The following is a 60,948-nucleotide window of genomic DNA, read 5'->3' on the forward strand; positions in this document are numbered from 1 at the left end:
AGAAGAGAAAGAGATGAGACAAACAAGATGAGATAAAGAAAAGAAGAGAAAGAGATAAGACAAAACAAGATGAGATTGAGAAGAAAAGAGGAAAAATGACACGAAACAAGATTTGATGGAGAAGAGAAAGAGATGAGACAAACAAGATGAGGTGCAGAAGAGAAGAAAAAGGAATGAGACAAAACAAGAATAGAAAAGATTAGACAAAACAAAATGAGATAGAGAAGGGAAGAGAAAGAGATGAGACAAACAAGATGAGATGGAGAAGAGAAAAAAATGAGAAAAAAGAAAATGAGATGAGATGGGGAAGAGAAAGAGATGACACAAACAAGATGAGATGGAGAAGAGAAAGGAATGAGACAAAACAAGATGAGATGGAGAAAAGAAGAGAAAGAGATGAGAAAAAACAAGATAAGATGGAGAAGAGAAAGAAATGAGACAAAAAAGATGGAAATGGGGATGTATATATAAAGAGGGGGCAGGTGGAAATAGTGATGTAACAGTACATCAGATCTGGCTAAAGGAACCTTCACACATTCAGGCTGTTTACAGCTCAGTGGCAGGTGTGAGGAGGAGTTTCTCCCAGTTTCACACTGTATCTTCACCTCTACTGATCCCCTGTATGCAATGGATGGCAATGTGACCGTGGCCCAACATTAAATCCTTTTACTACCAACTGGCTGAGTATTTGTCAACTTGATGTGTGCAGTTTATGTTTTACAGAACTTTTTCCTGTGAAATGACTTGGCTATAGGAGCTAGTAAAAATGTAGTAATAATTGTACTACTGAAGTCTACTGGTTTTGTCTCTGTTATCACAGAGACGGGAACGCTGATTTAATATTCTTTGATTCTCTACAGCCCGGCACACACAGACGCTCTGTCATATCTCTGAGTGCCAGCATCCCGCTAAACACACAAGTGACTCTTTCAGCCCAGAGTGAAGTTAAATAAATCCTCAATACGTGGAGCTTGGCTCCGCCCCCGCTCCATTCAGGACAGAGGTAAATAAATACCAGAGCGTATTCCATTGGGGACTGAACAGGAACAGAGAGAGATAGAAAAAAAGAAATGGGGGAAAAGAGAATAAGTAATCTTGTTGAATGGTATCCAATTGGAGTAGAAGGAACCCTTTACGGATCTCTTAAAATCCCTGGCTTTATTTACTGCCTCTCTGTAGCCCAGTTTGGAATAATATACATATCCGTCACAGAATCCCCAGTGAGCTTTTGGTGCTCCCCAAGAGGAGGTCCTGTTACAGGCATATGCCTAAACCCATGATCTTCACAGAGCACCAGCACCTGCTCTGAAGCTCCATATCTGTCCATGTTCCTGTGCACATGCAGAAAGGAAATCTCACAATGCTCAGTTTCTAGGTGTCAACCATAAAGTGTTTAGCACAGAGATTACACGTCTAGCAGCACAGATATCACGGTCTGCTTGCCGTATGGAGCACAGCGCAAATGTCAACAAACGCTAATCTATGGCTAAAAGCTTCTAGTGATAATAGTGATAAAAGTAAAGTGTGCATTTCACATCCCATAGGAAAGATAAATCCCAAATAAGATTACTTTTATTATCTGAATTGTTTTTCCTAGACAGTAATGAGATTAAATGGAGAGCAAATTAAGACTTAATGTCCAAGTCTTTTGCTTATCAGATGGTTTCTTTGATCTTTATAGAGAAGAAAGAGACCCCATACGTGGCCTGTAAAGAATTTCGGAAGAGATCACAAACTGCTACGATTTGCTGATACACTGATGAAAATTTTGAACCTATGACCTTTTGCACTGCTAACTCAATGCTCTACCACTGAGCTATACCAGAGTTAAGATTTTATTATGAACTGCTTCAGGAAAAGTTATTTGAACTACAGTATTCATTTTACAGTATACATTTTCATTTTTACAGCTTAATCTCAACTATATGTGAGCCAGTCAGTAAAATTTATTCATTTTCTACAGGGGGGCAGGGGGTAATGCCCCCAGACTAGAGCCAATTATGTTTGTCTTTGAGTCTTTAAAAAATATGAGTATTCATATTTTTTGTCTAATCTTAATATTTTAATGGGTAGACTGAGTAACTTAAAGGGACACTCCACTTTAAAAAAAAGCTTGTTTTCCAGCTCCCCTAGAGTTAAATATTTGATTTTCACCATTTTGGAATCCATTCATCTGATCTCCGGGTCTGGCGGTACCATTTTTAGCATAGCTTAGCATAATCCATTGAATCTGATTAGACCATTAGCATGGCGCTCAAAAATAACCAAAAAGTTTCGATATTTAAACTTGACTCTTCTGTAGTTACATTGTGTACTGAGACCGGCAGAAAATTAAAAGTTGTGATTTTCTAGGCCGATATGGCTAGGAACTATAGGCTACTCTCATTCTGGTGTAATATGCAAAAGGACTTTGCTGCTGTAACATGGCTGCAGCAGGCGCAATGATATTACACAGTGCCTGAAAATAGTTCCCTGCTATTGAAAAGAGGACTATTTCGGGTGCACCGTTGGTCTTAGTACACAATGTTACTAAAGAAAAGTTTTAAAGAGAGTTTTAAATAGAAAAAATATCAAAACTCTGGTGATGCTAATGGACTAATCAGATTCAATGGATTGTGCTAAGCTATGCTAAAAGTGGTACCACGAGACCTGGAGACCGCTGAATGAATTCCAAAATGGTAAAAGTCAAGTGTTTAACTGTAGGGGAGCTGGAAAATGAGTCCCTTTAGGCTAAAATAGTTTTAATTCATTTAAACCATATTTAAAAAACAGTGTTGTAATGTAACGAAGTAAAAATACTTCGTTACTGTACTTAAGTAGAAATTTCACGTATCTGTACTTTACTTCGCTATTTAAAATTATGTTAACTTTCACTTTTACTCCACTACATTTTCTAGATAAAATGTATACTTTTACTCCGATATATTTCCACTAAGCATATTCGTTACTCGTTACTACAAAATAAAATCATGTAGTACAAAAAATGTGTGCGACCTCAATAAGGGAGGTTTTGGCGAATCAGTGCTTCTAGATTGCATTACGCACGCTCCGCACACTTATTTCATGCACACTCTATTTTAGCGTAGTGTTGCCAAAGGAAGCACAACTGTAACTGCAATGAAAGCACCTACTGGAGGAACTCCCGTTATCGTAATCGACCACCCCGACGATGAACAGGGTGAGAAAGATAACATTAAAGATTCCCGATTACCGAATAAAGTGCCTCTTATGTCTACCGAAAATCACTTACATTTTGTCATTTAAAAACTCCCCGTCCAACCTGAAGAATCACATCAAGGTACGTTAAAATAATAGTTATTAAGTAAAGCCACAATGTCAATGTGATTCAACATTAGTTATCATAAGCCGTATTAGATAATTATCTGTCTAATGTGATGGCCAGGCGCACATGTTTAATAAACGTCAACGTTAACGTTACACCGCTGATTTTCAGAGAACTCTAAACTGAAACATGCTTAACTGTTTATGGTAATGTTATAGCATAACTGCCGGCCGAATATTCCCTCCGGTAGGCTAATGTTAGATTGAGAAATATTTTTTAAAAACTGCTATCAGTGGCAGGTTAGAAAGAAAGTGTTAAGGACTGTATTCACGTCTTCAAAAGCATCATAAGTTTTGTCAAACTTGAGATTTCCTTTTATGTTAATTAACTCAAAACTAGGATAAATAGGATAATGTTGTGCTAATGTTATACATTGTGAATGTACGCTTGCTTTGTTGATCAAAGTCACAGTGCTTTCATTGCCACACAACGAGTTGGCATTTTTTTCTTAGTAGAGCAGCTAACATAAAGGGATACTCCACTTTTTTCAAAAATATGCTCATGTTTTGAAAGAAATAATTTATTATTTATTTTTCATTTTTACCTGAAGTTCATACAAAAGTGATTTTTTTTTATTTGATGTCAGCTCTAAAAATATGCTGTTTGCTCTTTGAACTTAAGAGAATTGTGCCTGAAAAGTCCTGGAAAAGACAGATTTTTATTTGATGATTGAGATTAAGAAGATAATGGGAACCCTGAATATGCTTTACTATAAGAAAGCCACAATAAAGTTCACAATCAAAGTTCTAACCGCTTGCTTTAAAAAAAATTTTTTTTTTACTTTTACTTCAAATACTTAATACAAATTACCCCCCAATACAACGTGAATCTCCACCTATGCTGGAAAAATGTAAAGAGCAATATGAAAACATAAAGCCTAAACCTTGATATCTTTAATATTGACTGAGTAAGGGAGTGTGCACTAGAGGTCTTCTCCGGTCCAAAGAAATGTACCCGACCCGAAATGACCCAAATCACTTTATACCCGAACCCTACGTGCATAAATAATTTTTTTTAAAGAAAGACCTGACCCGAGACAAACCCGAGAAAATTAGACCAGAGTCCGACCCGAACCAGTTTTTTATCAACAAAAACACATTCATTTTAAATTACCCGAGACCCGATGCCGCTAATATTATAGTGTCTGAGGCACACCTGAAACGTTTAGACCCGTGCCCAATCGGGTCTCGGGTTGGACCTCGGGTTTTCGGATCTAAGTGGACCCGTGAAGACCTCTAGTGTGCACACCAAAGCTTTTAAACGTGTCTGAAAAAAGTCAATGTGAACTTTTATGCTCCTAATCTCATAATTAGATTGACAAAAATGGGTCGCATTATGTTAACAAAGTCTTCACTGCAAAAAATTATTTTCAAGAAAAACAATTCTTAGTATTTTTGTCTTGTTTTCAGTAAAAATATCTAAAAATTCTTAAATTAAGATGCTTTTTCTAATGATCAAAACGACCCAAGAAAATAAGTCTAGTTTTTAGACCAAAAATCAAATTTAAGTGATTTTGTGCATAAAACAAGCTAAAAAAATCTGCCAATGGGGTAAGCAAATTTTTCTTGAATTTGGTGTTTATGAAAAATTTTCAAGATTTTTTGCTTACCCCATTGGCAGATTTTATTTGCTTGTTATATGCACAAAATCACTTGATATTTTTGGTCTAAAAGCTGGATTTATTTTCTTGTGTTGTTTTGCTCATCAAGAAAAAGCATCTTAATTTAAAGGACAAGTTCGGTATTTTAGACTTAAAGCCCTGTTTTCAGATTGTTTATGGTGAAATAGAATGGTTTTGACTGAAATTTCAACATTTTCGGCTGCCCTGAGAATTTTCGCGTGTTTGTGTTTCAGCTCAGACCTCTACAATGGGTTTAATGGTGCACTGGAACAATCCTTCCTAAAATGCATTAAACTTTCGTTTACAAAGACGTGAAACTCACCGAGTGGTCAGGGGTGTTCACTGGTATGCTCACACAAAAATCGCTCAAAGACGCATTCCAACAGGTTTTATCGTAGTTTTTACCAACTCCATTGACACGTATTAGATGTGCTGTGAGGTACGGTATTACTCCGCGCCGGGAACTTTGTTTCTATTCTTGCAATTGGCAAAGGCGGATTAGCGCCACCACCTGGGCTGGAGTGTCTATTATTCAAGCTCTAAGCGGAAGAATGTACGGGTGTGAGGCGTTTGGGAAAATAGGTCCACAAGTTAACAACGAATGCTAAAACAGCTGTTGGAAAGCATCTTTTGCAGCGATTTTTGTGTGAGCATATCAGTGAACACCCCTGACCACTCGGTGAGTTTCACGTCTTTGTAAACAAAAGTTTAATGCATTTTAGGAAGGATTGTTCCAGTGCACCATTAAATCCATTGTAGAGATCTGAGCTGAAACACAAACACGCGAAAATTCTCAGGACAGCCGCAAATGTCGAAATTTCAGTCAAAATCATTCTATTTCACCATAAACAATCTGAAAACAGGGCTTTAAGTCTAAAATACCGAACTTGTCCTTTAAGAATTTTTTAGATATTTTTACTGAAAACAGGACAAAAATACTAAGAATAAGAATACAGTGTACACTGCAAAAAATTACTTTTTACTCAGTATTTTTTGTCTTGCTTTCAGTACAAATATCAAAAAATTCTTGATAAGCAAAATGACCTAAGAAAATAAGGCTAGTTTTTAGACAAAAAATATACAATTTAAGTGAATTTGTGCTTAAAACAAGCAAAAAATATTATTTACATTTATTTAAAAAATTTCTTGGGTTAAGTGTTTAAGAAAAAGTAAACTTATTTCAAGATTTTTTTCTCACCCCAGTGGCAGATAATTTTGCTTGTATATTTTTTGTTTATAAACTAGTCTTCTCTTCATCATTCTGCTCATCAAGAAAAAGCATCTTAATTTAAGAATTTTTAGATATTTCTACTGAAAACAAGACAAAAATAAGAAAGACATTTTTTGCAGTGTGTTTGATTGTATTTTCATTTCTTCTATTGACTTTTAAGTGAATCCGAGGCACAGTGGATATTGTACTTACAGTACACGAACATAACAAAATAATACAAAACACAGAAATGCAAAATTCCTCTTGGTTATTGTTCCCGATCCAAACAGAGCATTTTTACATTTATGTCTAGAGTATAAACCCAAGTATTAAATAAAATGGATAATTAAGCTTAAAGCATCCTTTCAAAACAGTTTGGTAGAAGATCACAGGTCATTTTCCAGCCAAGCGTTGAGGAATGAGAGTGAAATTTTTGCTCAGAAACAAATTAATTGAGCATACCCCTGTTTTTCATTCCAGTGTGCAGAGAGCCTGCGATGGCAATATAGAACAATGGCAATGAAACCCTATCTCCAGGATGCCTGCAGGTCCTAGTGTTGAAACGTGTAGCTGGCCCACTACTTTACCCTACTGATCAAGCAGATGAACAAGTGCTGGCTTTGTTTAGAGAAGAGAAGGGGGGAGCCGAGATGTCATAGGAAGCCATTGGCACAGAGAGGCATGTGGGGTAAGTTAGCCGGGGAGGTTTGAGTTTCGCTCCTAAGTGCAGTTGTTTTGCCTTAGTTTCGCTGTGTCTCTCCATAGCATCGCTATTGTTTTGACAGATCAACACATCTTATTCTGTTTTATTGGTATTTTCGTATTCTTGCTAAATTGTTTTTGCTGATCGCGGTGACAGATAATGACACTGTCGCATCTGTTTTGTGTAAATGCATTATGAGGTGGCTGTGAACAGTTTTGTTTACATTAGTCTTTGTCTATTTTATGTGTCTTTATTACACATGTGACCATGAACCACAAAACCCGTCGTAAGATGCATGGGTATATTTGTAGAAAAAGCCAAAAATACATACAAATACTAATACAAAATTATAGATTTTTCTTTTATGTAAAAATCATGTTCAATGAAGATACTTTTGTATATTTCTACCGTAAATATATCATAACTGTATTTTTGTCAACCCAATCTCACAGAAATTCGTGTTATATTCACGAAAAATGTGATTAATGTTTTAATTTTAATTAATTTTAATTTTAATCTGACTAATGATTAATTTTCCGCTGTTTCTTTTTTCGTGCCACCCAGCACAAATTTCTATAAATGTTTTTTTGTGTGTCTGTGCCACAACTTTCTTTACCGTGTTATTTAGTTTTTTGGTTTTCTCATATTTTTTCTATTTTTTTACCATTGTCGCTTGGGGTTTGGGTTCGAATCACTTTCTGCAACTTCCTAACCCAAACCCCAACTCCAGGTGAGAATAGTTTTAAAAGCAGATGAAAAACATGTAGAAACCAATGCATAAAATTACATTCTAACGCAGACCCCGAATCTAACCCTAACCCCAAGCGACAATGATTTAAAAACAGGAAAAACAATGAGAAAAATAAAATAAGACGATAAAGTAAGTCGTGGTACAGACACGAAAAACCATTTATAGAAATTTATAGAAACAAATTTGTGATGGGTGGCACGAAAAAGACATTCGTGCTCCAGACTCACAAAAAACAGCGGAAAATTGTGCCAATAACACGAAAACATTAATAAAATTTTTTGTGACATAACATGACTTGCCGTGAAATAGGATAGATTTTTGTATGAGCAGATGCAGCAAAATCGCAAACAAAATTAACCAGAAACCTACAATCTTTTCTCATTCCTCCTCCCTCTTTCGGGTTTTCAAAGCTTGATTTCACGATAATTCATACATATTTTAGGAGTAGAATCATTTGTATGAATTCATGCAAAGTTAATTATGTATAATCGTACCATCATTATAAAAAACCCACCCCTAACAAAAATGTACAAATGTGGTCGTATGAAATAATACAAATTAGGCATAAAATAATATATAAAATACGTATGAATTGCCACGAGATAGCGTTGGGATTTCCAATTTAAGTTTGGTTTTATGTAAAAGCTTTAAACTTCCCTATTCAATACACAAGGGCATTACAGAAGAAAGCCAATAGAGAGTGCTAAAACAAACCTTTTTTTAAAAATAAGTATTATGCTTTGCTAAGGACTTTATTTGGACTTTGAACTTTAAATGCAATCTTCTCAATATTTTTATTTTTTCACCCATCATTCTAAAAATGGTTGGGTTATTTTTCACCCATAATGGGAAATATTGGAAACACCACATGCTGGGTTCAAAATGACCCAATCGGGTTGTTGCTATGCAACCATGGGGTATGATAAACCAACAGTTGGGTTAAAATAATTTTGGGTAATTTTAACTCAGCACGTGTTCTGTCCAATATTTACCCATTATGGGTCAAAAATAACCCAGCCATTTTTAGAGTGTTAGATTACAGATTTTCAAAGCGTATCTCGGCCAAATATTGACATATCCTAATAAACCATACATCAATGGAAAGTCTATTTATTTTTAGGATTATGCATTTATTTAGAAAATTTCATACAATTGACCCTTACAATCAGGATCTCATATCATAATTCATTATGTGATACATGTTTGTACTAAAGTATCTTTTTTTGATTCTTAAGGAGTTTATGTTGCAACATACAGAAAAGAATTGGATTGGAAGAATTGTACACCCGACACAAATAAATAAAAATTAAGTGAATAGAAAGACCTCCAATTCGCTTGCTTAACTTTCTTGCTTCTGTTTTAGTGCATCTACATACATTACAATAAAACTTTCTGGTGAACGATGCCATCAGATAACCGATGGCTTTATGGTTCCATAAAGAACCTCTTATGTGTGCAGAATCTTCACTTATAAATAAAAATGCTTAAAATGTACTTTGGAGCAATGCCATAAAAGAACCATTATTGGTTCCTCAAAGAACCATTCAGTCAAATGTACTTAGAAAATGCAAGTACCTTTTTGTTTTAAACAGCAAGATTCTTTAAATGTTAACTCATTTCTGTGCCAGCATTTTTTTTTTTTTTTTTTTTTAAAGTTGCCCGCCAGCATTTTTTTGTGATTTTCACAAAAGTTTCATAAAATACCTTCCAGGAAAATTTTCTTCTAAAAATATATAAACATACAAATATATCAAATGAAAGAAGAGACCCTCTGCTTTCAAACAAACAAACAAAATGGGGAAAAAAAACGTTTCACCATATCTATATTTTTTCTCTGCTTACGATCTATCAAATATGGGTATTTTTCCTTACAAATATTTTTTTAGCAAAAAGATTAAAAAGCTGCATTTTTGTGAAGGAATTTTGCTAGAAATCAGATTCAGAACGATTAGCAGAACATACACAGAGTGTAAAATTGATAAAAAAAAAATTCTTCAGTTTTTATAAATTGGGTAAGTGCACCATCTAGTGGATATTCGCCGTATTACAGATATGCAGATAAGCATAAAAACTCACCAGGAACACGTTTTTTTCATGCAAATGTTTTCTCTTTAACAAGATAACTCGTCAATGGTGAGGAAAGAGTTAAGGTTCTTTATTAAACTATTCGGCCAAAAATGGTTCTTCTGTTGCATTGGGAAGCACCTTTATTTTTAGGGGGTTTCTGTTGCACAAAAGGTTCTTTGTAGTGATGAAAAAAATTTTTAGACTAAAATAGTGGTCCTTCAGGGGTTTTCAAACTTTATGATGCCAAGGACCCCCAAATATGATGAACCTTTTGTGAGGGCCCTCCTACTAAAAATATATAGAAATGTATATATTTTTATGTATAACGAATATATAATTGGCTACACTTGGAATAATGCTGGATGTATAACCATGAATAGATACATTTTCAATTCAAATGTATTTGTACTGCAGCAACTTCGACAATAACTTTTGTTCCATAGCAGCTTTACAGGGAATCCTGCCTTCGAAACCCAAATATGTGAGATAAAGGAAAAATAAGGAATATCTTTAAGAAGGAAAAAACATACAAAGCTGAAATGTATGTAGCAAAAATTAAAAGTAAACACCTAAAAAATTAATTTTACAATTTGGCTTTTTTTCTCTGAAAATTTCTAGGGACCCCCTAGAACCTCCTGAAGGCCCCCTGGGGGTGCCTGGACCCCAGTTTGAAAACCCCTGCTTGGTGGAACCAAAAATGGTTCTATTGGCATCGATGTGAGGAACTTTTTGTCGCACGTTTATTTTTAAGGGCGTATTTATTATTCAAAAATTTCTGGTGATGCAGGTCCACGCAAATGCATTGAGCTTCACAGAGCTGTGGTCTTTCCACTTCGGTTGCTAAGGGAGAAAAGGTAATTGTGTAGAAATAACACAGACATACGGTTTACATATAAAGAGAACCCGAAACTCCAGCTAAAATGCGTTTTATAAATACGTCCCATAAAAGACTGATTAAGAAATTATTAAATCTGTGTAAATCAATGTTGAAAAGCCTGAAATATTTCCACTAATGCATGCCAGCTTCATAAAACGATTGTGTGCCCACCGGTTAATGTGCTTACAGCGCACTTTAAAGAGCGTAATTCACACTGCCAGAGAAAAATGCACGACGTAATGCCATGACAAATGGAAGTGACAAGCAGCAATGAAGGTTAGCGTGGCCGGTGATACCGAGATACGGCACGGGCAGATTTACCTTCACTCAAACTCTATCTTTACCCTTCATCTAGCGCACCGTGAAATCTCTCTTTCTCTTCTCGCTCTCGCTGGCGCAGATCAATACCAGCCTTTTCCAGTTTGCAACAGTCCATCGTATTTTGTCACAGCAAGCTGAAATGATCTGGTCTCTGCCATCTCGCAGAGATCACTGGGCATTTTTCCGAAAGCTGTCGTGTAGCCACATCTGTTCGGTGTTTACACTTTTAACTTAGTGAAAATGGAGCTATAAGGTCTTCCTGAGAGACTCTGGGGTCAAGGGCACCGGCTCGCTTGTACAAGCATCTTGGCTTTGCATTTAAAAGGTTCTAAGGAGTCTTTTGTGAAATATTTAAAATACGCTAAGACTCTTTTTTGGTGTGTGTGTGTGTGTGTCTTGGAGGAACGCTCTTATACAGTAGGGTGTAGCATGGGAAAACACCAACACTATCACTTTGAATGTCAAATGAAGTTTGTTATTTTTCACATTTAGATCATTTCGAGCGGTTTCGGTCTAGTGTGGTTTTTAGTTAAAACAAACATTCACATTACACTGTAAAAATGTTTGGTCAGTTAACACAAAAATGTGCTTCACAAGGCGGCGTCCAAGATATCTGGTTTTATTCAAGCGAGAAATGTTATTGAATATGACCAAATCAACCCCAATACATTGTTACTTAGATTATATGTTCACTTTTTACAGTATTTTAAAAACAGTATGTATGCTTGAATATTTATAAAATACTTACACTAGGATAGTCTGTGTATTTATTATATTTTGTGTGTGTGTGCGTTGTACAATATTACTTTTGAGATTGTGCATGGCTGTGTATTTTTTCATTGACTCGCTGCAAGGTATTATTTTCAATTATATAAATGTTAAAATTACTTCTGCCAGAGTCATTCATCATTTCTTTTTTCCTCTCAATCATCGCCGGTGCTGGCAAAGTTGTCTTTGGATCATTGAGATTCAAGAGAACTTTGCTTAACCAAGCTCGCGCCACATTAGGACTTATGTTACCTTTAAAAACCTTACAAGGTGTTTTACAAATCACTTCATAATTTGGACTTTACAAAAAAGAGATTTGACTGCTCCCAGGCGCCAGTATATCTCAGCACATACACCTCTGGCGGTCCCACGCCGAGCAAATTTTTGGGGGGCATTATCAAGGAAAAATGCACTTAAACCTGTCGTAGATCTGCTTGTGTTTTTCTTCCTTAACAATACTTTAACGAGGTGCGGAGAGTCTGGGAATATTAGTCGGAATGAAAGATCTCTTCCAAAATAAGGCAGTAAAGTCTTGGCATGGCAAGTTAACGGTGAGCTAGTCCAGACCACAGGGAGGACCGTGCATGCACAAGGTCCACCCTGTTAGAAGTTACACGTATAAGTTTCTTTCCAGCCGTGAATGCTTTACAATTGCGCCTGTAAATTGAAGAGAACTGAGAGAGAGACAGAATATTTGTCGTAAAAAAAATTAAGACGCCAACATTAAAGGTATATTATGGAAGATAAAGTTACGGTCATTAATTTTGACGTTTTCTGGTATGCGTCCGAGTTTTTTATATGTGGAGGAGGACGTTAAACTCCTCAGACGAGCGGGATGTGCCCGAGCAATGTTTATTCAATCAAACAACCAGGGAGGACGCACATCTCTGTGCTTGTATATCAAACCGGGAGGGTTTATTTTATATATATCTCGCGTTGAGAAAGTAGAATGTTAAACTGAGATATGGCGCAAACGTTCGCAGAACATTCCTCAAGGCTCTGCGCCGTGTTACGATAACAATCAAAGAGTCGCAGCGACTCACTCCCACGATCCGTCTTCGCGTCTACCGCGAGCCCAGAGAGGGAGAGACGGAGGCAAACAGATAGAAAAATACATTAGCGGACCACACCGGGCCCTCGTAAGAGTCGACGGGCTTGTTTCTCACGTAGATTTTAGCAGGCAGAGGGGGAGAAAAAGGTGAATCTTGTTTTCATTACAGGAGAAAATTGAACTGGCAGCTATTGAGCTCCATCAATCATGAATTCCATCATGGGCTGTCAGGGTTGAGTTATCACCTTGAATGGCATTCCCACACACACGGAGGGCACCGGCTCAACCCGGCACCCAAACCTTCATCCGTCTCTTCCTCTGTTTCCAACCAAACATCTAAGTCTTGTACATTTTGGGAAATGCCTTTTACCAAGTGAATGTAAGCTTGTAAAAATGATTAGTTGAATTATCGTAAAGTACTGATTGTTAATCTGATACCGTCGTGCATGCGTAATACTTTTTACAACGGTGGTATATTTCGTAGTCAGCTTGTTGTAATGTCAGAAACATCGTAAACCTTGACAAATGGTTTGGATGAAACAAAAAACAGACTGCTGATTACTAATCTGCATATTTTCGAAGAAACATTTCGTTTGCATTCCACAAACATTACGCACTGGAAATCAAGGTAAATGGAGCCGTTTAAGGACATGAAACTGAGATGTCGGACATTGCCCATGACTGACATCTAATTCGGATATAGTCAAACAGTGGGAGATGAAGTTTTGGTTGGAATCCGAACAATAGCTGGAAGTCGGTTCACATACTGCTGTGTGTTCAGTGTAAAGACGCGGTACAGTCCGACGAGTAGCACATTACCCCGCAGCCAGATAAATAAACAGCAGCAGTCTATAGACTACGATCTGCTCCATCTTTTTCTCTTATTACATCGATTTTATTTTTCATTACTTTATTCTTTCGCATTCGCCCGTCGAGGCAAGTGAGTGAAAAAGTACACAGTAAAAATATGAAACGGAAGAATAGAATTTCCCTCAAATCTCTCTCTCTCTCTATGCTTTTATCTCTCACTTTTATTCCCCCCTCTCCCTCTCTCTCTAATCTTCGCTCCGTCACCATGCGTTTGCGCATTTGTGTGTGTATGTGAGAGGCCCAATTGAGTCGTATTGATTCGAGAGCAGACATTTTATTTCAGCGATGCATCAGCCAAGATGCACAGCATCAAAAGAGCTGAGGGGGATGCTTTCATGTCGATAGACGGGGTGTGTATGTGTGTTACCGCCTGAGATCAAGGTTTCTGTGCGTGTTTGGACAGAGGGAAAGTAAGATGCACACTGCGAGAAAAGCAATAGACAGGGAAAAGAGGGCATGTGCTACAGTTTTTTTTTTACAATTGCTAAAATGCATTTTTTGAAACTGTTGCTCACTTTCTCACAACCTTAAACACAAAACAAATCTTCAAACTACGAATATTGACTTTGGTTACAGAAAAAATACATATTTATTATACATATAACACACATTTCTAGTAATCATATTATATAATATAAGTAGGCTACTGCAAGTACAGTAATAGTAAGTTTTGAATGTCTGTATATATGCAGCATGTGTATCGTGTAAAAATTCCAAAAAAACATTTTTACCTTGTCTTCATTGAATAATGGTAGTCTACCTGCATTCACAAACATACAAAAAGTTCTAGACATGCTAAACATCTCAGTCTCATAGTAATTCCTCTTTCAGAAATGTCAGCCAGAAAATGACCCAATCTGAAAAACTGATGCTTATGACATCACAGGCATCCCACTGCCTCTCCCCTTTAAAATAATTGGCTACATTTTTTGAGTGGCAGCAAAGTCAGCCAATCAGTAATGAGATTGCAAGTTAAGCCAGTAGGGGGAGCCAAATAGGTGCAAAACCACTTGTTTAAAATCCCCCACCTTAATAGAGCTATCTGAGAGAGGTTTTTAGGAAGCTTCTAAGGCATTACAGACCCAAACAAAAACATTTTTGTCTACATGTCACATCACAGAACAAGGATTAATACTCCGTTCAATCATTCTATGTCACCTTTAACTTTTGCTGCCTGTGTTTAGAGTTTTGCAAAAGAAGTGCTGGAGTTTTGCAAATAGTGTCTAACTATACTTGTGTAAGGTTTTGCCAAAAGAAAATGATTTGAAAATGGGTAGCAATTCAGAAAAACTGTTTTCAATGATTTGAAAATGGGTAGCAATTCAGAAAAACTGTAATAGGGAGATCAAGAGTGATTTTAATAACGCTGCACTGTAAAAAATTATTTTTTGTTACTTTTTTTTGTTGAATCAACTCAGATTTTAAAGTCATTTCAACTTACTATTATTTATCTAGACTAGAGATGAGTTGTTATAACTACAGATGACGAGTATTAATAACTTATTAAATATAGTTGACTTTTTCAAATATATTTTTGTTTAAGTTGTAGTAACTCATCTCTTGTCAAGATAAATTATAGTAAGTTGACATGACTTGTAAACTTGAGGCAGCAAAGATTTTTCATAGTGTGTTAACTACAGTATTATCTGCTGTAAACTTTCTGGTTTGTTTATATTCAAGCAATTTAGGCTTTTAAATTGGGATAAGTATATCTTAGGTCATATTATGTTGACTTTGTTACACTTCCCAGAATATCCACTAGGTAGTGCATGAATTCAGGCAACCACAATTGGTAGGGTTGTACCATTTAAAGCGTAACTAAACCCCTGGTCAGAGCCTGACTCCACCCACTGGCAATATTTGAAAAATGCAAGAAAAGTGGGCAGATCCCAACGGAGATAGAGGGGACGAACTAAGTGTGTGGTGAGATCGTAACAAGGGCGTGGTGAGCTTAAACCTGCTTATGTCAAGAGTTATTTTTTTGGACCCACCATCAAATAGGAAAATTCAACTGCAGTAGCCACCGTTCAACCTGAAGAGGGCAGCCCTCAGACGTTTTTACACCATATATTGTATTGAAACACTTTATAACCAAATGTCAAAAAACTTACTAAAATCAATGAACAGCACTAATAAAGCCCCAATCTTACAGATCATTAACTAAAAAAAGTTGGTTTAGGGTTTAGTTATGCTTTAATGCCTAGTATTTTGTAACTTACCCCATATTTAATTTTAGTTAATTTTAGTGCGCTTTTATGCTGGGCACGTATTTGCTTTTTTATATTTAGTCAAATTCTTCCATTTATTAGTTTGTCTTTTTCGTGTCTTGCATACTCACTTGTATATATTTGTAATAAAAATAATATGTGGCCATATTACTATTATGTTATATTGCGCTAAAGCAGCAGTTTGTGACATTTCTGCTTCAACTGTGTCATGGTAAATCATTAAACTATTATTAAATGTAAAATTTTAAATATTTGGAAGTCATTGTGTAATAAAAAAAAATATATATATATGAGTTAAACTTAATGAAAAAAGTAATATATATTTTTTTTTTTTCATTACTTTTTTCTTTAAGGGTTTTTAGTTTCTTTAATATGGTGTTTCGGTCTGAAATATTACACAATGACTTCCAAATATTTTAACATTTAATAATAATTTAATAATGTAACATATACAATATTATATAAATATACTAAATATATATATAATATAAATATACTAATATATATATATATATATATATATATATATATATATATATATATATATATATATATATATATATATATACTTAGTATCCAATAATATAAGGCTTGGTGACATCATCTAAAAAAATTATTTAATTTCGGAGGTGAAGCAGGTTATGTTCTGTTAAAAGTTGACTTTCTTGTGTGTTGTGTGCACACAAGCATCACAATAAGACCATAAACATAGGAAGTAGATACAGTAGGTATTATTCCTTTTCACGGACATTAATAGACATTAGTACTGATGTGAAACCTCAAACAGCACATGAGAGGGGTCTTTGGTTTCAGTACACTACTGTATATACACACGATACATTCCCATCAGCAACCGAGTGCATATTTAAGTATGTGAACTAGGATACACCCTGCGCCTCAAAGATGTTGCAACCACAAGGGAAGAAAGTTCTCCGGCATGTATCAAGAGTGTAGCAGCATGTTATCAATTATACACGAGGAAAAGGGGCAAGAAAAAAGTTTCATGTAATCATTAAAGGAATTTTGGCTGAAGAAGAGCTGCTGTGATCTTCGAGTTTCCTCATATAAAATTTAGATTTTAACTTGCACACACAACACATGCACACAAACACGCGTTTAAACACACATTCTGCATGGCGCCAACGAGGAACAGACGTCATCAGTCTATTAGAAATAGCCAAATAAAGCGGTGCGGCATTCACCGTGGTCAGGAACTACATGACAAAGAAGGGAAGTTTAACTCATTTGCCTCACGCAGGTAAACATCACACAGCAGATATAATACCCTGTGGACTCATAAAACACAATCAGGCTATTTCAAAGGTTTCTGACAGATTCAGAAATAATTCATAATAAAATTCATTAACAATTGTGATTTTAGAATAGGTTTGTTTAAACCCAGTGGTTGGGTTTCTTCATTTTTTTTACCCAAACCACAGGCTGTAATGTTTTAATGTATGTATCACTGTGTTCACTGCATTCCAGATAGAGAATATGAGAAGTACAAAGTATTTTTTTTTTTTATAAACACACTCTGTTCCAGTCTATGCATTGCTTGAAGTCATACAAAGCATGATGCTTTGGACCCTTTTGAACTATTTTGTCTGAAACATTAGATAAACCATATTCGATTTCTGTTTACAGAACGGTTGCATAAACTCTTCAGTAAAACCTGCAGCCTCGTGCCTGTGGCCTGAACACAGCCTCCCTGACATTAAGCAACTTTAGGCACTTTTGCTCATGCGATATTGTTTAAATATGCATCAGGAGTGGACATCTAAATTACTGAGCCAGCAAAGTACTGCCTACCATTAACCCTCATGAACAATTGTGAAAATCATTAAAAGTCCAAATGCGTAGATGTAAAACGCTGAGTCTATGTAATGTATAGTGACCTTAAAAAAAGACACAAAAAGTGTCTGGGAGGCAGTTTATCATTTAGAGTGCTTGTCTGGATGAAGATGTGCTACAGAAGGGTGAGAATAACAGAAAGATGGGAGTGGAAAACTTAAGTGAGTCTGTCCTCTCTCTCATGTGTTTGCATTCTGCGTGGGGGGGGTACTGTAGGGGGCTTCCCACTAAGATTGGTAGATCAGAGAGAATCGAGTCTGACCCAATTTACAGAGGATGGAGAAAGAGAGAGAAATGGTGGGAGGGGTGGATGAAGAGAGAGAATAAAACAATGCATGCAGAAGGAAAACGAGAGAGACAATATGGATTTTGTATCATTATTCTTTTACACGAGAGTAAATAAGTGTACTCCAAACACACACACACACACACACAAAGTGTTGAAATACATTAATGGTATACATGCAGGATTGTTTACAAAAAAATCTATAGCCTGTATTTGAGGATGTTGTTATGTGTCATGATGTAGCATATAGGCCTATTATAATGCCAAAAACAGTTTTGGGATGCTGCTAGTGTAAACCTGAGCCCAAAAAATGTCATCAAATGTTTATGTATCTTTGGTATAGATAAAAAACAGTTCTCGTTGTATCATAGATTTAAAATGAAAATATTATACCATTACTAGCCTAAGAAAAGTGACATTGATGGTCAAATGGCGACATCTTGTGGCCGAAGAGGATATTACAAGATGAGTGGTGGTCCTTCTTTTTTAAAGGGATAGTTAAATTAGAGATAGTGGAAATTCTGTTATTATTTTCTCATCCTCGTGTTGTTCTAAACCTGTATGAGTTTCTTTACAAAAGAAGATATTTTGATATTTTGGTAAGCTGCAGAATTTGTGCTTAGTGAAAGACCCTGGTAGCAGATACCAATAGGATTTATTAAGACAGACACGTACATACGATCAATCCAAAGTGGCTTGGAAAATGGAACAACATGTCTGAGATAAACGGAGGAGAAGAATATGAAAATACATGATGAGATTTGCTAACCATCTCTTTGACTGGGCTTGTGTTTATTCGCCAAACATAATTGTATCTGAGTGCTGCTTTATAAATGAAATGCATGTTTAATGCACAAACACTAACTGTTAATAATTCAGGTGAAAAATGTAGTTCTGATCGTGTTTACTTTAGTTGGTGATGTTACATGTAGTCAGTCCCATTAGGCAACAAATGGATCCATGCTGTCTGCAGAGCACAGTCTGGAGAGATACCAACCTCTGAACGTTGCCAAGACCAGATGTATCACACCCATAAAGAACCTCTACCTGTCAGGTAATACTAAAGTATTTTAAAATGGAATCTACTATTTGTTCAACCTAATATTTCATATATAAATGCCTTTTTAGGGCAATATGGTTTCTCTGTGCCTTGCATGGTGGTCTTCTCTGTGCTTTATCTGTTCTGGATCACTGCCTGTACATTGAAATTCTGCTCTAACAGAAAAAGCTGAAAAATAAGGCAGCTAAAAAAACTACAGTTATGCTACTGTAGGTTGAACAAACTTTGTTGCATATACAGCACACTAAATACATTTTGAGGCTGTTCTCAACATTTCTTATAGTGCTTTTTAAAATGTCATTTCAAAATGTGGTGTTCTCTTTGCTAAAAGCAGCTACCGATAAAAATGTGAACACTACGAAGTATGTTAATGGTCATATTTATAAAGTATTTGTAGTTGTGTTAATAGTATTAAGTGTAGTGTCCAACCAAAGTTTGTTTTATACAGACCACTTTGAGGTGGGCTTATCTAAAAAAGATATTCCTTTGACCTTTGTGGAAAAAACTAATTCAAATAATGGTGCAGCCTCTCCAAATACATGTTCAGGAAACGGTGGAAAACAGATTCTGGGATTTTTTTTGCCTGGATGAAGGTGTTAATAATTAGTAGTATAATTTTAGACATAACTCAGAAAATAATGTTTATTCAGATTGACATTTAAATATTTATATAATATCTATTTTTCACTAAGTGGCTCAACAAAAGTAGCCTAATAATTTTTAAATATCCTAACAAGCATCCTATTAACCTCACGGTTCAATAACATGCTTTTAATTTGATTGTTGTGTGGTAGCTTATTTCTTGTTCATTATATTATCTATATGATATTTTAAGCTAAAACTTCACAAACCTACTCTGGGGACACCAAATATTTATTTGTCATCTTAAAAATGTGTTCTGAAATGTCCCCTTTAAAAATGTCCTCTGAACATTTTTTGCCACTAGATGGCAGAATTACTGAGTATTTAGTTTACCTTTACACTTAATTTGTGCAGATAAAAATCACTGTCACTAGACATGTAAGGAAATTCAGATATTTTTACTCCATTATACAAACTGTTGCTGCACAAAATAATGTGCATTTTACAATATTGTGAGTCTGGAGGCCTACATGCTGCACCAAAAGGCACATTTTAAGTGATACAAAATTAACCTCGGATTTGAAATCCACATGTAATTATTTTTTGTTGAACATCAGATATCTCATAGCTTTTACTGGTTTGTTGACATCCATGGTCAAATGCAATTTTCTACCAATAAAAATAATACACGCTCTTGATGAGTTTTTGCGCACTCGTTTAAAGATTACACTGCTGTGTAGACAACCTGATGTCATTGTGACTGTGTCATACATAATTATTCCCTCATAATAGTATAATCTCTAAAGTCAGACTTGAATGAGGCTCATACACCCACGTGACCCAGATGCGTTCTATTATATGACGTCATGGAATTTAGCATTTCTGACGTCAAGATCGTCCAGTTACTTTAGAACGGTAAAGCTTAAATACACCCTGATAGGAAACACTGCAGGACAGGTAGGGAAGGAAACAGTGAGGTAAACTTAGGATAGACACTTGTGTTAGACGTTATGTGTGTTTTAAATGAGGTAGTTGTATCTTAATTGTTTTTTACTTTTATGCGATCGGAGATATATTGAAAGCTGATGATAAGATAGTCGATATGACTCAAATCTAAAACGGTAACGCGATTTACTACAACATAGAAAAACTGTCGCAAATATGATTGACATGTTTTTTATAAATTAGAAATATAACGTGTCGTGTAATTCGACCTGAAACATAACGTAAATAAGAAATAATTTTTGAATCGAAACATTAACAAATACGATTAAAAGCAGGGCCCTTTAATTATTTACCTTGAAATATTACCTTGGTTTTAAACATCCCAAAACTAATTATTTTCTGAACTAGTCTGTCTTAAATTACTCCGTCGCTCCGAGGTGCGTGCTATTAGGTTTGCTTAGTTTCTTTAGGGGGTGTGCACATCAAAGCTTTTAAACAAGACTGCAAATGCCAGGCTGTCAGCTTTTTGTCAGCTGAGCGTTTTGGTTGCTATGATACTTTTTTGTTGTTGTTGGTTGCTATGATACTTCTGCTTTGTTTATCAGTCGTTGAACGATGCGCCGCTTGGTTGTTGTGATATTTGTCCCGCCCTTCCTCCACTGTGATTGGACGACCAAGTGGGAGTGACATTGACGAGCTGAGCTTTTCACACAAAGTTTTTTTTTTACTCTCGGTGCTTAGTGCTTGCCGCGTGAAAAAAACGCTAGCTGCTGATATCAATTGAAAACATAAACGCTTTGGTGTCTATTTTTTACAGTCTATGTTTTGTGTGCACGCCCGCTAAGGTGGGTGCATTGGGAAACAGGAATGGTCTTAGTTTTGAAACACCTAAAAATCTAATGATAAACACTTTGTATCACGCTTTTACTGATATGGTAATTAATTGAAATTCGTTTTTAAATTAGAGATTATTATGTGTTGTAAATGTACCCAAAAATCAGACTCTTTTACAGAAAATAAATGAATTGCTAACAAATATTCATATACAAATATTACAAATGTTCTCAATACACTGAACAACAGCGCAATGAAGCGAAGCATAGCACTGATTTTACATGGAAAGCATGTAAGATGATGCGGTCGCAATTACAGTTACGAGTTGTTGCGCGTGCATCTGTTTCATCTCATACAGCATGAGATGCAGAGAGCGAGTCACATGACTGTCGCGAGCAGCTGTGTAACGTGTTTATATTTGCGCTTTGGTCCGCAATGCAAGCCTCCCTGATAGCGCCCGCGTCTCAAGATATGACTGAAGCCCTTTTCACACACACATTCCGGAAAATACACGGAAAATGCATCCTGGATTTTTCCGGGATCGTTAGATTTTTTGTTCATTCACACTGTAATGATTAGCCAGCATCTGCAAGGTCCCGGAAAGACACGTGACCTGTTGAATGTCCCGCTTTCTCTTCAACGCAGCGTCTGAAGTTTGCATATTATTTATTATTTCTCTCTCCAGAAACCACTCGCATGCATTTTTGTTTATGATAAGACTATGAAAGAGCGTGTGAACGCACAGTTCTAGGCTGGTGAATGATCTCAGCTTCTGAGTGGATATTTGACGAGCTCCCTTATCTCTGCTTTGATACAGTTTTCAGACATTTCTCATCGTGATTGTTTATATGCATTTAAAACCCACATTTTGAGGAGCTGAACGATATATCTTGTTGGGATGACGCGCGGGCATTTTTGTTTATTATAGCTCAAATGAGCACGTGACGCGATATTCTTTTATGCTGCTGAATGATCTCCGTTTCAACGCAGTAAGTGACTTCAGTCCAGTTTGCAGACATTTCTTGTCGTGAATGTTGTAAATCCCTCATTTTAAAGAGTTGAACCAACTTCATGTTCCCATGACACGCGCGTCCTACCTACGGCACGTGCGTCATTGTTTATGCGTCTCATATATCATTTCCTGATAACTGCTTCAATCTAGTTTGCAACATTTCTCGTGGTGAATATTTATATGCATGTTATCTCTCGTCTTAAGGAGCTGAAACATAACTTTTGTTGTGATGACGCGCGTGTCTTCACTACGACATACCCATTACGGCATTGTTTTGGCTTCTTGTTCACAAAGAGGGTTTTCCGTGTATCAGACTAGGTCCTCTTTCCGGCAACGATCCCAGAAGATATACGGGACGTGTTTGTGTTCACGCAGACGCTTGTCTGGCAATTTTCTGGGTATTTTCTGGGACCAAAGGTCTGTGTGAATGGGGTTTATCTGTTTTAACTTTATTTGTCATTTCCAGCTTACAAATAAAAAGTCCTATCCTAAAAACGCCAAATCCTAGACAGATGACACATAACTTGAAGTAACTTTGACATAATTTCAAATAAATATTAAAAGTCAAGCTCCATAAAAGTTGAAAGACATTGTTTTTTATATATTTGCACAACACACTAGTTCTTGCCTTATAATGCTTTGATTCATCAGGGGGAATGTTATCTAGTCTTATCTTAAAACTGGACAAACCGACCTGTATTGAATTATGATCACCCTCAATCTTCAGTCTATTCAGTCTGTTTATTTCCTGTTTCAACATTTAGACTTTGTAGCTTTAACCAGACACCAGAGAATGATTTTGGAAACTTTGGAAGACTAACCTACATGTTGGTGTACTGCACATATTTGAACTTGCTTTGACTCAGACCTGTGCTTTACTTGGTGTTCTGTCCTGTTAGTAGGGTTATCATCATGTCAAAGTCTAAAACAGCCAAACAAACAGACCAAAAAACGTGACACTAGAAAATATTTATACTCCACTACTACCTCTGCAACATAAATACAACTTGCTTTGTTGTTATACATATATAGTGTATATACAGGGATTGTGTTTTTACAGGAAAACACAATATTAAATATTAAAATATTAAATATGTATTAAACACAATATTAAAAATATTTATAAAATGTAGGATAGCATAAAGGAATGTACAAAAAAACTTATTCTGAAACAAGCGTGAAGTCAAAATAACTTGTTTTGCAAGTCAATTCAACCTACTATTTTAAAGGACAAGTTCGGTATTTTACACTTAAAGCCCTGTTTTTAGATTATTTATGATGAAATAGAACGGTTTTGACTGAAATTTCGACATATGCGGCTGCGTCGAGAATTTCTGGGTGTTTTTTGTTTCACCTCCCAGCTCTACAATCCTTCCTAAAATGCATTAAACTTTCGTTTACAAAGACGTGAAACTCACCGAGTGGTCAGGGGTGTTCACTGATATACTCACACAAAAATCGCTGCAAAAGATGCTTTCCAACAGGTGTTTAAGCATTCGTTGTAAACTTGTGGACCTATTTTCCCAAACGCCTCACACCCGTACATTCTTCCGTTGAGAGCTTGAATAATAGACACTCCAGCCCAGTTGGTGGCGATAATCCGCCTTTGCCAATTGCAAGAATACAAACAACGTTCCTGGCGCGGACTAATACCGTACCTCACAGCACATCTAATACAAGTCAATGGAGTTGGACAAAACTACGACAAAACCTGTTGGAAAGCATCTTTTGCAGCGATTTTTGTGTGAGCATATTAGTGAACACACCTGACCACTCGGTGAGTTTTTACGTCTTTGTAAACGAAAGTTTAATGCATTTTAGGAAGGATTGTACCTGTGCACCTATAAACCCATTGTAGAGGTGGGAGGTGATACAATAAACACCCGAAAATTCTCGGGCCAGCATCATATGTCCAAATTTCAGTCAAAACGGTTCTATTTCATCATAAACAATCTGAAAACAGGGCTTTAAGTGTAAAATACTGAACTTCTCCTTTAAGTTTTGGCTGAAAAAAGTTGATGTAACTTATAAAATCAAGTTGAAATTGTTTAACTTAATTTTTTAAGTTAAAGTAACATAAAATGTTGATTTGACAAAAATGCTGCAGATTTTTTAATGTTGCTGTCTGTCATGTGAGTCTCAGAATGACAGATAACATTGAAGCATAAAGGGCTTTGTTTAGGACTCTCAAGAGTCATATGAGCTAAAGCGTGCATTCTGTTAGACAATGATTTGCACCAGACTCTCATTATGTGTGTGGAAACCATGGGATGTGCATTACGCTAATGTTACAGCTGTCTGCCATTTGTATTTTGGTCTGGTCGGGTAAGCTGAGTTTGAGAAATAACATAGTGTGTGTGAGATAAAGTGGAGAGTCAATGTGACATTGCGAAAACAGTAAATTATGATGTGTGATATTGTAAAAATTAACCTTTTATATTATTCTTTGTAATTAATTTGTCATAAATTATTAATGGAATTTCAATTATAGATAATGTAAATGTTTGTGAACATAGATTTTATTGGGATATTGTTTTTTTATGTATCTGAAAAAAAGCACCCATACAGAGATATTTCACGAGATTTTGGTCGTTGCTGAATCTCTTAGCCACAACCAAGTCCCGTTCTGTTCCCCTTGTATTCACCATTTGCCTCCCTCTGGACTATTGGGCTCCCTTACCTGTCTCAATTCTCACCCTGTCAGTCATTATCATCATCATCTCCTTCCCATTTAAGCTCACCTGTTTCCCCCAGTGGTCGTCCCTTCTTAGTCATATTTTCTCATATAAAGTGTGTGTCTCCACGACTGTCTGCCTGTTCTTTGTATTATTTTTAGTCCTAATCGTTTCATCAAATCTCTAGTTTACTTCCACACACACACACACACACCGCTGCTGACAATGTTAGTATTTGACCTCCAACACAGAGGTAAGTTAATGTACAAGCTAATAATCTAATGACCTCAGAATGTGCATGTGGATGTCCCACTGCTGACTCTCTTAACTCATCTGATACCTCAGTCAGTTCATTTTGACGCTTATTCTAATCTGGTTAAGCATTTCCTTACTTGATAAAGAAGGCATATAGGCCTATACATTTTGACACTTCTGAATAAAAATATGCTTCTATTGGGCAAGTAGAATTGCTGATAGAAATACATAAACACATAACATCTTAAAAACAATGTTCTTAATTGTTTTTTACAGCAATGCACAGAAGAACCGTTTTAGGTTCTTTAAAAAACATTTAAAGCCAAAAATCCCTAAAAAACAGTTATTTCTTACCTTTTTACATCTGTTGTTTTTCCACTACCAAGATCCTTTTGTGCAACAGGCGTGAATGTTGAAGGTACTTTATGGAACCATACATCCCAGCAAATAACCTTTTAAGAATATAAAGTGCTGTATCATACACCCGGCGCAATGCAGCACAATATGCAACGTATGCAAGTGTTTTTTTCACGTCCAGCATCACTTGTTTAAATAGCAACTGCGAGGTGTGTTCAGGCGCATTTTTCGACTACGCCATTGACCAACCAAAACCTGGTCTAAAGTCAATGGCGCAATATTGTTTTTGTTATTTAAAGAGCATGTTACTAATATGCGCCTAAAAATGAGATGACAATGCACGTTTGCTTACACACATGGACAGCACAGATTTTAAATATAAAAATTAAAAGATTATTATTGAGTCTCTTGGACTTAAATGAGGACCGATTACAAGACATAAGAAGGCGTAAAGAGCTGCTTCACCTGTAGCCTGGTAAGTAATTGAATGTTTTGCTTTAAACAAAAGGAATTATTGCATTCATTTTGAAATGTTTTTTTTTTTTTTAAATGCTACCCCATGGATTTATTGTATGTGATGACTTGGTATCCATGGATATGGTGAGATGAGAACCTTTTTAAGTAATGCTTTTCAAAACATGATGCTGTCTGAGTGCTGAAACATTTCTGCTCTACACACGTTTGTGAATTCTTTATCTCCTGTTTGTTACAAATAAAGTATTTTTAGAGTTCAAACCTTTTCTTGCATGTTTGTTAAAAAAGCCTGCTATTTTTACTTCAGTGACTGAAAGAAAACAACTTTTAAAGAAAACCAAAGGTTTAATACAAAATGTAAATAAAAACTTTTTTTAACATCAATCTAAAACTGGGGATCTTATTCTCTGCTTAGTTTACAAATTGCACCATCTGAATAGGGAATCGGCATGGTATGAGCGCATCTGGCTTTTAAAGGGCATGGGAGATGAGACTCTCATTGGTTTATTGCACATTATGCCCAAAACACACTGAACCACTCATTATGAGCATAGGAAAAACCCTTTTAGACTGTGCGCTAGGCCCACAAACCATTTTTCTCGTCGTCAAATGAGCAAAAGTGGATTTGGACATGCACTTTTAGACTGTACGCCATGTGCTTTAGGCCATGCGCTTAGATCTTTAACATAGGGCCCTTATTTTTGAGAGTACCATTGGTAACAGAGGGCAGATACTGAATAATACAAAATATTTTTATAAATGCAAAATATGCAAAATGAAAAATCTATATGAAACTTTGTCATGTTTGTTTTATGAACAAATGTAAGTTTTAAAATAAAAAAAGGTTTTTAAATTAAAAAGTAATAATAATAACAAGAAAAGTTATGCTACAAAAGGCAGTATTAAATATAAAGAAAAATGATCATGGCCAGTTTTGTTTTTGTGGTGTTGACCTTAAAGATGAAACTAATTTTAGAAAACTTATCTATGGTAAACAGTGTGCTGCTGTCCATTTATTTGGTCTCTAATTGTTGCTTGCCTGGTTTAATATTAAACTGAATGAAATGATGATTTACTTTAGGCAGTACATTAAAGATGTCAACATTTAAATTTGTATTTCCTTACAGATTCACTGTCTCTATGACAATAGCATCGTATGAAAATGAGCTGCACAGACTGTTCAGCTGTAGATTGGCAATAGATGAGCAGGAATACCATGCTGCACAATTATTTGTGGATCCTTGTGCTACAACACTAGTAAAAAACCATTGCTATGTCAGAGAAGATGCCCAGTGCTTCTATCAACCTAGAAAATGTGAAAAAGAACAACCCAACTTAGTTTTGGTAAACCATTCTTTGCAGAGCAAGCATGTGAAAACAATATTAAAATTTGGCTCCCCTGGTGATGTCAGAAGGGGATTTAATCTGAACTATCCAACCACAGCACTGCCATTTAGTTTAGAGATCAACTCATTTGCATTTTAAAGGACACACCCAAAAAACAGCACTTTTAACATGCTAAAAATTATCTATATAGTATTTTGAGCTAGAACTTTCCATATGTACTCTGGGGACAGCAAAGATTTTTTTACATCTTAAAAAAGTCTTGTGAAATGTCCCCATTAAAGGTTAACTTTATCGCAGCTTTGGAGTTTACTCGTAGAGTTAAATGGAAAATGACAGGAAGCTGCTGATTTTTTTACTCATGGGATATGCAGCAATTGGTTTAAGAGAATATGTTTGATAAGTAACATTATGTTAAACTAAGCCTCCTAGAGCAGTGGTTCCCAAACTTTTTCAGCGTGCGGCCCCCCTTGTGTACGATGCATTCCTTTGCGGCCCCCCAAAAAAAATTTGTGACAAAAAACTGCTCTAAAACTCAACATTTTAATAAAAAAAACATTAAATTATACAAAAAATTAGTGCTTTTGGTTAGTAGCCTTATTTTTTTAGGTTTAATTACACAGAATTAATGATAAATTAATGTATTTCATAAAATGTCATAAAACTGGGGCCCCCCTGGCACCATCTCGCGGCCCCCCTGGGGGCCCCGGCCCCCAGTTTGAAAACCACTGTCCTAGAGCACTGTGAATGTTTTTTTTTTGTGGTAAGCACTTTAATTAATTTTTCCATGAATATAAATTAGCAGAATATATTTTACGTAAAGGTGCTTTGCAAAATGCACATTGAAAATTTACTAGGGAAATTATTACACTTAAATAAAATTAAAATGTAACATATTAGTCGTGGTGTAAACGTTAATTTCGAAAATCGATTGTGTTAGAAGATGCAGGCAACCTGAATTTAAGGTTTGTCATTATCTGATCAGCCACTGTCCTGCAAAACGCAAACAAATCTGACCCTTTCTGTGAAATCCAATATAGTTTTATAATCTAATTAAGATTCAGAGAATTGAAATGTGATTTTAATCATTGATTTCAATCGTTGACATGTTCTTACTTAGTCGCTAGTAGTAAATATATCATGGTTATATTTTCACAGTTGGTTCTCTACATTGTGTATGAGGATTTTTATGTAGAAAACAGTCAGTATGTCACAAAAGCATGACTTCAGGCAGTTATTCGTTTAAATCTTTCTAAAATTACACAACATTTATGGCTGTGTATTCAGGACTGCAACATCTAAATTGTTCTTGCACATATGATGCAACTATAGCATTCTTAATGTTATAGTCCTAGCTTTATCAGAAAGATGTGATTGTTAGGTAACCATTTAAACAAATTAGTATCTCAATAGATGGCTGAGTCCTTGCATAATCCTTCTCCTTGTTGTATAGGGTTGGCATGACAAGAGCAATTGAATTTTCCATGCACATGACCCAAACGTGTTAAATTGTAATGCTAGACTTTAAAGCAAGAGCCGTATGCATGTTATTCAGCTATTTATGTAGGAAACCAGATTATCTCATGGAAAGATGCTGAAGCCCTGGTCAGCTGATGCGTTTCCTTTCAGGACAATTACACAATTAATACCCAAATACAAAATGTGTCATTCTTAAAGCTAAATGATGAATAATAGACGGATAAAAGACATTGTATCAAAAAGATAAAACCTGGAACCTTCTGCCCATGGGGGTCAAAAATCTAATTTAGGCCTACTTGCATTATTTTAAGGTCGGAGGGGGCATGTCCGTACATGCCTTCAGCCTTTCCTAAACTTGATAAGAAACCTATTTATCTACGTGGGGGTTAACAAGTGCACGTGCAAGTTGATAAACTCCAAAGTGCATTAAAAATACCAAAAGCGCCTATCAAAATAAACCATGGGAAAAATAAATATTTATAACACATACAGCCCGCCCAGTAAATGTCCTGTTCTCATTCGCTAAACTGTATTGCTATTCGTTTCTAGGCCATTGTAGGTTTATCAGACACTTTTTGCAAACATGACCCAATCTCTAATAAAGGTAAATCAACATTTACGATTTATCAATCGTTTGATCATGTGAAAGAGGCATGATGGGGCGGGGACAATTTCGTCACGCAGCAAGCCGACCAATCGCGGCCTCTGTTTTGCGGTTTCTGATTGGCTCGTAAATAGCGTTCGGCTGTCCTTCTCATTTCGCTTCTCATCTCGACCGCAGCTTGAAGATACAACGGAACCGCAGCCACTGGCGACTCTGCACGGATTTACCTTCACCAAATCTACCTCTTCTGCAACCACAACCTCGGTATTCGACAGATTTCGTTGCTGTTCGACAGAAAAAGTCCTGATTAAAGCAAAAGCGCAGCGGTGAGAGGCGAAAGGAGGCGTCTGCGCACATCGAGATCCGTTAGCTGACTAAGCTAGCCGCATCTCGCGACACATCTCGCCCGCAAGATATCGGGCTGACATCGCGCTTTCTTTTTTATTATTCACACACGCATCATTTACACTGGTCGACAAAGGTGAGGCGTAGCGGGTCCGGCGGAGCTGTACGGCTCTTGCTTGCACTGCAGGCCAGGGTGTGGGTGCGGAGAATGCTGAAGGATGAATCAGAGAGACACCCTGGTTCATTTGTTTGCTGGAGGGTGAGTAGCGAACCGTAGACGAATATTAGCAAGTATGCACGCATCTGTCATTCTGACACACATTTATTTGCAATACCGCAACGTGTTGATAGTAGTTAATTGAATATTTTAATATAAAACACGATTGTTGCACGTGATCCGTTAGACCGTTACAAAATGTATGACGAAACACGCTCGTGCAGGCAGCGTCTCTGTGAATAAGCTCGCAAATGTGTTTTTATGTTAATACAGACAGATGATCATATATATGGTTGTTTGTTTTTGCAAGGCTATGTTATTGATCTGTGCTGTTGTCACAGAAGCCTCTGGAAGGTCTCAGGCATTTCAATTTTCAGGAAGTGTTTGTGCTTTGATGTTTTTCACCCATCGCATTTTACCTCCAAAAAACCGAGTAGATGCTACACGATCAATGTAAACATGAAGCAACACGGTTTCCTGTAGCAAAACAGACCTGTGGTTTCAACTGTCAGCTTTACTCCCGTCAGTATTTGTGTCTGGGTGTTTGACAGGGATCACACTGGTATTATACTAAAGCTATTTTTGAAACCATTCTCATAACTCAATGTTCCTGGCTGCTATCTTGCACCCAAGAAGGTCTTAATAAGCTACATTGTTTTCTTGTAAACATTTGAAATGTTTTTCCTTCCAGTCATGAAATTAGAGCCTTTGATTCCTTTGATAGTGACACAGAAACACATCACTGTTGTTAAGCAAGAGATTATATATCTCAAGGTCATTTGTTGACGCTACCGGATGATTAAAGGTCTAACATAATGCCTTTAATAAGAGAATAATGTGTGTGTTATCTTATAGGGGTCATTTGAATCCAAATAGGGAGTTTAAAGTAGTGAGGATAAGATAAGTTTGATCATACCTGTTGTTTTGCATGCCTGAATAATTGGTCTTAGATTTACATTTATGCAACTGGCAGATGCTTTTTTTCAAAGCAACTTGGAGTGCATTTTAGGATATACATTGTATCAGTATTTGTGGTTCTTTGGTATTGAACATATGACCTTTTCTGCTGCTAATGCAATGCTCTACCAATTGAGCTACAGGAGCCATGACATGAGCTGTCATATCTGTAAAAATGTGCACATTGGCTTGTAACCGGAAAGGATTTTCTCATAAATATATCAATGATAGTGTGATGCAGATTATTATTCTGCAGAATTCTTCTTAATATATAACCGTTGCACACCTTTAGCTTTACTGTTTACAATTGATGTTGACCTGGGTCTGACAAATAAGCCAAAGAAACACAGCAGTTTACACAATATACAAGAATTAATGTTATACATTTTCTCAATTTTTAATTTTTTTTTCTGTAGTGTAGTTAAATCCATAGAAATGTACACTAGATGTCGCCTGGGCTACAGCAGTTAATTGGACCAAATGCGTCAAATAGAGCCGCCATCTTGAAACAGGGGAACACCACATCAGCGTCATTGTAGGCAATGGTGTAACAGAAATAAAATCACTATGAATCGTCATGAACGCAATTTTTTTGGTTTTCTTTTGGTTCGTTTCAACAGTCAGACACGTATTTAGCATTGAGTCCAGAAAAAAATAAGTTTTGATATTTTGAAAATCTTCTTTTTCTAGCTACTGTATAATGCATAGTGCTAGTAGGCCTAACATCCATACGCAGCACAAAAGTCTGGCATCGTCCATGAATTCGAAGTACAGGCGGAGATAGCAGCTTTACCTAGCTACTTCCTATGACAAGAGCCCTGTTCCAAGATGGGGCGGTTTTGACGCATGCTTAGAACCCCAAGGCGACATCTAGTGTATATACTTATGAGTTAAATCTTACAGTGTTACAAATGGATTGATGAAGTCAGAACCTTTATTTATAATACTTACATAAGGTAACAAAAAGTTGCATGTCACACTCAAGACAGTACACTGCTTAAAATGTCATGTAGTACCGAAATGCTTTCTAAATGAACGGCTAAAAATACAATACTTATATTGGTTCAGGTCGATCATATTTAACGCGGATATGCACGCAAAGCCCCGTCACACAGGTCTTGCCCACTCAGCACGCATGTACGGCAAGTTTGGCAACACTGCGCACATCAACGGCAGATACGTCAAGTCTAAAACCCCATTCACACAGCACTTTGGTCCCAAAAATGTCCAAAAGATTGGTAGAGAGGCTTAAAGGAATAGTCTACTCATTTTCAATATTAAAATATGTTATTACCTTAACTAAGAACTGTTGAATCATCCCTCTATCATCTGTGTGTGTGCACGTAAGCGCTGGAGCGTTCTGCGATGCTACGATAGCATTTAGCTTAGCCCCATTCATTCAATGCTGCCATTTAGAGATAAAGTTAGAAGTGACCAAACACATCAACGTTTTTCCTATTTAAGACGAGTAGTTATACAAGCAAGTTTGGTGGTACAAAATAAAACAGCGCTTTTCTAAGCGGATTTAAAAGAGGAACTATATTTTATGGCGTAATAGCACTTTTGGGAGTACTTCGACTCGCCTGAAAAGTCCGCTCCCCTTCTCACCCTCATAATGGGAGAGGGAGGGTGTTACTGCGCCGAGTCGAAGTACTTCCAAAAGTGCTATTACGCCATAAAATATAGTTACTCTTTTAAATCCGCTTAGAAAAGCGCTATGTTTTATTTTGTACCACCAAACTTGCTCGTATAACTACTCGTCTTAAATAGGAAAAACGTTGATGTGTTTGGTCACTTCTAACTTTATCTCTAAATGGTACCATTGAATGAATGGGGCTAAGCTAAATGCTATCGTAGCGTCGCAGCGCGCTCCAGCGCTTACGTGCACACACACAGATGATAGAGGGATGATTCAACAGTTCTTAGTTAAGGTAAAAACATATTTTAATATTGAAAACGAGTAGACTATTCCTTTAATGTTCTGGGATTACTCCCGCAAAGATGACATGGTAACATGCAGAAACAATGCCACATAGGGCGTGTCGTAGTGAGGACGCGCGTGTCATCGCAACCAGAAGTTTTTGTTCAGCTCTTTGCAAACGGGATTTAAATCCAGATCAACATTCACAACTAAAGAAATGTCGGCAAACTGGACTGAAAAAAGTCATTGGCAGTGTGAAAAACCCAAAAACACAGCAGAGCGCAGCGACTGTCGCCAGGGGTGTGTTCATAGAACCTGTCAGAAATAAATGTATGAGAAACACTTTAATATGTGGTTCACAACAGAAAGGTAAATGGGCACATTTTGTCCTGGGACAGCACAGGTTCTGCACTCACTAGGAGATTTTGGTCGGGTGACAAGAATCTTTCGTGAGGACGTAAATTTCGACCAGATCCCATTTGAATAGGGCTGATTACTTTAGACAAGTTGTTTATTACTATGCTTTTGGGAATTTAGGTGTCTTTTGATCACTGCTATTTTAACCTCAAACTCAAAATATCCATTTCACTTCAAAAACTGAACTAATCATTGACCAGGGGACTTCAACATTAGCATTTTTCTTTGGTTTTGCATTTCTCGTTTTTCCAGAGTACTTCTCTTTTCTTTCACAATCAAAACTCTTTTTTTTAGTAGATGTTTAAATGCAAATTTTCCAAAGTAAAGTACTTAAAATCCAGTGGTGCATTTTGTAAAAGGACTCTGCTGAAGGTTTTAGTGGGATGGGCTGCTGGGTTTTTCCTTGTGATCATTCTATTTATTGGCCACCACTGAGTGAGTGAGAGAGCCAATATGTAAAACCTTAGCAGAAACAAACCAGAGGACTCCAAATCTGGGCCAAAGTTCACTGCTGCTCCCTGTATGTGAGGCGTCCTTTTGAAAGGAGAGACTGTGTTTAGAACAGAGGGATCATTTAACAGTCCATTGCTAAGTTTAGCAAGTTATAAACATTTAGTGTTTCTTCTTAGTAATAATTGTGTCAACATAGTAATAACATGTGCTGTTGAAAAGTACAGATACAGCAGATTAGCAGGATTAAAGTTAAAGCACCAGTTGGCATTTGGTGGCTGAGGAAAAGTGGCTAGGAAGAGGTAACATGAGAAATGTAGGTTATTTACACACTAACTGAAAATTCTGGTTTTGCAAAAGGTCTAATATCTTGACTTGGTTTACAGTTTCGGCCCACCTCTGTGAGTTGCACCCATATAGGCACAATGGCTTATACATAATGAACTTGGCCGACATTCACAAGCTCAATAATCAAACCATTGTTGATGTCAGCTATAGGCAAAATACTGTGGTGTTGAAAATGTAAATGTTATGAATCGAATGAGCATAAAGATGATTAAGTAACATTAAATCAGTATACATGTGTATGTGTATTAAATCAAAATACTTTTTAAAGAAAAATAGATACAGAAGATATGATATGCATGATTTTATACTGTTCCTGTAAAATAAACATAATAATAATATTAAGTTTTTGGTGTATGGTATTGTTCCTAAATAATATTATGTAATATTATACAGAATAATACTATGTCTGGGTTCTTGTAGCTCAATGGTTGAGCATTGCATTAGCGGTACATAGATCAGGATTTTGATTTTCAGGGAAAACAAACACTTTTGTAAAATGTATTCATTGAATGTAGTGTAAGTCGCTTTAAATTAAAGTTTCTGCCAAATGCATTGGTGAATATAAATAAAATAGATTTGATTTTCTTCAGCCCTATTCGGACGGGATTATTTTTACAGGGGTTAGATGGAGTAATGTCATTTTACCACAGGACGTCTGTAATATTGATGTTTAATTGGCACAGGATTATAAATCTCAGTAAAACATTCAGAAGTGGGAGGGGTAACACTTTTACGCAGCACGCCAACTTCCTCGTCGTCACGTGCACATTACCTCGCTTTCTGATATCACATGTGCAAAACAAACAAACAAATTTTGAGTTTTGTGCAAGCAATTTAAGGCCATCTTGTCCCAAATATAGCAGCCTTCATTCAGTGATTGAAACAAATATTATTTATATTAATTAAAGTTTTACAGCATAAAAAAACTGACATTGAACGCTTCGAGCGAGCTGTGCTGTTTTAAACATGGATTTTTTTCTGGACATGAAACTGTAAATAACCAAACCAGTGGAAGCAATGCATTTATCCTTTATTCATGCAATATCTATTCAGTCAGTACAGTAGCCTACACTTAAGTAATGTTTCTGTTTGACGTTAAATAAAATGAGGCCCACAATTCCGAAAAATGTGGCAACAAATAACAAATAAAAGAAATATTTGAATATAAATTTTCACCTTAGAATTTTTTTTAACTATTTGAATATATATATATATATATATATATATATATATAAGAATTTAGAAATTTAGAAAATTCGTTGACAGCCCTACTGAAAAGTGATTTTGACTTGCTCTGATAAAAATGGCTTTACCCCACCTCCCTATGTAAAACTAATCTCGTCCGAATACTTCATGTGCATTTTATGAAAATAAACTGGATTTTGACTATATTTAAATGAAATATTCAGTTAAACATTTTGAGTCTACTTGGCAAGTCACTGTCGCTTAAAATTATGATTCATTTTTCAATGCAAATGATGCTACATAAAAGTGAATAACAAATGTTTTCTCTCTCCGTGAACAGCTGTGGGGGCACTGTGGGTGCTATATTGACGTGTCCACTTGAGGTGGTGAAGACGAGGTTGCAGTCTTCCTCTGTGACGTTGTATATCTCTGAAGTGCAGCTCAGCACTGTGAATGGGGCCAGCGTGGCCCGTATGGCCCCACCGGGGCCTCTGCACTGTCTTAAGTAAGTATAACAAACCAAATCATACAAGTTGACATGCTTTAAGGCATTTAAACCAGCATTGCGCTATAAAAAAAGAGCTACATGGTGTAGTATTAACAATTTTGATAAAGGATCTTGTTGATAAACAGTAATATAGGTTTTGAGCTTCTAAAAAAAGCTGCACTTTGTTCAGTCTTTCTCTGTGACTGTCTTGCTAACTATAAACTAATACCATCTGTAGTGACCTTCGTGGCTTTGCAGGAGTGTCAGAACAAACAAGTAAAAGACGAAGCTTAACCAAATCTGCTGCTTTTATAACCAACTAGTTGTCGGCATGCAGTGAACACTTGCATAACACTTGCATAACTGTCATTAGCAATTAAATATCTGCTTGGTGATTTAACCATTAGGACTTTGAACTGTCATGCACATTAACGTGGCTAAAAGAGTAGACTGATAGACAGTCTATGGATGAAGTCTTGCTGTTTCTCTAGTGCTGGAATCAATTTTTTAAATTGTTGGTGTTCTAGGCTATTGTATTACTCGAGTAGAAAAAAAGAAAGAAACTGAAGAAAGAGGTTGAAAAGTAGGTTAGCAGAAAATAAGCTACAGATGCAGTCTTTTTTATTAAGTTATTTTAAGATAGGTTTTGAGTCCATTCTGATTAGAAAATGGATAAAACATTGAAAAGCACAGAAATGCCCTGAGGTGCTTTTTTTGTAATATATATGAATATAATTCTGGAGTTCTGTATCCTGTTTTTGTGCGACGTTAGATTTCCCTGGATTTCATTTGTGAACTATTACAATCCCTTTTATCGTATTGAGTTGGAAAGTAATGAAGGATCTTTATTTTATTGGTCCAAGACTCCAAATATCACTTTCAGACTGTTGTCTGTGTAGTATGCTCAGTAAAGTATCCAAGTACACAGAGTATAGAGCAGTGACTATGCCTACACAGAAACTACCTCAGCAGAAATCAGCACAGAATAGAAATGCCAGACAAGTTTTACACATTCCCCGCCCCTTCACATTTTTACTTATTAAATGTTTAGGCTAATTTGAGACGGCTTTTAGAGTTCTTCTCTATAGATGGTTTCATAGCAGAACTTTACTTCCGGTCACTATTTGTTTAATGGTCTGACTAGTGTCTAAACTGACCTCTGGAACAAATATCTCATCGAAAATAATCAGATTTGTAGTTAAGAATGTATACATTATGTAGTATTACACATTTTCCACAGTAACATTAGCTCCGTGTAGTTTTTGATACGCTTTAATTTTAACTAAGGTAATCTAATTGTTGTTTATTTTGCTTGTTATCACTACTCTAAAAGGTCTTTGTTATTGATTCTTTGCAGAGTTTACAGGAAGTTATGTGTGTTCCACGAAAGCCGTTTGTTTATGTTGGTACACCTGAAACCATCTATATATTTACCATATTTAAAAACTAGAGATTAGGGATTGGCATTTATCTAATTTTTTCATTTCGATTAATCCATAGGTCTGAAGAACAAGTACTCGATTAACTGGGGGCGGGGCAATCAAAGGGGCGGGGCATACGCGTCATGGTGAAAATTAAAATATTTTTATTAAAAACACTTAAATAAAACCTAATTTTGAAGAAACTATGACAGAACAATGAACACATACTAGATTATTAATTAATTAAATGTTTTTTAACAGAAACCTCTGACAGTAAAAGCTGCGTGATGAAGTGAAACTAAAGGGTTAATAAACACAAACCGAAGCGCTTTCTATATGACGCACTCTACATAATATTAAGCCTTTATACAACATAAATGGATTATACAACATGCATCTATCTGCATAAAATGCAAGACTTCAACTAAGTTTTCAACTAAGTTATGTACAGAAAGTTTAACTCCCGTTGTGGATGTGCACCATCAACAGTGCGCTTTAAACACGTCCAGTCAAAGCATAAGCTTCATAACATTAAGCAGCTTTAAGTCTTTTTCTGTCATTTTAGCGTTTAGCTGTGTCGTGTCGTCCCCTTACCTGTTCTCAGTCAAGATGTATTGTTAATGCTCGTATGGCTCTCTGGTATCTCTTGACATTTGATGTTTACATATGAGATGATAACCCATTGAACTTTTGACGGCGCTGTACATTTTGCACCTGACTGACTTTATTTCCGAAAATCACGGCATCATTTTAAACCATAGAGCCTCAGTGATGTGAGGTGTGTCCGGCTTCGTAGGATCGGCGAGATAGGCGCGTTGCCGCGAATTGCGCGGATCGGCGGGTGCGCGGAAATATCTGTTTGTTTTTGAATCATGCATGGTAATGTTACTGATGTCATACGCCGGTCTGCCTCGACACAACGTCAAACACGCATCTCCAGACACAGTCTTACAGGCGATTGTAACGCTAACCAGACAACCAAATGCTGACATATCCGCAATAAATAAATAAATAAACCCTCATGATCATCGTTTTCGTGATCGATCATCGATGCCACGTCCGAGTACTCGAGCAATCGAGTACTCGTGCCCATCCCTACTAGAGATGCACTGTTATAAAATGTTTACGCCGATTAGTCAGATTGATATCTGCCGATGCTGGTATCAGTTTGGTTGTTATATTAATTTGCATTAACTTTTTAGCATTTTAATCAGAGTAGGAAGTGTTGTGACTCATGTATGACAATACCACCAGTATTATGTGATATTGTATTTTCATGTCACATACACTCACCTAAAGGATTATTAGGAACACCATACTAATACTGTGTTTGACCCCCTTTCGCCTTCAGAATTGCCTTAATTCTACGTGGCATTGTTTCAACAAGGTATTAAAAGCATTTTTTAGAAATGTTGGCCCGTATTCATAGGATAGCACTTGCAGTTGATAGAGATTGCACAGGTAGCCAGGGCACGAAGGTCCCGTTCCACCACATCCCAAAGATGCTCTATTGGGTTGAGATCTGGTGACTGTGGGGGCCATTTTAGTACAGTGAACTTATTGTCATGTTCAAGAAACCAATTTGAAATGAATCGAGCTTTGTGACATGGTGCATTATCCTGCTGGAAGTAGCCATGGTGGTCATAAAGGGATGGACATGGTCAGAAACAATGCTCAGGTAGGCCGTAGCATTTAAACGATGCCCAATTGGCACTAAGGGGCCTAAAGTGTGCCAAGAAAACATCCCCCACACCATTACAACATTGCATTAATGAGAAATTGGACAGGTGTTCCTAATAATCCTTTAGGTGAGTGTATTTCATAAATTACTATAATGCTGATATAATGCATTTAAGGAATAAAAGGTAAATAAGTAATGCAATTTTAAGTACTGCATTATGTTGTATATTGTTCAATTAAAAAAAGTGCACGTATAGCAAGACAAGTAAATAACTACACTTGAAGTGTTTGTAAAATAAAAAATGAAATACCAAAACCTGTATGTGTTATCATAATGAAGACGAACTGTATGTTGAATTCGGGAACTTGATGGCGCAGCATGGTGACGTAATGAGGTTTGCCATTAATCAGTTTATGTTCTACAACATGTAAAATGGGACCATAAAAGGACTATTCTTAGAGCAACTCATGTAAACTATCAATTGAATAATGTCTTATTCAGAATAAGGTCAATAATTAGATTAATGCTTTCCATGTAAACATAGTCAATGTTAATCACAAGGTGCAGCTTGGTACAGCTATTCAAGGAATAGCTTACTAAAGACAGAGCAGCAAATGTAGGACGTCATGGCAACAGCATGTCACATTATTACATTAATAATTTAGTGTTGCCGCTTATACTATATCATTTCCATGGGTGTTACTTGCATCCAGTAATCACTTAGGCATAAGTTTTACATGTCATGTCATGTTTGTTCTCTCTCTCTATCTTTTTTTCTCTCTCAGGTTAATACTGGAGAAAGAAGGTCCTCGCTCACTCTTTAGGGGACTAGGGCCCAACTTGGTAGGAGTGGCTCCATCCAGGTATGATTTGTGTACAATAATTAAACGTCAGCTTCAATGTGCGTAATAAAAATAGTTATTTAATCTGCTTTAAAGCATAGTTTATCAAAAAAATTAAAATGCAGATTTTGTGTACTTACCCTTATGTTGATTACAATAGTTTTTTTTTTTTATATAAAATTTGGGTTATCTCACTAAAGCAACAGTCACTGCTGCAAGTTATGTGTCCTCCCAATAATATTTTTTACTTACTTGTTTGGAAATTGTAGATCATCTTTTACACTGCACAAAGTACTTTTTTATCTCAAACTTTGTCTTGATTTTAGCCATGGGATATAGTGATTTTGTCATTTCCTCATTCTCAAGTTATTCCAAACTTGTATACATTTCTTTGTTCTGGTTTAAAGATATTTTGAAGAATGTTTGTAACCAAGCAGATCTGGTGCACTATTGCCTTTCATAGTATGAAACAAACAATACTATAAACGTGAAAGGTGCCCCAGATCTGTTTGGGTATTAACATTTTTTTCAAAATATCTTCAGCAGAATGAAAATTTTTACAGGTTTGCATAAGTAAATGATGACAGAATTTTCATTTAAAATGTTTTTATATTCCCTAGTGTTCTTAAAGTTTCCCTTTATTTATATGGTTTCATAAGGGCAAAGGTCTCTGTCTTATTACAAACTACACTGGCCATAGACCCTCCGCTGTCACTCTTCCCTTTGACTCTGTGTCTGGTTGGTTGTATCTTAGCTTTACAGTGGATTCCTAAATCTCCAGCTCTTGCTGTGTTTAGCAGTGTCTGTGCGACTGTAATGGAGGATAGACTCTTTGTTGAGCTGGCAAGCACTTTTTCTCATTAGCATCTGTGAATTTTTTTCTCTCGCTCTTCTCTGTCTCTCTCCCTATGAGTCAGCTGCGGTTTGTTCATTGACTGCAGTGTATCATCACTATGCTATATGGGCTAGCTGCTCTCACGTCCTCATTCACTTGAGCTTTTTGTGTGCGTCTGTGTGATATAATCACATTTAAATTGGTATGTGGGTGATGGTGTTTGCAACTAAGCCACTTAAAATGAGATGATTTCTGTGTATATGCCCTTTTATGCTGCAGGAGGTGTGAATGTGTGCAATCTCATGTCTCCATCTGTATGTGCACTTCTCAGCGTTCTCGTCCTCTGTGTCCTCTACCATCACAGCTGGAGTGGTTGCCACGTGACTCTTAGTGTTACGTAAATATTAAACACGCGCATATGAACATAAGGATTGATATGCGTGCTTATGCTCACGTACAGACATTATGCTTATTCTCAAATATTTAGTGTAGTTTTTGGAATTGAGACATTCACAATTGTGTAATATCCAACTAGGAATGTCACATTGTTCAAGTTGGAAAACAAAATTATTTAGCCATACAAACTGCTCACCTTTCAGTTATATTTACCTTATAAAGCTGATTTGACCAGTTAAATAAAAACCCTAAATAAAAACCCTTCCTTCAAGATTAAATGCTTTTACAGGATAAGTCCATTTTCTTAAAAAAATCCAGATAATTTTCTCACCAACATGTCATACAAAATGTTGATAACTTTCTTTGTTCAGTCGAGAAGAAATTATGTTTTTTAAGGAAAACATTCCAGGATTTTTCTCATTTTAATGGCCTTTAATGGACCCCAACACAGAACAGTTTTAATACAGTTTAAAATTGCAGTTTCAAAGGACTCTAAACGATCCCAAACGAGGCATAAGGGTCTTTTCTAGTTAAACGATTGTCATTTTTGACAAGAATAATAAAAAATATGCAATTTTAAATCACAACTTCTCGTCTATCTCCAGTCCTGTGACGCGCCAGTGCGACCTCACGTAATTGCGTAGTGACGTAGAATGGTCAAGTGTTACATATATGAAACGGACATTTGCTGACCATTTTAAACAATAAACCGATACAAACAAATTAATTGGTATCATTCGACATATAACAACGTCGGAACGGTCCTCTTTCTCCACACTTGTAAACACTGGGGCGTAGTTTCGCATGCATCATCCGTGACCTCTAGACATGATGACATATTACGTGAAATCGCGCTGGTGCATCACAGGACCGGAGATAGACGAGAAGTTGTTGTTTAAAAGCGCATATTTTTTTTCTTGTCAATGACAATCGTTTCGCTAGACAAGACCCTTATGCCTCGTTTGGGATCGTTTATATTCCTTTGAAACTCAGTTGAAAAAAAACTGTTAAGTGTTGATTGTTTGGGTCCATTAAATTCCAATAAAATGAGAAAAATCCTGGAATGTTTTCCTCAAAAAACATAATTTCTTCTCGACTGAACAAAAGAAGACATCAACATTTTGGATGACATGGTGGTGAGTAAAAGAAAATGGACTGATCCTTTAATATTTCAGTTTAATGAAACACCTGGTTTTATCTGACCTGTTTTACCCCTCATAAGTTTGCATACCTGATTTTTACATACATTTGACTGTTTGAAATCTTGCAAATGTTAAAACCAGAATCTGATTGGCTGTCAGGAAAACATGGTAGGCCACTGATTGACTGCCACTGATTGTGAAGGCACGGCATGTAAGGACAGTTGGAATCATCTGGTTTCAGAAGGTTGCTCAGTCTTTTCAGGTCACTTAGTGCAGACATTTGCCCCGGTTGTGTGGTGATGGGAATTACATAATACTTAAAATCCCTCCCACTAAGGAAAGCTTAACTGTGAAAGTTTTGATCTGAATAATCCTGTTGTGTTTTATCATCAGACTGATTTTTGCCTTAATAAGAAAATACATTTGTTGTTATTACAGAGCATATGATCTGGTGGAGACAACACATAAAATATATAAACATACAATATATCATGAAAGGACACAGACTCTTTGCTTTCAAACTAATTTTAACTCGTCATTGGCGGGGAAAGAGTTAATGGCAATACACTGAGCAGAAATGTAGGACCTGTACTATTGTAAGACATTTCCGGTAAACAATATGAGTGGGAGTCAACAGGGACCTATCAATGTAATATTGCAGATATCTGGCTTCCGATTCATTGTAAGTCAAGTCGCACCGGTATATTTGTAGCAATAGCCAACAATAAATTCTATGGAGCAAAATTATAAAAAGTTTTTATGCCAAAAATCATTTGGTTATTATGTATAAATCAAGTTCCATGGAGATATTTTGTACATTTTCTACTGAAAAAAAAGTATTTATAATTAGTAATATGTGTTGCTTAGGACTTCATTTGAACAACTTTAAAAGTTATTTTCTTAGTATTTAGTTTTTTTTCTCTCCAGATTTTTAAATCGTATTTCGTCCAAATACTGTCCTATTCTAACAAACCATACATTAATGGAAAGCCTATTTATTTAGATATCTGTAATCTCAATTGACTAAATCAGTTTAGTTTATAATTAGTTTTAAAATTACCTTTAGTTTGTATGTCATTGATTTTTTTTTGCACTTTCTTGTTTATAATAGATCATAATATAAATAATGTGAGGGAATAAATCTTGTTTCGGCATGTTTATGTTTGTGTAAAAACTTCTGCCATCTACTATGCTATATGATAGACATCTATAGGGGCTAATCACACCAAAAGTGCTTTAAACGCTTGGAAACGCAAGGCGTGACGCACTGCCTTTTAAAAAAAAAGAGCAGTGCGACGTGGCTTTTTATATTGCTAGGCAACCACCGAGTCCGCTGTCCTGTCGATCCAATATTAAAGCGTGAGCGCTCTTTTGCTGTTAACTGTCATATTAGCAGAAACTTTAAAAAGGGGGCGCTTGCTCTGACCTTGTTTGAGGATGAGAGGTGCCCAAACACGCAGTAGAGAGAGCAACTCTAAACTTCTTTCACCACAACGTAAGGCCCGCCTCTACCCTCATTCGATTGGACAATGGAAGACGCAAATGACGTCGGGCGTTTCTCTGCTTTCAGCGTTCCTTCAAAGAGGCGTGCTGCAGCCGGCGGCAAAAAACGCAAGGCGCTCAGCGCGCATAAACAGCGAGCAAACGCTCCCTGCCCATAGAATATCATTCAAAAAATGCGGCTGCAACTGCCATAAACGCTTTTGGTGTGATTGGCCCCTTACAAAGGAAGCACACGGACAGTGTGGGTTTTGGTAAAATGCAATAATGCAGTATATATTTTTTTTTTCTTCTCAAAAACTTTAAATATGAAATCTTAATGTGGATATTTTTTTCCTAAGCCTCTTAAACACTGATGCAGTGAACTTTTTAATTTACAAGTGGTACATTTTTTTAACACGCATGTCTCCATTTTGTCCACAGAGCAATATATTTTGCTGCCTACTCCTCAGCTAAAGAGAAGCTGAATAATGTGTTTGATCCAGACTCCACACAGGTGCACATGCTGTCTGCTGGTTTAGCAGGTAAGAGTCATGGGCGGACGTCTTGTGTTGTGTTGATGCATTTTTTACTTAAGTTTGCATTGGCTCTTTTTGGTTGTTTTTTACACACTAAACTAAAATGATACTCACTTCTTAGTGTACACAAAACAACAGATTGCATCTATGGGGGGTGTTTATAACCAATGTTTGTCAGTCGCTTTTTTTTTTAGCAATGACAAAGCCTTGAGACAGTTTTCTTGAAATATCATGTTTTGTCCTAGTGACCATCTTGTACAAATGGGGGAGTTTAGCCATGGTTTTGCCCCGTATATTGGGTTACGTTTTTTTTCAAGGTATGACAGAATTTAGACCGAAAGCACAATTGAAGACTTTCAGGATCAAACGGTTTCTTTTGAAGCTGTTTTTTTCCATTTAAACTTTAATTCGGATGATCAAGAGAATAAACCTAAGTTAATTAAAAAGAAAACTTTTCGTAGTGTCTCCGTCAGCAAATGAACACACAGATACAAATGTGTAACTGTATTACCCATCTATTCTTGCCGAAATTGATACATTTCAGTCTAACCATTTTTAACGCAAATAACTTTCAAGCATGTTATATTAGCTTGAAAGTTTATTAGCTTAAGCCCTACATGAAAAAAAAAAGATGAAAAGGTCCTCAAAGTTTAGGTTGTGCTTTCCTTTCCCACTTTCTTTTTTCCTTTTTGTTTTCTTCTACCTTTCGAGGACTGGAGGACATAAGTCATTACATGCCAGTGTGCTTCTAAACAGTCTGGCTTCACACGCTGTCTGTGCTGTGTGTAGTAGCGGCCGCTAGCAGGGCGCTACGCTAACATGTAGAGTGCCATGCGCGGTGGGCAGCGGTCCTCGCGACTGACACGGGCGGGATCGGGACGCCTCAGGTAGTCACGTCTCTACTCACCGGTATGATCATGATTCTCCTAATGATAATGATTATTCTTAATAATGATGGTTATTCAATTCATGTAGCCAGTGTAGCTGGCTTGCAGTCTTTTAACCTCCTTGTGATTACGCAGTTTTGACACATGGCCCCCTTGCCAGCCTGTAACCCCCCGTAAAGGTAAATTCAGTGTAAGAACCACATGCACACCTTTTTTTTTTTCATTTATTTTGCAGTCCTGAATGCTAACCTTGTCATTCGATTACTGTACATGTATTTTACAGTTGTTTTCGTTAGGGTTTTGACATAAACATTTGCCATGTGCTGCCTGTATTTTGAAGATAAGAGAATAGGGGCCACGCTGCCCAACTCCACACCACCATACAGCACACATAGACCTTATGTTACTAAACGGGTTAAATATAGGTCCTTGATCCCTGAATGGAAAATTGGCATCCGATAAGGGACAGGACGATGAAATATTCATTACACCAGTCGTTCTCTTCTGTCTATTTTGTTTCTTGTGATCACTCTTTGTATTAGCATTACTTTACTGCAGTAAAGCTTTGCATTGGATATATATGAGAAATGTTTAAGATTGCTGATTATTCATCACATAAACACATTTGTACTATATTAACCAACTTGACCAACTCCTTAAAATACACAAGACTAAAATAACTTAAAATCCTAGAAACATTTATTAGAAAAATGCTAAACTGAGTGGTTTTATAATGGATAAACTTTTCAGGCTCAGTTTAAGCAGCAGCATCATTATTGCAATGACTTTCTTTCAATGGGTATGACAAGGTTAGCATTTAGACATAGACTCTTACATGCACTGCCTCTAACCTTCCTTGACGTTACTTTTGATATAAAGGTTGATCCCACTTTAATTTGCTAGTTGTTTAAATGACTCAGCATTGATAAAGCTTAGTTCTTATAATATATAGTCTTGCTTCTTTTCAGCTCCAGTGAGGTCAGCTTTGCTCTGTACCTTTACATTTAAAATGAAAAACACTGGTCTAATGATGTCCTTTAAAACTCAACAATCCTGTCTTTCATCTCTCTTACTCTCAGTCTCTGTTCCAAAACTTATTATACATCCTACATAGACAGCTACATATTGCATTACACTAATATGTTTACAAATATACGCAGTTCAGATGCAAAAGCCGCTAAATGGCCCCTTCGTCAAAAATGAGATAATAATTGTAACCAAATGCTCTCGACAAATACTACGCGTTTATCAAATACTTTCACGTCAAATCTGCTTAATCCAAACGTATACTTTTGCCTCTTATGTATGGCATAGCCTACACATATATACCTCCCCAAAAAGGTAACAATGCGTTAGTTGTAAACGGACAATTGGTCGGCTAGAACCCCTCCCTCAGGTAAAAAAATCTGTAATGTATATAGCGTCACATCTCATCATTCGCTTCTCTGATTGCATCGGTAAAAACAAAGATGGAACAAGTTGCGGAGCAATATTTAACTACTCGAGCTGTAACTAAAGTTGTTGTCTACTGCCATTACTGCTGATGCTTCTCCAACCTTCTTCGGCTCCAAAGCGTAAAGGGTGTGGCGTTGAGAGTATGGCATAGGTTCGGCGCAGAATTATTAACCAGGCTATGACCAGTAGACCAGTAGAAATGACCAAAAACTTAGGTGTTTAGGACTGGTTACTAGTAGTCTGCATGTCGACATGGACAGCGAAGCAGAAGTATAGATAAAAGCTGATGTGTCGAGGGTGCACCATAGAAGATATGGCATAGGTCCGACCCAGAAGTATAAACCAGGCTTTAGAAATGATCAAAAACTAGGTGTTTAGGACTGGTTACTAGTGGTCTGCATGTCGAAACGGACAACGCCGCAGAAGTACAGATAAAAGCTGATGTGTCGAGGGTGCACCATAGAGGATACGGCATAGGTCAGACGCAGAAGTATAAACTAGGCTTTAGAAATGATCAAAAACTAGGTGTTTAGGACTGGTTACTAGTGGTCTGCATGACTACACGGACAACGCCGCAGAATTATAGATAAAAGCTGATGTGTCGAGGGTGCACCATAGAGGATACAGCATAGGTCCGACGCAGAATTATAAACCAGGCTTTAGAAATGACCAAAACTAGGTGTTTAGGACTGCCTACTAGTGGTATGCATGTCAACATGGACAACAACGCAAAAGTATGAATGAAAACTGACACGTAGAGCATTCGGCGTAGAGGATACGTTCGAGATGGTACGGCATAGGTCTGATGCAGAAGTATAAACCAGGCTTTAGAAATGGCCAAAAACTAGATGTTCAGTAGGCAACATAATGAAAATAATTGAAACATCCTTCACATTGAGGTAATGTTTTGGAACAGAGCTTCTCTCTATCTTGTATCTTACCCTTCACATTTTCTTACTGTCTTCTTCTATCCATTTAAAAAGGAAAGGAAAATGAAAGCACTTACTTAAATGTTCAACTTGGGGGGTGGGAGGGATGAAATGGTCATTGTTTGATGATGTAATTGCTGGGTGGGTGGGGTTTGTTGAAGATTTCCACTCCCTCATGTGTTTGACATGACTCTGAGGGGCATGTGGACTGCTGCTTGTGACTGTGGTACAGAAAAGCCTGTGTCTATTTTAGGCCTTTACTGTAGCTTTCACCCTGCGTGAGGGTCTGTGAGCCAGCCTGCTCTGCCCCCCATATCTGCAGGCTTCGTCCTGCAGCTGTGAGGAGAGGAGCTTTGCCCCTCCCCTGTGAGTACTCGTCAGAGACACACTCTCTCTCTCTTCTTACTCTTTTATACCGATCTTTCATTCCCCCTCACCAGTAAAATGCCTTAGGCCTCTCTTACCTTCTCTAGAGCTTCTACCATAGACCTCCTTATGGTTTGTTTAGCTTTGAGATAACAATGTTCACACTGTATTGTTAGAAACAAATGAATATTTTCATTTTAAAATGCCATTGTCTCTTTATTATGTTTGGGGATTTCTAGTATACTTTGTGCACCCACAACACCAAGCCCAGGCTTTGTGCGCTTCATTTTGCTGCAGTTGAATAGAGAACAAATAGTTTCACCAACAGAACCCTACTAAATATTTTGCTCTTGCTTTTAATTTTAACACACTGCAAGCATATATTGGAACATAAAAATGTTTCACCTAAACCTTATAGGTAGGGGTGTAAATCACACAGTTTGTTACAATGACACAATATCAATTTTTCTCCGCCAGCGATGCAGTAGATTTAATTACGATTCGCTGTGATACGATTAATTTATCAACATTTTTATACAATCACCTAAAGGATTATTAGGAACACCTGTTCAATTTCTCATTAATGCAATTATATAATTAACCAATCACATGGCAGTTGCTTCAATGCATTTAGGGGTGTGGTCCTGGTCAAGACAATCTCCTGAACTCCAAACTGAATGTCAGAATGGAAAAGAAAGGTGATTTAAGCAATTTTGAGCGTGGCATGGTTGTTGGTGCCAGACGGGCCAGTCTGAGTATTTCACAATCTGCTCAGTTACTGGGATTTTCACTCACAACCATTTCTAGGGTTTACAAAAAATGGTGTGAAAAGGGAAAAACATCCAGTATGCGGAAGTCCTGTGGGCAAAAATGCCTTGTTGATGCTAGAGGTCAGAGGAGAATGGGCCGACTGATTCAAGCTGATAGAAGAGCAACTTTGACTGAAATAACCACTCGATACAACGGAGGTATGCAGCAAAGCATTCGTGAAGCCTCAACACGCACAACCTTGAGGCGGATGGGCTACAACAGAAGAAGACCCCACCGGGTACGTGCACCTCTACTACAAATAGGAAAAATAGGCTACAATTTGTACGAGCTCACCAATATTGGACGGTTGAAGATTGGAAAAATGTTTCCTGGTCTGATGAGTCTCAATTCCTGTTGAGACATTCAGATGGTGGAGTCAGAATTTGGCATAAACAGAATGAGAACATGGATCCATCATGCCTTGTTACAACTGTGGAGGCTAGTGGTGGTGGTGTAATGGTGTGGGGGATGTTTTCTTGGCACACTTTAGGCCCCTTTGTGCCAATTGGGCATCGATTAAATGCCACAGCCTACCTGAGCTTTGTTTCTGACAATGTCCATCATTTTATGACCACCATGTACCCATCCTCTGATGGCTACTTCCAGCAGGATAATGCACCATGTCACAAAGCTCAAATCATTTCAAATTGGTTTCTTGAACATGACAATGAGTTCACTGTACTAAAATGGCCCCCACAGTCACCAGATCTCAACCCAATAGAGCATCTTTGGACTGTGGTGGAATGGGAGCTTCGTGCCCTGGATGTGCATCCCACAAATCTCCATCAACTGCAAGATGCTATCCTATCAATATGGGCAAACATTTTTAAAGATTGCTTTCAGCACCTTGTTGAATCAATGCCACATAGAATTAAGGCAGTTCTAAAGGCGAAAGGGGGTCAAACACAGTATCAGAATGGTGTTCCTAATAATCCTTTAGGTGAGTGTATTATATGCCTTAAGCAGTTACCTTTATTATAACTTACAAATGCAACCAAAATATACAACATGAACATTTAATTAAACTCTTTGAAAATGGCACAATCTCTGCCCCAATTGGAACAATTTTTTTTTAAATAAATAACAAAGGAAAAAAGACGCACAAAATCAAACTTATGATTGAAACAGTCAAAGTTCTGTATTTTGTGCCAAAATGTGCAATATTGCCAGTCACTGAGGTAGTAAAAAATGAAATAAAAAAATAAATTTTTGTTGCTGCATCGCATTCACTTGCTGACACTAGCAGACGAAAATAAATAAATAATGCTTGCCCTGGCAGAAATGCGTAGGTTGACGTTACGTTAAGGAATAAGGATTGAGTGTCAAAATAAAGGTAGATTATATCGATATTTTATGTGTGTCATTAATGAATCGTTAGAAATTTAATTGATGTATCGATCCATATTTTATGTATTTTACACCCCTACTTAAAGGTCACATCACTTTTAACATGGCAGCCTTAACTTGCATACACATACTATACAAAGAAATATTAAAATATAATTGGTTGATGTGCAAATTTCATTTACTAATTTTGTCATATCACACGTCTTGCCTGCATAATACTCGAATGGCATGAATATAAAGAAAATAACAGCGGTGGTATAATTTAGTGCCCATGCTGTAAATCTAAATATTTATTTATCAATACTAACAGTTTTGTATTTAGCTTCAGTTGTGTTATTGTATTGCAATTATTTTGTATCTTTAGATGCTTTCTCACAAAGTTTAGCTCATATGTTATGCCATTTATATTATTGGGGTTATTTATAGTAAAGCTACATTTGGAGTTTTATTATAGATGATATTGTAAACACTGCTTAAAAGGCCTTATTTACTGCTGTGGCCACTGCTCTAAGATGTGCTTATGGCTTTCATCCATGTTTTTAAGTCTGTATATGACACACAGTCCGTGTCACGGTGTTTTAAAGTGGTCCAAAATATGGAATATAAAAGTAACATCAATGGTTTATCCTTCAGTTAAACCCAAAACAAACAGGCCATAAGCACATTTTACAGACGTCCAAAGCACTTGTGTGAAATTTCTTTAGGAAAAGTTTGTCTGTTTTTGAGTCATCAGACTTGCTAAATGTCCAGTGCTTGAGACACTTTGACTGTATCACTTCTGTGTCTCATCCAATTACCTTATTTTCCCAGGGTTCACTGCCATTACAGCAACCAACCCGATCTGGCTAATAAAGACACGCTTGCAGCTTGATGCCAGGTGGGTAACATGCTATTTAAAGTGTTTGTTTTATCACACTTGTATCTCACAAAGCCAGGAAACATACTTTACGCAACTGTGCAAATACATTAAGACTATGTATAAATATTGTCTCGTGTTCAGCGTAATGGCATAAACATTTGAAGGTACTTAATACGTGTTGTTGTGTTACGGTGGCAGTAAACAAAAACCTTGTTACTTAAGTATTTACAACAGTCCCACTGCATGCAACGTGCTGGCCAAGCATTTGCATCTGTGTAAAGCATGGCTGTCCCATCCTACTCTCGGAGGTTCATTGTCCTGAAGAATATAGTTTCAACTCAGATTAACCACCCAATATAGCCTGTCAGTGGCATCTAATGAAATTCAGAATTGCTTAAAGTCCCCCTATAGTCAATAATTTGTGTCACTTTAACTCTCACTGTGGGGAAAATCAGATTTTTATTGTTGTTTATATTTCTGTATGGTGTTTTTAATGTCTTAAGATAAGCCATGTGCAAATTCATCATTCAACACCATTGCTGAGTATTTCCTCCATAAAATTGGAGTGTCATTCCCGCAGTTTAAAATCGTTTTGGTTATCAATGTCACAAAACACGTAATCAGGCATACAAACACAGTTGAATGTGTGAATCAGTAGTTTGAGTCATAAATATTATGTATGGAAATATTGTGTGAAACCTAACTTAGCAGTTATGTGTCATCTTTTTACATTTGTGACCCTGGACCCCTGGTCGTAAGTCGCATGGGTATATTTAAAGAGTTTGGTTCCCAAACGCGATAAATGCCATAAAAAAAAGAGTTGGACAAACTGATTTATCCAGGGGGGCCTGACCAGTCACAACCACAATAATCAGACACGCCTGGATTAATCAGTTTGTCCAATAATGGCAGTGGAAGTTCAGGAAGTAGTGCAGCTGGGCATAAAGCCTATTGAGTACAGTGAGACTTTAAACCATAAACAACAATAAAAACTTTATTTTCACTTTTTTTGGCAACTGTGTTCAAGTCAAGTTGAAGTGTTTCTCTCCAAGAGCGGCCTAGACACTTTTGACATTGAGCATTTTTGGCAGTGATCTTTATATTAGCTGGCAGATATTCATAAGACATTTGCAACATTTGTGTTTATTTCTGGTGTTTCTCAGGAACCGCGGAGAAAGACGCATGAGTGCATTTGAGTGTGTCCGACGTGTCTATCGGTCAGATGGGTTACGGGGATTCTACAGGGGCATGTCTGCTTCTTATGCTGGCATATCAGAGACTGTCATCCATTTTGTCATCTATGAAAGCATTAAACGCAAACTTTTAGAGTCCAAGGCCAATGCTAACATGGACGATGAAGATGAATCCGTAAAAGACGCTTCAGACTTTGTGGGTATGATGCTGGCTGCTGCCACTTCCAAAACGTGCGCCACATCAATCGCCTATCCTCACGGTGAGTGCTGATTGGTCGCTTTTAACATGCCTATATTCATTCTCTTCGATGAATAACTAAAAACCGTGTTCATTTTTTCTACAGAGGTTATTCGTACCAGGCTACGTGAGGAGGGCAGCAAGTATCGTTCGTTCTTCCAGACGCTAAGCGTTGTGTTCCGGGAAGAGGGTTACAGAGCACTGTACCGAGGCCTCACCACTCACCTGGTCCGACAGATCCCGAACACTGCTATTATGATGTGCACCTACGAGCTGGTGGTCTACCTGCTCAATGGTTAACTGCTGGAGAGAGACAGGGAAAGAGATGGAAAGATCGACAGAGAAAGAGGGTGCGAAAGCTGGATAGAGCCAGGCTTAGACCAAAGGAAGTAGAACACATCTTTAGATGGCAATGTTACCTAAGACCCCTAGAGGGGGCTCTAGTGTCATAGAGAAAGTAAAGAGATGGGATTTCAAGCCTGTTGGACTGGAGAGCATTTCAAAAAGTTAGACTGATGGTAAACAGACATGCTAAGCAGTCTGTTTCTCTTGAAATGTTTTATGAAAGGACAATTGAAGCGGGGAATGCTTGAAAATAAACAAAACGACCAAATGATCCTTGTTATTGTTTTATTCAACTCAGTCAGTTTATTTCAAAAATAATTTTATCTAAGCCAGTGCCTAAAAAAGCTGTGGTGTTCCCTACTTAATAAAAATCAAGTCTATTGAGGTCTTCTATATGGAGGCCTCAAGGGGACATTGAGCAAAAAAAAAAATTTTCGTTTTGCGCGCGCACGTGAAACTATTGGGTGCGCACGTGCAAATATCGCGTTTAGTTGGAGCAAAAAATAAATAAAGTTTAGTTTTGCGTGTGCACGTGAAACTAAACCTTTTTTTTTTTTTTGCTCAATGTCCCTTTGGGGGCTCCACATATAAGACCTCAATAGACTTGATTTTTATTAAGTGCGCACGCAAAAGTTGCACGTGCACACACTCGATAGTTTCACGTGACCATGCGAAACTCAACTTTAAAAAAAATTCTGCACATGAAACTAAACTTTAGATTTTTTACTCCAATATCACCTTAGGGCTTCGGTACCTTATATGACTGAAGGAAGGAAAAACACAATAATTGGTGCACTACTGTAAATGATATCATTCCCCATCTCATTGGGTTTCAAAAGGACAATGTTTCGCCCATTCAGACATTGTTGTTTCAAGCATTCTCCTCTAGGGGTCTCTTTCCAAACTATCCAGACAGATGGTCATCCACGCACAAATTTTCATTTGCTGTCATTCAGTAGCGGTCACGTAATCCGTGACCCCTCATGTGCTTCAAACTGAAGTGTTTCTTGTTAGGTTCATATTATGTTTAACCGTACTTATTTTGTGTGTGTGTGTGTTTTAATTTGATTCTAATGCTGTTGTTCTAATACCAGTATATATTTTTAATTGGGAGATTGCGTCACTGGGCCTCTGAGATGGAGCGTTCTCAAATTTTCATCCCGGTTTACTGCTGCAATGCCTTTACTTAAAGCCCCTGGGTGTTAGATATGAATTTAAACTGAGCTTTGTCTCGCACTGTCTTTGTTCGGAGAGGCTAATGCTAACCCAATAAACAACATGCATAGGGCAACAATCAATTAAGAGTCAGTGGATCCAACCGTTCTCGTTTGCACCCCCTGGATCCTTTCTTTAACAGTGGCTTCTGAATGACCGTATATGCACTTTGTGGCCTGCCAGGCTTGCGCAAAACTTTCGTTTTGTTTCTTTTTTCCTTATGGGACAAAGTTAATCTTGTATTGTAAAACATAGTATTACTATGTAAGCAAGGCAGTGTTTTGATGAACAGTTCCCTTTGGAAGCTATTGTACAGTTCAGTGTACTAAACTTTTAGTGAAGGATATTCTCGTATGTGTATATACTGTACGTATACATATCAAATATCCAGTGTTCATTACTGAAGTCCTCTGAATATGCAGTAGTTTGCAGTTACAGAAGTATTATTTCAATGTCTGCATATGTTTGATGGATTATTACAGGATGTTCTGAAACTCATTTTGTTGAATGTCGTGTTCTCTTTTTTTTATAGTTTATAAAAATGTTTATACCATTTGTTTGCTTTCATCACTCCTTATTCTGGCCTGAAAATTATGGAAATAATGTCACAAAGTATATATATATATTTAATTTTTCTAATTTTTCGTTTCTGTGTGTTTGCATTACTGTCTGTACTTTTGCACCCTAGTAATATGAAGGAGCTCAAACTGTCAATTATTAATTACAACATCAAACTTTACTACACACACAATACTTTCAGACAATTCAATACCAAACCTTGAGCTTAAAATTATATTTTAAAACGAGTGTAACAAAAAAAATATACAGCTTCTAGAGTACTGTAGGCATCTTTAAATACTAACCGTGATGCAATGATCATTAGCATTCATCTAGTAGCGGGAGTGAAGTGATTTAAGTTTCATTCAGTGCATTTTCTCTGTTTACCTTACTGTCCATTTCAATCCTGTTTGTTGTGTGGTTGTTGTCAGTATCCCAAATGGCCTGCCCTATCTACTGCTGTACTATAATGGTCATAATCTCACATTGGCTTTTATTACAGATCACACAACATCATCAGATATTTTGGGTTAGTACTGGGCTATTTGTCATAGACCATCGCATTTTTGGCCATGTATGCAAATTTAAGAATAGTCCCCAATTTAACCAATTATTTGAAATGTTGGGCATAATTTAAATTTGTAATTAATGCATAAATAAATTATCATTAAGAATAATTGTTATGGATTAGTAAAAATAACTAATAAATATTTGTGCCATATTTAAAGATGTTGTGTTAGTGATCTCTCTCACATGCATGCATAATGATTTAGGTTGACATTACACAAATGCACTTCACAGTCTAAGGGACTACAGAATAAAAAAAAATACTGTTAGGTTGTCGGCCAATATCTGTGAGAGACCAAATGGACAGAAGGCTTAAATAGAGAATTAAACTTTCAGCAGAGCATAACTAATTGACAAAAATCGTGAACATCCTATATTAAAACTTTCCTCTTCATTGTTAATGACATTCAGCAGGTTTTCATGTGTGGTGTCTGTATTACAGTTTAACATGACCAACACTAATGAATTGTACGTTAACACCTGATTCATTTCAATTCTTTGCCTTTTTTAAGTCTAGTTGTTTTTATGGTAAACGTGGCCTATTCTTTGCTGGTTGTGATACTTCCATTTTGTACAAAGTGTCAATAAAAATAAATGCAAAACTCACGTTGATTCAATTTTTTCTTTCCAAAGTTTTTGATGATATTGAAAACATTGGACTTTAGTATCAAATGATCACAGCCCTGTGTTTTCAATAGAATTTGGGAAAAAACTCGATTTGTTCTTTGTTAATTTAACCGATTTGGTACAGTAATTTATGAACAAAACTGGAAATCTAATTTAATTCGAGTTTAGGGAATACATTTAAAAAAAAAGTTAAAAAAAAAAAATGTATTTGTTAATGCTGCCACTCTGCCAGATGATGGCAGCAAAACATCATAAAGAAATGTTGACGACACGCACAACTCAATGAGTGAACAGAGACTAAATATTTTTAAAACCTGAACTGTCACATTTAAGATCAAATTACATTCATTCAGATGTGTATGTAGTAGTTACAGTTGAAAATCTGCCCTTTTCAATCAACTAAAATGTAAATAAATGTACGGTACATTGGAAACAACGTCACAACATGATGCAGACATAACACACAGCAGATACATACAACAGTCTTCAGAACAGCTGCCTAAGCACAACTGCACAACACTTTAAAATAAAGACCAAACAGAGAGTGCATGCAAATAGTTTTTACAATCTTTTTCCTTCACATCGGTATGTTTCACACACTACAAGGTCAAACAACAGAATATCGACTAAAAAGGTAATCGTGGACAGACTTCATAAGGGGCTGCGCAAAACGATCGGCGTATGACCACAAAGTACCGCGACGTTCGAATCTCGCGGTATTTTGATGTCATGTGCAGACCAGTGTTCGCGCACACACGCACACGAGGGGCAAATAACTAAAGTAAATCGTGTTTTTTTATAATTCTTAAATTACACAAGAAGGAGAAATCACAGAGAATACATACAGTTAAAGGTATGTATGTATGTATGTATGTATGCAAGATGCTAATACAACAGAAGGAAGTACAGATGACAAAAACAAAATATATTGTTTCTTAAGTAAGTTAGACTTTAAAATATTTAACAATCCCCAAGCAACTTTTTAGTTGAGTTGAATGTTTAAAGTTCAGTTGCCGAAGAAATCTTCAATTTCAAACAGTTGTATTTTGTAAATGTGGTTTCTCCAACGTTTGACGCCATGTTTGCTCCCTCACGTGATTTCTCACCTACATGAGGCACATGGAACTGAAACATTTTCATTTCATTCCTCGCTGTGTTTTTGAAGCAACTTCGCATTCCGATTCAGTTCCCTCTAATATTTCTTCCTATCGCTTTCTCACGCATACGAGTCCTCAACTGAGGTTTAAAGGCAGTTTCAAAAGATATTCCTCCCCGTCACGTTGACAGATAAACGAGACTTTCGTCTGAATGACTACGCAGTCCTTATCAAAATGCAAATGTGTTTTCCCGCAGAAGAATGAGTGCCGGTGAGATTTCAGTGAAATTGACTGGAAACTAGAGGGGATAAACCGTCTCCATTGCTTTTTTTTTATAAAAGTCTTTCAATGCAAGACAATTGTGATGGGAGTCAACCATTCAGTTGAGTCTATGTGGGTAATTTTTTATGGTTAGTGATTGGTTAATATTTTATGTAGTGTATTTTGGGTCTTACTCCCATAAGATTAAAAATGTTCCCATCCACAAGATAACGTCCCACAAACAGAACTCAACACAGTAGAGACCCAAACCATGATAGTTTCCATTAAAACCAGTACAAAACACACTATAACCATTAAAGAGCACCTGTTTTCCGATTCATGATTTTACACATCATTTGGTGTGTTATGCTGCATTTACACCAACCGCGGTAGAGGCGTGAAGCGCGAGTGATTTCAATGATAAGTCAATGTGAAGACGCGTTGACGCGCGTCAGGAGGTCCCGCGGCGCGGAAGAGGCGTTCGGCGCGGCGCGGAAGACGCGTTTCCGCGTCTTTCGCGCGTGAAGCTCGGGCGAAAGGCGCGAATTGAGCGTTGTGCGCGGTACGCGCGGTAAGCGCGAATGGTGCTTTTTGTGCATCTAGCGGTTCACGCGAATTTGCGGCTGACGCCCGAGTTGAAAAATTTGAACTTTGGCGGAATTTCGCGCCGCGTTAACCAATCAGGAGCCTGCTTGCTGCTGTGGTGGCAGCCCCGCCCGGAGTCACTCACTCAACCAAGGCTTGATATTGTCCATAAGCAGACACCCGGAGCTATACGACACAAGTTCTTATTTCTATAGAGGAGACAGGAATAAAAAGGACCTCGCTTGGAAGAGTGTCAGTGAGGACATTGGGCAACCTGGTAATTGTAATACACACTTAACTTTTGAGTCACGTGACGTTTATCGACCCGTGTCGTTCATTTTCCCCATAGTAAGGTTACCAAATACAAACTGGTAACTCTCTCGATAAATGCACAATCAACATCAGTCATTTTGCAAACAGACAGCCGCATAGCACTTGCCCCTCCCACAAGAAGCGGAGTTTGCCTCTGACGCGCGTCAAATGCTTGCTTTTTCCGCGCGTCTACTCCGCTCTACACGCGCGAATGCATCCAAATTGTTCAAGCGGCAAACCACGCGCGGTAGACGCGATTTTGACGCCCAAACCGCGTTTGGTGTAAACTCAGCATTAGTACTTGATAACGGTATGCGAAGTAAACAATGACACGTGTTATCGTCTCCAACGTAAATTTCTTTTCTTGGACTACAACAAACACAGGGATTGTAGGCAACAGTTTTCTTCCCTGGCCTGTTGACGTGGACATGAGAGTCATTATCATAATTCCACCTGCTTGTGACTCACAGCCTGTAAGTAGTCCATGTTTTCCTATTTAAAGAATTTACTGACTATTTAAACCATGACTCAAACACGAGTTTTGTGCGGTGCAAAGTAGCGCTTGTTGTTAGTCATTTCTACGATCACAAATGCAGACATGGTTTTATGTTTTAGTATATTTACTAGGGATGCACCGATAGGATTTTTTTGGGCCGATACCGATTTAAACAGACAACTTCTGGCCGATGCCGATACCGATATTTAACACTTGTATACAATACTATACAGTTGGTCTAGTTTATTTCTGCATCAAATTATTTTTACTGAACATGGATTGGATCTAATTGACATTCAACTGACCAACATAATAAGAGCGGCACAAATTAAGCTAAAACAAATATAAAAAGACAGCATGACAACCTTCAAAGGTGGTTTTTGTTGTTCAGCATTTATTTTATTAACAACATTAACTCATTTTTTACATATAATGGATTTCTTTATGCAGTTAATTAATAAACAATCGGTATCGGCCTTTCTCGTGCTATTGCCGATATGCGATTGTTTCAAATTCATCAAAAATCGGCCGATAAATATTGGCGGCCGATACATCGGTGCATCACTAATATTTACTTTATGTATTGATAAGGTAGGAAAGAATCTCCTGTCAGTGTTGCATTGGGAGCTAATTTTCCAAATATGATAAAGAACGTCATATTTCTGGCTGATGTCGGAGGTATTCAGGTCAATCACAATGTACTGGTTAGCTGGCCAATCAAAGGGCACTGCGCTTTTCAGAACGATGAGTTTTGTACAAAACCATTGCATTTTAGGTAGACAGAGCATAAAGGAGCAACAATAATGTATGGTATGTGGAAAATAATGTGTTTTTGAACCACAAACCAAGCAAACACATTGCATTATAACAAATACGATTGCTCGAGTACTCGAACGTGGCATCGATGATTGATCACGAAAACGATGATCATGTGGGTTTATTTATTTATTTATTGTTGATATGGTGGCATTTGTATGTCTGGTTAGCGTTACAAGCACATGTGGTAGTAAAGACTGGGTCCGGAGATGCGTGTTTGACGTCGTGTCGAGCTACGCAGTTACATGCATGAACCATGCATGATTCAAAAACAAACAGATAAGTCCGCGCGACCTTGCCGCAGCAACCAGCCGATCCACGCAATGCGCGGCAGCTTTTCCTGTTAGAGGTTTCTGTTAAAAACATTTAATTCATTAAAAATCTAGTATTTGTTCATTGTTCTTTAATAGTTTCTTCAAAATTAAGTTTTATTTTAGTGTTTTTAATAAAAATATTTTCATTTTCACCATGACGTGTATGCCCCGCCCCTTTGTTTGCCCCGCCCCCATTTAATGGAGTACTCGTTCTTCAGACCTATGGATTAATCGAAATTTAAAAATGACACATCCCTAATGTAGAGAGCACCTATTGTCCGATTCACGTTTTTACTAGGAATGGGCACGAGTACTCGATTGCTCGAGTACTCGAACCTGGCACCGATGATCGAGCACGAAAACGATGATCATGTGGGTTTTTTTGTGGTTATGGCGGCATTTGGAAGTCTGGTTAGCATTACAAGTGCCTGTGGCAGTAAAGACTGGGTGCGCGTGTTTGACATTGTGTTGAGCTAGGCAGACCGGCGTATTGCATCACGTTACCATGCATGATTCAAAAACAAACAGATGAAGTGCGCGCGTTATAATGCAACCCGGGCGATCCGCACAATGCTGTCAAGCCGCACACACCCCACATCCCTGAGGCACTATGGTTTAAGGATGCCGATTTTGGGATTCACTTCGGTAGGACGAAAATACAGTCAGTCAGATGCAAAATGTACAGCGCTGTCTCAAGTTCCCTCATATCATCTCATATTTAAACATCAAATGTCAAGTGATACTAGAGAGCGATACTAGCATTAACATACATCTTGACAGGTGAGAGGATGACACAACGGCACCCTGTTATTGTGCACATCCACAACAGAAGTTAAAGCGTAACTACTAAACCAACTTTTTTTAGTTAATGATCTGCAATAATGAGGCTTTGTTAGTGCTGTTCATTGATTTTAGTAAGTTTTTTGACATTTGTATATAAAGTGTTTCAATACTACAATATATGGCGTAGAAACGTCTGAGTGCTGCCCTCTTCAGGTTGAACGGTGGCTACTGCAGTTGAATTTTCCTATTGGATCGTGGGTCCAAAAAATGACTCGTGACGTAAGCAGGTTTAAGATCACCACGCCCTTGTTACGATCTCGCCACACACTTAGTTTGTCCCCTCTATCTCCTTGGGATCTGCCCATTTTCTTGCATTTTTCAAATATTGCCAGTGGGTGGAGTCAGGCTCTGACCAGGGGTTTAGTTAAGCTTTAAACCTTCTCTCCAGTACATAACTTAGTTTAAGTCTTGCAATTTTGTGCAGATATATGCACGTTGTATAATACATTTATGTTGTATATAAGGCTTAATAAAAACGCATCAGTTTGTGTTTTTTTACCCTTAAGTTTCACTTCATCATGCAGCTTTTCCTGTTAGAGGTTTCTGTTAAAAACATTTAATTCATTAATAATCTGGTATGTATTAATTTTTCGGTCAT

The 60,948-nt window shown here is 37.1% G+C and overlaps 1 protein-coding gene across 1 annotated transcript; it reads left to right on the forward strand.

The window, feature by feature from the left end:
• Window positions 1–29,714: 29,714 nt before the first annotated feature.
• slc25a36a (solute carrier family 25 member 36a) lies at window positions 29,715–55,605 on the forward strand. The gene is made up of 7 exons (XM_065267177.1): window positions 29,715–30,172; window positions 35,749–35,913; window positions 39,783–39,860; window positions 44,136–44,236; window positions 50,835–50,901; window positions 52,047–52,336; window positions 52,421–55,605. The coding sequence occupies exons 1-7, from the start codon at window positions 30,132–30,134 to the stop codon at window positions 52,612–52,614; spliced, it is 936 nt and encodes a 311-aa protein (XP_065123249.1). The 5' UTR covers window positions 29,715–30,131; the 3' UTR covers window positions 52,615–55,605.
• The last annotated feature ends 5,343 nt before the right edge of the window (window positions 55,606–60,948 follow it).

Source organism: Paramisgurnus dabryanus, chromosome 6 (assembly GCF_030506205.2).
Source record: "Paramisgurnus dabryanus chromosome 6, PD_genome_1.1, whole genome shotgun sequence".
In the NCBI taxonomy this organism is placed as follows: domain Eukaryota; kingdom Metazoa; phylum Chordata; class Actinopteri; order Cypriniformes; family Cobitidae; genus Paramisgurnus; species Paramisgurnus dabryanus.

What these genes read in the sequence shown, in the direction of transcription:
- slc25a36a (XM_065267177.1), top strand. Translation starts at nt 30,132, where the DNA reads ATGAATCAGAGAGACACCCTGGTTCATTTGTTTGCTGGAGG. An exon ending in GTTCATTTGTTTGCTGGAGG is followed by an intron (nt 30,173 to 35,748) that starts GTGAGTAGCGAA and finishes CTCCGTGAACAG; the next exon opens with CTGTGGGGGCACTGTGGGTG. An exon ending in CGCTTGCAGCTTGATGCCAG is followed by an intron (nt 50,902 to 52,046) that starts GTGGGTAACATG and finishes GGTGTTTCTCAG; the next exon opens with GAACCGCGGAGAAAGACGCA.